We start from the raw sequence: 72,089 nt of genomic DNA on the forward strand, positions 1-72,089 counted from the left end.
AGTGCCCTCCCTAATTCTTAAATGGAAGAAGTTGGGAACCACCAAGACTTCCTAAAGCTGGCCTAGCCAAACTGAGCAATCGGGGGAGAAGGGCCTTGGTCAGGGAGGTGATCAAGAACCTGATGGTCACTCTGACATAGCTCTAGAGTTCCTCTGTGGAGATGGGAGAACCTTCCAGAAGGACAACCATCTCTACAGCACTCCACCAATTAGGCCTTTATGGTCGAGTGGCCAGACGGAAGCCACTCCTAGGTAAACGGCACATGACAGCCCGCTTGTAATTTGCAAAAAGCACCTAAAGACTCTCAGACTATGAGAAACAAGATTCTCTGGTCTGATAAAACCAAGATTGAACACTTTGGCCTGAATGGCACATCTGGAGGAAAACTGGCATCATCCCTACAGTGAAGCATGGTGGTGGCATATCATGCTGTGGGATGTTTTTCAGTGGCAGGGACTGGGACACTAGTCAGGATTGAGCCAAAGATGAACGGAGCAAAGTACAGAGAGATCATTGATGAAAACCTTCTCCAGAGCGCTCAGGACCTCAGACTGGGGCGACGGTTAAACCGTCCAACAGGACAACGACCCTAAGCACACAGCCAAGACAACACAGGAGTGACTTCGGGAGAAGTCTCTGAATGTCCTTGAATACCCAACCAGAGCTCAAACATCTATGAATAAACCTGAAAGTAGCTGTGATTAGGAGCACACTCTTAAAGGGAGTGATCCTAATCTCAGCTTGTTACCTGTATAAAAGACACCTGTCCACAGAAGCAATCAATCAGATTCCAAACTCTCCACCAAGACCAAAGAGCTCGCCAAGGATGTCAGGGACAAGATTGTAGATCTACACAAGGCTGGAAAGGGCTTCAAGGCCATCACCAAGCAGCTTGGTGAGAAGGTGACATAAGTTGGTGCGATTATTCGCAAATGGAAGAAACACAAAAGAACTGTCAATCTCCCTCAGCCTGGGGCTCCATGCAAGATCTCACCTCGTGGAGTTGCAATGATCATAAGAACGGTGAGGAATCAGCCCAGGACGACACGTGAGGATCTTGTCAATGATCTCAAGGCAGCTGGGACCATAGTCACCAAGAAAACAATTGGTAACACACTACGCTGTGAAGGACTGAAATTCTGCAGCGCTCGCAAGGTCCCCCTGCTCAAGAAAGCACATATACAGTGGGGCAAAAAAAGTATTTAGTCAGCCACAAATTGTGCAATTTCTCCTACTTAAAAAGATGAGAGAGGCCTGTAATTTTCATCATAGGTTCACTTCAACAATGACAGACAAAATGAGGGGGGAAAAAAATCCAGAAAATCACATTGTAGGATTTTTTATTAATTTATTTGCAAATTATGGTGGAAAATAAGTATTGCAAATTAATTAAATTTTCGAATAATTGCGCCAACAGTTGTTGCCTTCTCACCAAGCTGCTTGCCTCCTGTCCTGTAGCCCATCCCAGTCTTGTGTATCTCACTGTGTGAGAAGCCTGCAAGTAAACAATACAATTTGATTTGACTGGATTTAATTTGTCGTCACCAGTGGGCTCCAGGTGACCAGGACTGGCCCTCGTTATCTGATATATTTTCCACACACATACTTTACAGTAATTCTGTAAATCATTTACAGTAATTCTCCACAAACTTTTTTCAAATGGACATGACATCCAATGTGTCTTAAATAATACAAATTATATACAAAATAGGTGGCGAGAGGGAGAAGGCATGCCGCTTGCTTGACTCTGAAAAAGCGTCTTGCGTCTGACTGGTAGCTGTACTGTCTCTGGTCGGAAGAAGGGATTGTGGGCTGTGAGAGGGAAACGGCACTTGAACGTGAACCGCCACTTGAACGTGTAGGTGAATGGCAGGAGCACTGCTGCCGCTTGACAAAATGTCCTACAGCGGGACTCCCCGTGAATGAGGCGATGGGGAAGAAAACACAGTGAACTTTAGATTTGTATTTGATAGTACGTCATCACTCACTGGTTTTAAAGTGCATGATGAAACACATTACTGGTTTGGAAAATGTGCATATTTTCTTTATGCAGATATTAGAATATTCACGTGAAAATCTGTTGCCAGTTGAATGGATACCTTGCTAGTAAGCGCATTCAGACATCACGTGCATAAAAATCCTGGGGGAACCGTCAGCGATATTTGGAACTCACACGTGAGAAGGTTAAAATAATCATGTGAGTGAGCCCATGTAACATGTCATTTGTTAAGCCACATTTTACTCCTGGACTAATATAGGCTTGCATAAATAAAAGGGGGTGAATACCATATTTTAGTTATTGAATTTGTATTCATTTCTAAACATTTGTAGAATGTTCTTTTGATGTTGACATTGTGGAGCATTTTGTGTAGATCAATGACAACAAATCCCAGTTTAATCTATTTCATTCCCACTTTGTAACGCAAAAAAATTATACAAATTACAAGGGCGGTTATTACTCATGATACCCGCTGTACAGTACATGCGAAAATTCTCAGATGAGAGTGTGAGCTGTGCTGATGAAGACATTCTCATTCACCCTGCTCTCCATGTGAACTTAAAGCCTTGGGCTTGTCAATAAGCCACTAATGCCCGTAATGGGAATTCGCTCTGCTGGCGCGAAACTTCGGTTTCACTGAGCAACAGAGATCTATGGGAATGGAATTACTAATTGAATTGGAGTGCCTTTCCTTAAATGTGATATGTGATAACCACCATGAGGACAGTGCAGTGCTTGGTTTGTTGTTACTCATGCCAAGCAGGAGAAACTCAGATAATGTTTTGTATTTAATGTATTATATTTATTTCACCATTATTTTCTCAGGGAGTCATACTGTGGTATGCACATACACATATTGTGGAATAGAAAGAGGACACAGCTAATGGAGAGTATGCAATAAGGAGGTTCTGGGTTTAAGGTTCTTGGTTTGATCACTGAGAGTGCTGCTATAGCCATAATCATCAACATAAAGGTTTAGGATCAGGGTGCCAGGCTTAAATTAACCCTCTAGAGTCTAAGCCCTCTCTAAACCCTCTCTAAGCCAGGGGAGGGGGCAGTTTAAGCTAACATATGGAATTGTTTTAAGATCATACCAAGGATCATTTAGCGATTTGATTTAGAATTTTAAGACCCCTTAAGCTTTGAGTTCAAAATATCTCCAACTGTCGTCCCAGCGTTTACTCTATGCATGTGATGTCAGAATGTACTCACTGTTCCAAAATGTAATTTTTACACCACAGGAAAGTTAACCCACACTGCCCTCAAACTAAGACATGCTGCCTACTAATTATCTATAAGTTAGGTTTCAGTTTTCAAATTATTTTCTCACAAGTTAAATTTTCTAACACTTTGAATTGGGGTGTGTTCTGCCTCCTGTTTTATTCACATAGAAGTTGCCCATTTCACTGTTGCGGGAACAATTTATGTTTGAGGCTTTACTGAGCCGGACCAACTTCTCTCTTCGAGGGAGAGCCCAAGCTATTCCCCAGTGTTTCCGCAGATAAAGAATATAGACATTTGCTCAGTCTTGCACAAACTTTTTCCCCCCTGGCACCTTTTCTGTCTGGCGCTCGCATTGCCTTCATTGTTGTTTTCCTTACAAATAATAACTGTGGACATGTGTGCATTCCTATCAAAGTATTGCCTTATTTTCTGTATATCATGTTGTTTCTACTGTAGCATGTATGTACAGTTGAAGTCGGAAGTTTACATACACCTTAGCCAAATACATTTAAACTCAATTTTTCACAATTCCTGACATTTAAGCCTAGTAAAAATCCCCTGTTTTAGGTCAGTTAGGATCACGACATTATTTTAAGAATGTGAAATGTCAGAATAATAGTAGAGAGAATTATTTATTTCAGCTTTTATTTCTTTCATCACATTCCCAGTGGGTCAGAAGTTTATATACACTCAATTAGTATTTGGTAGCATTGTCTTTAAATTGTTTATCTTGTGTCAAATGTTTCGGGGAGCCTTCCACAAACTTCCCACAATAAGTTGGGTGAATTTTGGTCCATTCCTCCTGACAGAGCTGGTTTAACTTCCTGACTGATGTCTTGAGATGTTACTTCAATATATCCACATATTTTCCAGCCTCATGATGCCATCTATTTTGTGATGTGCACCAGTCCCTCCTGCAGCAAAGCACCCCCACAACATGATGCTGCCACGCCAGTCTTCCCCTTTTTCCTTCAAACACAACGATGGTCATTATGGCCAAACAGTTCTATTTTTATTTCTCCAAAAAGTACGATCTTTTTACCCATGTGCAGTTCCAAACCGTAGTCTGGCATTTTTATGGCGGTTTTGGAGCAGTAGCTTCTTACTTGCTGAGAGGCCTTTCAGGCTATATTGGACTCGTGTTACTGTGGATGTGGATACTTTTGTACCTGTTTCCTCCAGCATCTTCACAAGGTCTTTTGCTGTTGTTCTGGGATTGATTTGCACTTTTCACACCAAAGTACGTTCATCTCTAGGAGACAGAACGTGTCTCCTTCCTGAGCGGTATGCTGCGTGGTCCCATGGTGTTTATACTTGCTTGCTATTGTTTGTACAGATGAACGTGGTACTTTCAGGCATTTGGAAATTTCTCCCAAGGATGAACCAGACTTTCTTTGTGAGTTCATGGCTGATTCCTTTTGATTTTCCAATGATGTCAAGCAAAGAGGCACTGTGTTTGAAGCTAGGCCTTAATACATTCACAGGTACACCGCCAATTGACTCAAATTATGTCAATTACCCTATTAGAAGCTTTTAAAGCCATGACATCATTTTCTGGAATTTTCCAAGCTGTTTAAAGGCACAGTCAAATTAGTGTATGTAAACCCACTGGAATTGTGATACTGCGAATTATAAGTGAAATAATGTCTTTAAACAATAGTTGGAAAAATGACTTGTGTCAGGCACAAAGTAGATGTCCTAACCGACTTGCCAAAACTATAGTTTATTCACAAGAAATGTGTGGAGTGGTTGAAAAATGAGTTTTAATGACTCCAACCTAAGTGTATGTAAACTTCACAGTTTTATTCTCTTTTGTTCAAGTATTGAGATTATTGCATGGATTGTAATGGACACCTACGATATGTGTAAAATACTTTTTTGAATGTTGTACTGATTATGATGAGCTAATGCTATGCTATTTCGCAGCTATGTGTGACGCCATGTTTCTTGACATCATACAATGCATTCTGGTTGTCACGTAAATGTCTGTCAGACCAAAGATGTTATAACAAAATGCGGTGAAGGTGTGGTTTACTCATCTTTCGTATAAAGTTCTGGGAGTTGAATGAAGGGAAGTGAATGATTGTAGACGACACACCCCCTTCAACATGCATACTGCGAACAGACCAAACTCATCTTGTCTCCTCTTCTTACCTTTGGTTGACTCAAAAAAAAAAAATATGGTGGCGTGCGCAAACTACCCATCATCAGATTACTTTCGAGTCTTAGAAAGTGTTTTACTAAATTATTTCAATCAATGGTGAGTTTACCCGTGATGTGATGGATTGTAAATAGTAATTGCTATGAGCTTAGTATTAGTATTAGTTATTGGTATTTTGGTTTCTGTCAGCCGAGCTAAATATGTCAATCTTTCGTCAGTTACTGCTAGGACTAATGTAGCCTACATTTACCGGTTTTGATGATTATGTCAGACTGTTGCTACTTCTGAACATTGCATCCATAAACTGGTCACATTCAGAACATAACTTTGTAAGGACTGTGTTTGTGCAAACGGTTTTGGTGATAAAAACAGTATGGCCAGCTCTAATGGTGACTGTTACGTTAACCGAAACTGGACTATCTAAATAAGCATTCTAATCACACAATTTTGAGCGTACGCTGCAGGCACCACTGTAGAATGATCCCACCCATTTGCTGGTACTAATCAAAGGGTTAAGCTATCAAAATATATATATGTCACGCCCTGACCGTAGATTGCTTTTAGGTTTCTATTTTTAGTTTGGTCAGGGTGTGATGTGGGTGGGTGTTCTATGTTGTAGGTCTATGTTTTATTTTTCTACATGTTTGGCCTGGCATGGTTCTCAATCAGAGGCAGCTGTCTATCGTTGTCTCTGATTGAGAGCCATACTTAGGTAACATGTTTTCCCATTTTGAGTTGTGGGTGATTATTTTCTGGTTAGTGTTTGTTGCACCTGTCAGAACTGTTCGTTTATCGTTTTGTTGTTTTTGTTCGTGTATTCATTCTTGATTAAAAATATTATGGATACGTACCACGCTGCACTTTGGTCCTCCTCTCCTTCCACCAATGAAAATCGTTACAAAATCACCCACCAAGAAAGGACCAAGCAGCGTGGTAACGAGAGGCAGCGATATCTGGACTATGAGACAACTTGGGAGGAGGTAGAAAGGTGGTCGGTCGACCCAGGGAGAGTGCCGGAGCCCGTCTGGGATTCTCTGGAACAGTGCGAGGAGGGTTACAGGAGAATGGAGTTGGCGACACGAACACGGCAGCACGAGAGGCAGCCACACGGGGAGATTGGCGGAGTCAGTCGATAGACCTGAGCCAACTCCCCGTGCTTACCGGAAGAAGCGCAGTACTGGTCAGGCACCGTGTTATGCGGTCAAGCGCACGGTGTCACCAGTACGTGCTCATAGCCCGGAGCGCTATATGCCAGCCCCCCACAAGTGCCATGTGAGAGTGGGCATCCGGTACACCGTTTCTGCCCAGGGTATCCTGCGCCGGCTCTGCGTGCTGTGTCTCCGGGGAGCTGGGAGGGTACAGTGCGTCCTATGCCTACACTTCGCCCGTGTCGGGCGAATGTGGGTATTGAGCCTAAGGGAGAGTTGCGAGTGGTATGCACCAGATCTCCAGTGCTCACCCACAGCCCGGTTCAACCTGTGCCTGCACTCTGGAGGGTCCAGGCTAAAGTGGTCATCCAGCCTGGAAGAGTGTTACCAAGGCTGCGCAACAGAGCTCCAGTGCTCCCCCACAGCCCGGTGCCTCCTCCACGCACCAGGCCTCCTGTAGGTCTCCCCAGCCTGGTGGGTCCTGTGGCAGCCCCACGCACCAGGCTGTCTCTCCATCTCCTCCTTCCAGGTTCTCCCATCTGTCCAGAGCCGCCCGTCAGTCAGGAGCTGCCAGAGCCGCCCTTCACTCCGGCGCTGCCAGAGTCGCCCTTCACTCCGGCGCTGCCGGAGTCTCCCGCCCGTCCGGGAACCGCTGCAAGGGTCCCCAGTCCGAAGTCGGCGGCAAGGGTCGCCGCTCTAAAGGCGCCACTTGAGTGGGCCAAGAGCCGCCGTCGTGGAGAGATGCCCAACCAGACCCTCCCTTATGGGTTTAGCGTTTGCGGCCGGAGTCCGCACCTTTGGGGGGGGTACTATCACGCCCTGACCGTAGATTGCTTTGTAGGCTTCTATTTTTAGTCTGGTCAGGGTGTGATGTGGGTGGGTATTCTATGTCGTAGGTCTAGGTTTTTTGGTTTTTTTCTCCTTCCACCAACGAAAATCATTATATATATATATATATATTGGATAAAACATTGAATTTGGCATTACCGCTATTAGCCATATAGCAGTTTCAGTACATGGAAAATAGTCAAAAAATAAAATCTAAAAGAAGATTGCGTCTGTCCTATATCTGAGAGATTTAAGAAAGATCAGGAAACTATTTCGTTTTGTTTTTACATGTATTTATCCCCTTATTTTAGGCACTAAACTATCTCCATATATACTTTGATTCATTTTTTTTAAACTGGTATCTTTTATAACTGGACCTTCAGACGAGTCTTGTGTCTTGTGTGCATCATAGAGAAAAACTGAGATTACCATCGTCTTTCAATAGAGTGGTCATAATACTGTTAATATATACCGACAAACACCGTTCTAGCTCTGCCAATTCTCACCGCAGATGCGGACGGGTGATATTGGCGGATGTGGTGGATTGAGACGCAGCCCATGCAAAAAAAACAGGTACTGTATCTCTAACTGTATCTCCTACCATACCCTTGTCTGTACGTTATGCCCTGAATCTATGCTACCACGCCCAGAAATATGCTCCTTTTATTCTCTATTCCAAACGCAACTAGACGACCAGTTCTTATAGCCTTTAGCCGTAGCCTTATCCTACTCCTCCTCTGTTCCTCTGGTTATTTAGAGGTTAGCCCAGGCCCTGTAGACCCCAGTACCACACCTATTCCCCAGGCACTATCATTTGTTCACTTCTGTAACCGTAAAAAGCCTAGGTTTCATGCATGTTAACATCAGGAGCCTCCTCCCTAAGTTTGTTTTATTCAATGTCATAATTACCAAACATTTCTGAACATGAAATATACAGTTAAGATGGCTTCCCCCTTCCTACTACCAGAGAGGAAGAGGTCGAAGCAAGAGGGTCCAATCCCATCAAATTCTGTCCACACGGGAATACAGCAATTCTGCTTATCGGTTTGCTTAATGACACCTCGACCTCTTTCACCCTAACAGAGTAAGACTCCCATCGTTAGGGAAGAGACCATCTCGTCATTATTTACAGTATCTCTGCTGATACACACACACATTTTTATGGGGATTGTTTTATTACACACACACACACACACACACACACACACACACACACACACACACACACACACACACACACACACACACACACACACACACACACACACACACACACACACACACACACACACACACACACACACACACACACACACACACACACACACACACACACGCTTCTTCTTCTTCTCTAGTGTCATGGCGTTTGCAACAATTGGATGGGCATGCCGCCGCCTACTGTGCGGTTGGATAAGAAAGATCCCCAAAAAAGGAAAAATTCAAGCAAAGAAATATTCATGCGAGCGGTCCCGACACAGGCTTAGAAGACGCCTGGGAGATCGTGCCATCTTCCGACGACATTAATCCACGCAGTGAAATCTTTGAACCCCAAATACTTTTTGGACGCAGACACAATGATGTCCAGGTTCTTGGATTTCTTGGTCACTTGAGTAGCAGCTACAATTAATAACTGTGCAAGTAAACACTACAAAATAGGCCTTCTTCACAACGAGTGTATCCAGATCTCTTGACTGATGATGAACATTTACAACTAGCTGCGGTGCTTCCATGGCCATCTGTTCAACGCTATGTGGCCACTTGGCCCCCCTTGACTCTTCACCGCCTCCACATTGAGACCTGCTGGACAGCCCTGATCCTTGACGCCTTTCACCCTAACTGGGCACTCAGGGAAGTCGGGAACATGATTCCCATCACAGTTACAGCATTTTACATTCACAGTAACAGCATTTTACATTCACAGTAACAGCATTTTACATTCACAGTAACAGCATTTTACATTCACAGTTACAGCATTTTACATTCACAGTTACAGCATTTTACATTCACAGTAACAGCATTTTACATTCACAGTAACAGCATTTTACATTCACAGTAACATGTTTCTCCCGTTTGCAAACACAACGCGTGGCCAAACTTTTTGCACTTCTTGCGTTTTCGTGGCTTTTGCACGAACGGTCATATCTTATATATCCCAGCTTTAAATGGGCTGGGAGAAACTCTTCATCAAACATCAGTATTACAGATAGACTTTCCACTTTTTTCACATCCACCATACAGGTCAAGCAACGTACATTAATTACTCCTGGAATTTTCAGCCTTAGATATTGATTGTCAATGTCCAACAGGACGCCAGAGAACACTGCCCTGTTCCGAAAATCAAAGCTGTCCATTTTATGAGTTGATAATTTCGCAATGCTTTCTCCTTTTGCTCTTTAGATACCCAAGATATCAAAACCATGCCATTCCTGGTTACTTCGACTGCATTCACCTGTCCTTGCGCCTTCCTCGTGACCTCAAAATGGTCTCCCAAATTAACATTCTTGTCTACAAAAAGGACTACAACAAGAAGCGATTCATCAGACTCATTTTCCACAACAATTTTTCTTTTCATGATTCATTTCACTGTTGTCCACTCATCCTTCTCACTATCTTTACTCGACACACACACTCAAACCAGGAAGTGACTATAGGTGTGGCTAAGGATTGACCAAGATGGAGCCCACAGTCTATACTATATCAAGGAACCATGGAACATTGTGAGTTAAAAAAATGTATTTCACATTCAGAAAAGCACATTGTCTTATACAATGCTAAGGTTATCAACAAAATTAGCACCTCTTGCCTCTGATTCAATTACTGTTCCTTTAAAGAGCGTATGGATGAAGAGACTTGTTATAAATGAAAGTATTATGAGTATAGCCTAATAATGATGTTTGTTCAAATTATAAAACTAAAACGTGACTGTGAATGTAAACTGGAAACTGGCTTTACAGCAAACCAAGTGGAGTGCCGGGTGTTAGTCTGACACACAAACTCTGGCTTTAATAAACCTGAACTTCATCTTCCGTAGAAGTCCAAAGAGATATGCTGTGTTCCTTACACTGTTAAGTCTCTCCGAGTCCAAACAGGATTTCTTAGAAAGCATGTAAATCAATTCAAAATAAGCTCTAGTCTCAAATACTTCCTTTTCATTATGAGGATGCCTAGCAACTCTTGGCACAAGGAGACAGCAGCATCCATTACACATGTACTTGAGGCCGGGCCCAAATGCCTCCACTTTCCTCAAGCTTCATGATGGTGTCTTACCAAGTCCACTTTTAATGCCTAGTAAAATATGTGTTCTATTTAATTAATTGAACTGCAAGCCCATCAGTCCTGTAATTCCTGGGCTATTACTTCCTTACATTTTTTATTACGGATTTCTGCAGATTAATTGAGGGTGAATCCTTCTCTCCCTCTGGCTGGCTTCAATCAATTTTACAGGGAGATAAAAATCAGTGGATCTTACTTACCTAAAGGATTTGATGTTGTGGCACTACACTCTTGGGAAAAAAGGGTTCCAAAATGATTATTTTGTCTGTCCCCGTAGGATTTATCTTTTTGGTTCCAGGTAAAAACCCTTTTGGTTCCAGGAAGAATCATTTAAAATCAAATCAAATTGTATTAGTCACATGCGCCAAATACAACAGGTGTAGGTAGACCTTACCCTGAAATGCTTACTGACGAGCCCCTAACCAACAATGCAGTTTAAAATAAAACGGATAAGGAAAATAAATAAAAGTAACAAGAAATTAGCGAGACTATATACAGGGGGGTACCGGTACAGAGTCAATGTGCGGGGGCACCGGTTAGTTGAGGTAATATGTAGGTAGAGTTATTAAAGTGACTATGCATAGATGCATAGATGATAACAACAGAGAGTAGCAGCGGTGTAAAAGAGGGAGGGGGAAATGCAAATAGTCTGGGTAGCCATTTGATTAGGTGTTTCAGGAGACTTGGGGCGGCAGCGTAGCCTAGTGGTTAGAGCGTTGGACTAGTAACCGGAAGGTTGCGAGTTCAAATCCCCGAGCTGACAAGGTCTGTCGTTCTGCCTCTGAACAGGCAGTTAACCCACTGTTCCCAGGCCGTCATTGAAAATAAGAATGTGTTCTTAAATGACTTGCCTGGTTAAATAAAGGTAAAATAAATAAAAAAATAAAAGACTTGAACGGCTTGAAGCTGTTTAGAAGCATCTTGGACCTTGGCACTCCGGCACCGCTTGCTGTACGGTAAGCAGAGAGAACAGTCTATGACTAGGGTGGTTGGAATCTTTGACAATTTTTAGGGCCTTCCTCTGACACTGCCTGGTATAGAGGTCCTGGATAGCAGTGATGTACTGGGCCTTTCACACTACCCTCTGTAGTGCCTTGCAGTCGGAGGCCGAGCAGTTGCCATACCAGGAAGTGAATCAACCAACCTGCTCTCGATGGTGCAGCTGTAGAACCTTTTGAGGATCTGAGGACCCGTGCCAAATCTTTTCAGTCTCCTGAGGAATAGGTTTTGTCATGCCCTCTTCACGACTGTCTTGGTGTGCTTGGACCATGTTAGTTTGTTGGTGATGTGGACACCAAGGAACTGCTCCACTGCAGCCCCGTCGATGAGAATGGGGGTGTGCTCAGTCCTCTTTTTCCTGCAATCCACAATCATCTCCTTTGTCTTGATCACATTGAGGTTGTGGTTCTGGCACCACACGGCCAGGTCTCTGACCTCCCCCCTATAGGCTGTCTCATCGTTGTTGGTGATCAGACCTACCACTGTTGTGTCATCGGAAAACGTATTGATGGTGTTGGAGTCGTACCTGGCCGTACAGTCATGAGTGAACAGGGAGGACAGGAGGGGACTGAGCACGCACCCCTGAGGGGTCCCTGTGCGAGCTTCAACTGGAAGCCAGTGGAGAGAGCGGAGGAGCGGGGTGACGTGAGAGAACTTGGGAAGGTTGAACACCAGACGGGCTGCGGCGTTCTGGATGAGTTGTAGGGGTTTAATGGCACAGGCAGGGAGCCCAGCCAACAGCGAGTTGCAGTAATCCAGACGGGAGATGACAAGTGCCTGGATTAGGACCTGCGCCGCTTCCTGTGTGAGGCAGGGTCGTACTCTGCGGATGTTGTAAAGCATGAACCTACAGGAACGGGCCACCGCCTTGATGTTAGTTGAGAACGACAGGGTGTTGTCCAGGATCACGCCAAGGTTCTTAGCGCTCTGGGAGGAGGACACAATGGAGTTGTCAACCGTGATGGCGAGATCATGGAACGGGCAGTCCTTCCCCCGGGAGGAAGAGCAGCTCCGTCTTGCCGAGGTTCAGCTTGAGGTGGTGATCCGTCATCCACACTGATATGTCTGCCAGACATGCAGAGATGCGATTCGCCACCTGGTCATCAGAAGGGGGAAAGGAGAAGATTAATTGTGTGTCATCTGCATAGCAATGATAGGAGAGACCATGTGAGGTTATGACAGAGCCAAGTGACTTGGTGTATAGCGAGAATAGGAGAGGGCCTAGAACAGAGCCCTGGGGGACACCAGTGGTGAGAGCGCGTGGTGAGGAGACAGATTCTCGCCACGCCACCTGGTAGGAGCGACCTGTCAGGTAGGACGCAATCCAAGCGTGGGCCGCGCCGGAGATGCCCAACTCGGAGAGGGTGGAGAGGAGGATCTGATGGTTCACAGTATCGAAGGCAGCCGATAGGTCTAGAAGGATGAGAGCAGAGGAGAGAGAGTTAGCTTTAGCAGTGCGGAGCGCCTCCGTGATACAGAGAAGAGCAGTCTCAGTTGAATGACTAGTCTTGAAACCTGACTGATTTGGATCAAGAAGGTCATTCTGAGAGAGATAGCGGGAGAGCTGGCCAAGGACGGCACGTTCAAGAGTTTTGGAGAGAAAAGAAAGAAGGGATACTGGTCTGTAGTTGTTGACATCGGAGGGATCGAGTGTTAGTTTTTTCAGAAGGGGTGCAACTCTCGCTCTCTTGAAGACGGAAGGGACGTAGCCAGCGGTCAGGGATGAGTGGATGAGCGAGGTGAGGTAAGGGAGAAGGTCTCCGGAAATGGTCTGGAGAAGAGAGGAGGGGATAGGGTCGAGCGGGCAGGTTGTTGGGCGGCCGGCCGTCACAAGACGCGAGATTTCATCTGGAGAGAGAGGGGAGAAAGAGGTCAGAGCACAGGGTAGGGCAGTGTGAGCAGAACCAGCGGTGTCGTTTGACTTAGCAAACGAGGATCGGATGTCGTCGACCTTCTTTTCAAAATGGTTGACGAAGTCATCTGCAGAGAGGGAGGAGGGGGGAGGGGGAGGAGGATTCAGGAGGGAGGAGAAGGTGGCAAAGAGCTTCCTAGGGTTAGAGGCAGATGCTTGGAATTTAGAGTGGTAGAAAGTGGCTTTAGCAGCAAAGACAGAGGAGGAAAATGTAGAGAGGAGGGAGTGAAAGGATGCCAGGTCCGCAGGGAGGCGAGTTTTCCTCCATTTCCGCTCGGCTGCCCGGACCCCTGTTCTGTGAGCTCGCAATGAGTCGTCGAGCCACGGAGCGGGAGGGGAGGACCGAGCTTTGAGGGCAGTATGGTGTTGAACGCTGTTTGTGATTTTATGAAGCATGCTGGTTGAAAAATATGTAGGGCGCTGTCCTCAGACAATCGCATGGCATGCTTTCGCCATAAAGCCTTTTTGAAATCGTACAACGCAGTTATATTAACAAAAATGTAAGCTTTTAAATGATATAAGATATTTGTATGTTCATGAATGTTTAATATTACGATTATTTATTTGAATTGCGCGGCCTCCAATTTCAACAGATGTTGTCGGCTGGTGTTCCGCCGGCCAGACGCCTATCCCTAATTAACATGCTGATAGAAATTTGGTAAAACTGATTTAGGTTTCCCTTGATTAAAGTCCCCGGCTACTAGTAGCGCCGCCTCTGGGTGAGCACTTTCTTGTTTGCTTATGGGGATATACAGCTCATTCAGTGCTGTCTTAGTGCCAGCCTCTGACAGTGGTGGTATGTAAACAGCTACAAATAATACTGATGAAAACTCTCTAGGTATACGGGCACAAGGCGAGACCCAAATGCAGACACAGGAGGCAGATGGTTGAGCTACGATATTTATTATATCAAAAGGGGTAGGCAAAAGACAGGTCGGGGACAGGCGAGAGTTCATAAACCAGGTCAGAGTCCCAACAGTACCAGACGAAAGGCAGGCTCGAGGTCAGAACAGGCAGGGGTTCAGTGATCAGGTTTGAGTCCAAACAGTACAAGGGGATAGGCAGGCTCGAGGTCAGAACTGGCAGAGTGGTCAGGCAGGTGGGTTCGGTGTCAGGACAGGCAAGGGTCAAAACCAGGAGGGCTAGGAAAAAACAGAGACTGGGAAAAATAGGAACTAGAAAAAATGCTGGTTGACTTTGCAAAACATGACAAACTGGTACAGAGAGACAGGAAAGACAGGGATAAATACACCGGGGATAGCTTGAGACCTCCATAGATATAGTGCACCAGCTGTTATTTACAAAAATACATAGTCCGCCGCCCCTTGTCTTACCAGACGCCACTGATCTATCCTGCCGGTACAGCGTATATCTAGCCAGCTGTATGTTGATAATGTCGTTGTTCACCCACGACTCCGTGAAGCATAACATATTACCGTTTTGAATGTCCTGTTAGTAGTTTAATCTTGGGCGTAGGTCATCGATTTTATTCGCCAAAGATTGCACATTTGCTAGCAGAATGGAAGGAAGTGGTGGGTGTATTCAATCACCTACGAGTTCTCAGAATGCAGCCCGCCCTTTGGCCCCTTTTTCTCTGCCTCTTCTTCACGCAAATCACGGGGATCTGGGCCTGTTCCAGAGAAAGCAATATATCGTTCGCGTCGGGCTCGTCAGACTCGTTAAAGGAAAAAAATGACTCTGCCAGTCTGTGGTGAGTAATCGTAGTCCTGATGTCCAGAAGTTATTTTGGGGTAATAAGAGATGGTATCAGGAACATTATGTACAAAATAAATAAATAAACAAAAAACAAAAAAAACACTCGGTTGGGGACAAGTAAAACTTTCTTCTTCTCTGGCGCAAAACGGTTCTACTTGGAACCAAAAGGGTTCTACCTGGAACTAACAAAGGTTCTCTAAAAGGGTAATCCTATGGGAACAGTTGAATAACTCTTTTATGTTCTACATATAACTTTTGTTTTCTAAGAATGTACACATGGATAAAAAGGTATTCATTCCAAGCATCTCTGATTCTCAGATTTATTCAGTTACTTATACCTTTGCTTTGTTAAGATAAATTCATAAAAACAAATGTACATTATTGAAGGAAAAGGCTTTCTACACCTGAGGATATTCTTGGGATGAGCTGTAATGTGATTTGAAGAATAAGAGCAAAAGAATGAAGGCTTTCCCTCCTACATTTAAGGATATTTAAGAGCAAAACTGTCGTTTCAACCCAAAAGATCAGGGGGGTCAATTATTGGAGGGTCAATTATGACACCTGAGAGGCTGGGAAAATGGCAGCTGAGAAAAGTGCACTGCTGAATGACTAAATGTAAAATGGTCTCTCTCAGGCAGAGAAAAAAGTGGTCTCTTGAACTTTGCATTGCATGTGACCAGAAACATCCATCTCTGGAAGGATTAGGAGGAAAGGAGGTGGAAAAAACGGGTGACCTAACAAACAGTGGCTGATGGAGATTCACACCGACATTAATTCCAGCTCTTGAGAGGCAAGCATTTATTTTGGGGGGCTTTGCTCCCCCTCTTCTCTCTCTCTCTCATCCAGGCAAGCGAGAGACGTTATCTCCTATCACCTATCTCTGACATTTTCACATTTAGATCTTGTCACAGACTCAGACTGTGTAGCTGTAGAAGCAACCTGCCTCTTGATGCACTGTCTCCTCAGATAGTGTTGTGCTGCCTGGCGGTCTGAACAGCTGTGGTAAGAGGAGAGTGTTCTGTCGGGTATGTGCTTGTACTGGTTCTCTCTTGTGGTTGTAGCTTGCTATCTCGACAACAGACATGACAGGATATTAAAAGGACCGGGAGGGGTGATGGGTGATGTTCCATCAATATCACACCCCCTCCCCCTTCTCCAATTGCTTGCTCTTAGCGGTGATGTACAGCTGTGTGTGAACAGTTGTCGGCCTGTGTTGCTTTCAAAGCCTCCACAGTTGTGGGAGTGAGGTAGTGATAGTCTGGTTTTCAGTATGTGTGTGTGTTTTCAGGATGTGTGTTGCTTGCGTGTGTGTGTGTGTGTGTGTGTGTGTGTGTGTGTGTGTGTGTGTGTGTGTGTGTGTGTGTGTGTGTGTGTGTGTGTGTGTGTGTGTGTGTGTGTGTGTGTGTGTGTGTGTGTGTGTGTGTGTGTGTGTGTGTTTGTGTGTGCGTGCGTGCGTGCGTGCGTGCGTGCGTGCGTGCGTGTGTGGTAAACGGGAGAAAAGGGAGTATAGATGTTGCCAACCAAAACAAAAAGACAGGCCTCTACATACTGCTCCAGGACTATACCTCCCACACATGTCCACCAAAACAACTGACTTGGTGCTGCTCTGTGTTCAAACTTTTATAGGGTGTTGCTACAAACTGAGGATTGGTGTATGCTAGCGGTTGCCGTACCCTTCTTTTACTAGGAATGAGTATTCTCTGCCTCGGGATCAGTGAGAAGACAGCTTGTTCGTGTTAACAATGTGACAACATGGACATTCACTACAAAAGTATGTGGACAGCTGCTCGTCGAACGTCTCATTCTAACCGAAACACGCCAACATTATGTACAAATTTAATTAATTCTGCCTGTTTTGAGGGTAAACTAGTGTTCATGAGGAGATGTCGTCTAGGTAATACACCACATGACCAAAATATTGTGGACACCTGCTCGTCGAACATCTCATTCCAAAATCATGTGCATTAAAATGGAGTCCGTCCCCCCCTTTTCTGCTAAAACAGCTGCGGGGACTTGCTTCCATTCAGCCACAAGAGCATTAGTGAGGTTGGGCACTGATGTTGGGCGTTTAGGCCTGGCTCGCAGTCGGCGTTCAAATTTATCCCAAAGGTGTTGAAGTCAGGGTTCTGTGCAAGCTAGTCAAGTTCTTCCACGCCGATTTCGACAAACCATTTCTGCATGGACGTCACTTTGTGCACGGGGGCATTGTCATGCTGAAATAGGAAAGGGCCTTGCCCAAACTGTTGCCAGAATGTTAGAAGCCCAGAAGTGTCTAGAATGTACATTTCCCTTCACTGGAACTAAGGGGCGTAGCCTACACCATGAAAAACTGCCCTAGGCCATTATTCCATCTCCACTATGCATTTTGGCAGGTAGCGTTCTCAGATTCATCCATCGGACTGCAAGATGGTGAACCCGTGATTCATCACTCTAGAGAACGCGGTTCCACTGCTCCAGAGTCCAATTGCGGCGAGCTTTACACCACTCCAGCCGAGGCTTGGCATTGAGCATGTTGAACGCAGTTGGTGATCTTAGGCTTGTGTGTGGCTGTTCGGCCATGGAAATACATTTCATGAAGTTCTCAACGAACAGCTCTTGAGCTGACGTTGCCTCCAGAGGCAGTTTGTAACTTGATACTGAGTGTTGCAACCAAGGACTGTCTCCAGAACTTTCATTACACACACCTGTCCCCTATTCCCACTGATATGTATTTGTATATAAACTGTCTGTCAACTGCATTTATTTTCAGCAAACTTAAAATGTGTAAATATTTGTATGAACATAAAATTATTCAACAACTGAGACATAAACTGAACAAGTTCCACAGACATGTCACTAACAGAAATTGAATAATGTGTCCCTGAACAAAGGGCGGGGGTCAAAATCAAAAGTAACAGTCAGGAGCTGGTGTGGCCACCAGCTGCATTAAGTACTGCAGTGCATCGCCCCCTCATGGACTACACCATATTTGCCAGTTCTTGCTGTGAGATGTTACCCCACTCTTCCACCAAGGCACCCTGACATTTCTGGGAGGAATGGCCCTAGCCCTAACCCTCCAATCCAACAGGCCCCAGAAGTGCTCAATGGGATTGAGATCCAAGCTCTTCGCTGGCCATAGCAGAACACTAACATTCCTGTCTTGCTGGAAATCACGCACAGAACGAGAAGTATGGCTGGTGGCATTGTCATGCTGGAGGGTCATTTCAGGATGAGCCTGCAGGAAGGGTACCACATGAGGGAGGAGAATATCTTGCCTGCAATGACAACAGGCTGAGTCTGATGATGCTGTGACACACCGCCCCAGACCATGACGGACCATCCACCTCCAAATCGATCCCGCTCCAGAGTACAGGCCTCGGTGTAACGCTCATTCCTTTGACGATAAAAGCGAATCCGACCACCACCCCTGGTGGGACAAAACCGCAACTCGTCGGTGAAGAGCACTTCTTTCCAGTCCTGTCTGGTCCAGCGATGGTGGGTTTTTGCCCATAGGCGCCATTGTTGCTAGTGATGTTTGGTGAGGACCTGCCTTACAACAGGTCTACAAGCCCTCAGTCCAGCCTCTCTCAGCCTATTGCGGACAGTCTGAGCACTGATGGAGGGATTGTGCGTTCCTGGTGTAACTTGGGCAATTGTTGTTGCCACCCTGTACCTTTCCCGCAGGTGTGATGTTCGGATGTACCGATCCTGTGCGGGTGTTGTTACACGTAGTCTGCCACTGCGAGGACGATCAGCTGTCCATCCTGTCTACCTGTAGCGCTGTCTTCTCACAATACAGACATTGGAATTTATTGCCCTGGCCACATCTGCAGTCCTCATGTCTCCTTGCAGCTGCACGTTCACGCAGGTGAGCAGGTACCCTGGGGATCTTTCTTTTGGTGTTTTTCAGAGTCAGTAGAAAGGCCTCTTTAGTGTCCTAAGTTTTCATAACTGTGACCTTAATTGCCTACCGTCTGTAAGCTATTAGTGTCTCAACGACCGTTCTACATGTGCATGTTCATTAATTGTTTATGGTTCATTGAACAAGCGCATTGTTTAAAGCCTTTACAATGAAGAGCTGTGAAGTTATTTGGATTTTTATGAAATATCTTTGAAAGACAGGGTCCTGAAAAAGGGACATTTCTTTTTTTGCTGAGTTTATGTGCCCTTTGGTTTCCATTGGGCTGTCGATTATTATTTCTATGTTGGTTGTGTTGTTGTGTGTGAGTACCTGTGCTGTGTGTTTTGGGCTTTCGTGCCCTTGTGGATTGCGCAGATGATTACGGGTCTCATCCCATGTTTTAATCATTGTGCGCGTGTGTTATTTATTCAAGGTACTCCTCGCTCTTTTGTGTGGGATTAAACCCTGTGTTTTTGTTTCATGTTTGGTTGCACTTCGTCCCTGTGCCTTTACACGGCACGATGTAATTTGGGTACAATAAAAAAAACGATCACCCATTCCTGCGTCTGTCTCCCAAATCATTTAAGCCGATGTGACAAGGACAGACAATTTTTACGTGCTATGCTCTTCAGCACCCGACGGTCCCGTTCTGTGAGCTTGTGTGGCCTACCACTTCGCGGCTGAGCTGTTGTTGCTCCTAGATGTTTACACTTCACAATAACAGCACTTACAGATGACCGGGGCATCTCGAGCAGGGCAGAAATTGGATGAACTGACCTGTTGGAAAGGTGGCATCCTATCACGGTTGAAAGTCACCAAGCACTTCAGTATGGGCCATTCGACTGCCAACGTTTGTCTATGGAGATTGCATGGAGATTGCATGGCTGTGTGCTCGATTTTTATACACATGCCAGCAACGGGTGTGGCTAAATAGCTGAATCCACTCATTTGAATGGGTGTCCACATACTTTTGGCCATGTAGTGTATGAGAAAGCAGTGTGTATGTGTATATGTGCGTGTGCATATGTCTGCATGTGTATCTGTGGGTGTGTGTGGTAGCGTGTGTGTGTGTCTCTGTGTCTGCGTACGTGTTTGTGTCTGTAAAATACTCCCTAAAACTCCCCGAAACTCATCGTTGTATGTGTTATCAGTCTTGACTTATCCGAGGTAGTGGAAAAAGCCGAGTGGATGAATGGGAAAGATCAAAGTTCCTGCCAGAGTTGGCACAGGGGAAATAGGAGGAGGTTAGTTACCAGGACTCAGTATTTATGTCTATCATCATAAGCCCTTTCTGCCTTTGTTCTTTGAGCTGGGCAAACAGGCAGGTTTTACTCACATCCGCAACATGCTATACTAGCATAGCATCCTTATAGCCACCTATGCCCTTCGCTATGGATTTTAAGATTTAAAAAAAATCATTTGTTGTCATCATCAATCATTCAACTTTATAGCAAATCAATCACATCATCATGACATAGTTCAGATAGCAAGCTTACAAGGTTTTGTGATCTAACGTTTGCCAAGAGACTGAAATACTGCTGTAAATGTGTTTAAAGTTTCCGTTGCTCTGTTCCAGCTCTGGCCATTTTCTCATTTGAGGTGTGGACTAGCCTCTCTCCCTTGTCTTTTGGCAATTTTCAGCTATACGAGTGGTGCTCAAAGACTCAGCACCAGTCCCAGCGTCATAGCCAGTTATAGCCTCTCTCTCTCTCTCTCTCTCTCTCTCTCTCTCTCTCTCTCTCTCTCTCTCTCTCTCGCCTCACCCTCGGTTTCCACTGAATATAAAAGTACAGCGGTCTCCTGTCCAGACCTGCTGGTTGGTGGGATGAATCACCAGAGAGATGACTTAAAGGCACACACACACACACACACACACACACACACACACACACACACACACACACACACACACACACACACACACACACACACACACACACACGCACACACACAATTGAAAACTCAGCGTCCAGTGCCAGTCTGCAGGGCTGTTAGTGGAGGTATACGTACATACGTCAGGGCACTCAAAGCTACACTATCATACTTTAAAAAAAATAAGAATAAAAGAGAAAAACAAACAGAGAGAGAAGCATCACAGAAGTTGTTCCTTTGAAACAGACCCTTTAAAATTTTGTAATAAACACTTTCCTTGAGGCAGTGAGTCGAAAGCATAAAATAACAGTTCCCTGCTCCTCTTCAGAGAAAGAAAGCTTACCCCGTGAGGTGCCTGCACAAACAACACACCCATTAATTCATCCCAACTAGACTTAAGGAAGGAGGGAGTCAAACCTCACCCTGGCAGCCGACTAGACTCTGTGGTTGGTGCATAAGAGAGAAAATAAAAACAGGTCTGTCTGGCTGACTAAATGATGGTGTGTGGATTATTGGGGACTACCAGTTCAGTGAAGCAGAAAATGGGAAATATGCTTCTGAGGGCACACCAGTTTGCTGTGAGCAGAAACCGCAAGCTCTCCCGAGACACTGAGAGCTAACCTCAGCAGAAACAGACCGGGGCTAGAGAGGCGTGCAGAGCGAAGGGGCTAATTGTAGCTAATTGGAATTCATCCAAAAATAAATACATAAAAAAACTTGAAATGGAATCTTTGGAGTGTTATTTAACCGTCAGAGGGGCATGAAGCGTGGAAAGGCTCTATCGGATCTTCTGAACGTTTTTATAAAGATTATATGGTGTGAAGCATATTGAATCGTCTCCAGGGTGTTTAACCATGGGAAGGGTGTGTGAAGCACGAACAGACCGTATCAGATCTTCGCAGCGTTATTTAACCATGAGTGTGGTTACACCACTTGAGTACAGATAGACTCTATCAAATCTTCTGTAGGTTGTTGAACCTTGAGAACAGTGGGACACGTGGACAAGGAGAATTCAGTGTGAGGAAATGCCTAAGCAATACTATAAGGTATAGCTTTTTAAGAAATATGTGTTAGTGCATTTAATTTATTTGGAATAATCAGTGGTGGCAATTACTTTTCCAGTTATTTATTTCTAGTTTGTTTTCCACTCATAATTCTTCAACCAGTCATGTTATTATACCTGACATGATTGTCTAAGTTCTGAAGCCGTGCATGATGATTAATTCAGTTGTTGCCAGGGTTTCATTTCCCTTCTGTCAACAAGCCAGCCAAAGTAAATGCGTTCCCATTCCCAGTGTTCAATGTTTTTCAGCTGCATTTGATGTCAGACGCACACAGAGAGGACAAAAGCTGGTTTGTAATGACTTAGTTCCGATGCACAAATATCCTCAGGAAGCCCTACTAGTCACATTAACACCTTTGCTACAAAAAGATGTAAACGAGGCCTACAATCTCTCACATCTGCAGTCGTTAATTGACACCTTTCTGTTTGTTCATGATTTAACTACTGAGACACACACACACACACACAGGGTTTTGTTTACCAAAGACAGCGTGGTGCAGACATCAGGTACCCACCCACTAAGCACAGACGTCAGTTCAACGTCTAGTTTTGATTTACATTTGGTTTAGCTGTCCAAGAGCGAGAATTCAATGTGAAATCAACAAAACATTTCACCATGTCATTAGATTAAGGTTAAAAGTTGGGTGTAAAAAAATACAAAATTCCCTCACGTTGACAACTTTTTGCAAATCCAATCAGTTTTCCATATTGATTCAACGTCATTACATGTATATAAAAATAATTAAAACGTTTTCCAGCTTTAGGAGACAATGGTCAAAAGTATAAAAGTCAAAATAAACAATTATTTTCATTGACTTATGGCTGGAATGAGAGTAAATAGATAATAATGACGTCTGAGGGTAGATCGATGGACAGAGACGCATAGCAGCAGCAGTGCTAACCTAGTACTTTGTTGCTGCGTACAGTAGGAAATACAAAAACGTATCTGCGTATTGGAATCGTTAACACCAACAAAGCCTTATAAGCACACTTACACTGGCAGCGAATCATACCCTGAGGTTGCACACAAACACACACAACCTATATCCCAAAGCACTAACCTGGGATCAGTTTTAATAACAGGCAGCGCCTGGGTTTGCATGGGGGTGTGGGCTGGCGCTCAGGTGAGCTGATCCCAGATAAGTAGTGCTTGGGGCGTCTGCTTTGTAATGAGGTGCAGTGGGAAAGGAGGAGCAGGTTGGTAGTTATGACAGTTTCCTCAGTGAACAGTCCCTCTGAGGGCAGGCCCAGGCTGTGAACAAGGATGTAATGAATAAGTGAAGAGTGTGTGTGTGTGTGTGTGTGTGTGTGTGTGTGTGTGTGTGTGTGTGTGTGTGTGTGTGTGTGTGTGTGTGTGTGTGTGTGTGTGTGTGTGTGTGTGTGTGTGTGTGTGTGTGTGTGTGTGTGTGTGTGTGTGTGTGTGTGTGTGTGTGTGTGTGTGGCCGTGCGTGTGTGTTTGTGAGCGGGCTGGGGACAGGGAACAGGAAGAAGTAATGAAGAAGTGAACCCCTGAGGCAGACAGAGTCACGCTCACTGAATAACTCCATCTACTCACATTATCCTGCCATAACATATCAGAACCCCGCCCCTCTTATCTGCAGCTAGAAGCTGGGAGTCAGGAGGGGATTCTGGCGGCGTAAGCCTAGTCTTCTACTTACAAGTCGTAGAACAGATGCTGTGGTGTGTGTGTGTGTGTGTGTGTGTGTGTGTGTGTGTGTGTGTGTGTGTGTGTGTGTGTGTGTGTGTGTGTGTGTGTGTGTGTGTGTGTGTGTGTGTGTGTGTGTGTGTGTGTGTGTGTGTGTGTGTGTGTGTGTGTGTCTCCGTGTCGTAAGCAGAAATTCATTGGTGAGTGGGCCTGCAGAAATGTGGGTGGGCCCCCAACAAAAGGGAAGGAGCTAACTTCCTGTAATTGTACACATTTTGCCATAGGGCAAAGAGAAGCATTTGCATTTTTATAGCTAATCTCATGCTATTCTACACATTGTACATGTACATTTTACTCATTTGGGCAGAAAATCTTATCCAGAGAGACTTACAGTAGTGAGTGCATATATTTCCGAACTGTTTTGTTCTGCCATGAGTACATGAGTAGTGCCATGAGGCTGAGAGAAAATGTTGCTGTTTTAAAGCAAATGTTCTGCAATTCTACACATTTTGCCATGGGGCAGAGAGGAAAATGTGCAGTTTCATAGCACATCTCATGCTGTTCTACACATGTCGCCATGAGGCTGAAAGAAAATGTTGCAATTTAAAAGCTCATTAAAGCCAAAGAACATAGGTGTATTTACTGTAATAAAGGCACTGGTTCATGAACTGTCTTGTATTCTAATTCAACAAATTAAATAAGCAATGGCATGGTGCATATAGCCATAGAAGCATAGTGACATATGCCTCAATGCAGTCATATCCGTGGCTTATTGTGGGTGTGGCTTTCAGTTAGTTATATTCAGTACCAATCAAAAGTTTAGGCTCACCTACTCATTCAAGGGTTTTTCTTTATTTTTACTATTACTAGAATAATAGTGAAGACATCAAAACTATGAAATAACACGTGTGGAATCATGTAGTAAACCAAAAAATATATAGATTTTTCAAAGTATCCACCCTTTGCCTTGATGATAGCTTTGCAGTCTTGACATTCTCTCAACCAGCTTCGTGAGGTAGTCACCTGGAATGCATTTCAATGAACAGGTGTGCCTTGTTAAAACTTCATTTGGGGAATTTCTTTCCTTCTTAATGCGTTTGAGTCAATCAGTTGTGTTGTGACACAAGCCCTATATGGTAAAAGACCAAGTCCATATTATGACAATAACAGCTCAAATATACAAAGAGAAATGACAGTTCGTCATTACTTTAACACATTAAGGTCAGTCAATCCAGAAAATGTCAAGAACTTTGAATGTTTCTTCAACATCAAGGGCTATGATGAAACTGGCTCTCATGAAGACCGCCACAGGAAAAGAAGACCCAGAGTTACCTCTGCTGCAGAGGATAAGTTCATTAGAGATACCAACCTCAGAAATTACAGCCCACGTAAATACAGAGTTCAAGTAACAGATACATCTCAACATCAACTGTTCAGATGAGACTGCTTGAATCAGGCCATGGTTGAATTGCTGCGGATGAGTTGCACCGCAGAGTGAAGGAAAAACAGCCAACAAGTGCTCAGCATATGTGGGAACTCCTTCAAGACTGTTGGAAAAGCATTCCAGGTGAAGCTGGTTGAGAGCATGCCAAGAGTATGCAAAGCTGTCATCAAGACAAAGGGTGGGCTATTTTGAAGAATCTCAAGGATAAAATGTATTTTGATTTGTTGAACACTTTTTTAGTTATTACATGATTCCATTGTATTGGTCACATACACATGGGTAGCAGATGTTAATGCGAGTGTAACGAAATGCTTGTGCTTCTAGTTCCAACAGTGGAGTAAAATCTAACAAGTAATCTAACAAATTCACAACAACAACCTTATACACATAAATGTAAAGGGATGAATAAGAATATGTACATATAAATATATGGATGAGCCATGGCCGTGTGGCATAGGCAATATGCAGTAGATGGTATAGAATACAGCATATACGTATGAGATGAGTAATGTAGGATATGTAGACATTATTAAAGTGGTGTTATTTAAAGTGACTGGTGATACCTTTATTAAATCCATTTATTAAATGTATTAAAGTGACAAGAGATTTGAATTTGTTTGTTGGCAGCAGCCACTCTGTTAGTGATGGCTTTTTAACAGTCTGATGGCCTTGAGATAGAAGCTGTTTTTCAGTCTCTCAGTCTCAGCTTTGATGCACCTGTACTTTCGATTGTGCATCTGTAAAAGCTTGTGAATGTTTTAGATGACAAGCCAAATTTCTTCAGCCTCCAAAGGTTGAAGAGGCGATGTTGCGCCTTCTTCACCACGCTGTCTGTGTGGGTGGACCATTTCAGTTTGTCTGTTATGTGTCCGCAGAGGAACTTAAAACGTTCCACCTTCTCCACTACTGTCCCATCGATGTGGATGGGGGGATGCTACCTCTGCTGTTTCCTGATGTCCACGATCATCTCCTTTGTTTTGTTAACGTTGAGTGAGACGTTATTTTACTGACACCACACTCCGAGGGCCCTCACCTCCTCCCTGTAGGCCGTCTTGTCGTTGTTGGTAATCAAGCCTACCACTGTAGTGTTGTCTGCTAACCCAGTTAGAGAGGGCAGGGTTGAGACCCAGGGTCTCGAGCTTAATGATGAGTTTGGAGGGTACTGTGGTGTTGAACGCTGAGCTGTAGTCAATGAACATAGGTATTCCACTTGTCCAGATGGGAGATAGGGCAGTCTGCAGTGCGATGGCTATTGCGTTGTCTGTGGACCTATTGGGGAGGTAAGCAAATTGGAGTAGGTCTAGGGGATCAAGTAGGGTGGAGGTGATATGTGTCAGGCTGTGGGTAACTGGTGCATGGAATCAGGAGCAGGAGAGCAGAGATGAGTGTACAAGGTAGTTTATTCCACGAACTGCACCAGTATAAAGCAAATACTAAAGGTGCGTGAAAATACCGGTCACTTGTAAATAACGGCCATAAAAACGAACCCGGCAAACAATACCATCCATAAATATACAACCTGAACATAACAAACAAACACACACACCAACATGGGGGAAACAGAGGGCTAAATAATGAACATGTAATTGGGGAATAGAAACAAGGTGTGTAGAAAACAAAGACAAAACAAATGGAAAATGAAAAGCGGATCGGCGATGGCTAGGTTGCCGGTGACGTCGACCGCCGAATGCCGCCCGAACAAGGAGAGGGACCGACTTCGGAGGAAGTCGTGACAGTACCCCCCACCTTGAGCCACATGACCGTCCCCGACCTCGGGGACGAGACACAGGGCGATTCGGATGGAGACGGTGGAACTCCTGCAGCATCAAGGCGTTCAATACAACCTCCACCGGCGCCCAGCATCTCTCCTCCAGACCGTACCCCTCCCACTCCACGAGGTACTAATGGCCCCTCGCCTTATAATAATAATATAATAATATATGCCATTTAGCAGACGCTTTTATCCAAAGCGACTTACAGTCATGTGTGCATACATTCTACGTATGGGTGGTCCCGGGAATCGAACCCACTACCCTGGCGTTACAAGCGCCATGCTCTACCAACTGAGCTACAGAAGTATGCCTAGAATCCAGCACGCATCAGGGCCCCCTTGATGTCCAAAGGGGGTGGAGGAACCACCAGACTCCTCAGACCACCGGCCTGAGGAGAGACACATGGAACGAGGGGTAAATACGATAATCGGGGGGTAGCTGTAACCTGTAACATACCTTGTTCAGTCTCTTCAGGGCTTTGAATGGCCCCACAAACCAAGGGCCCAGCTTCCAGCAGGGCAGGCGGAGGGTCAGGTTTCGGGTCGAGAGCCAATGGGTCTTCCAAATGCGCAATGACCCCAAGCATACTTCCAAAGTTGTTGCAAAATGGCTTAAGGACAACAAAGTCAAGGTATTGGAGTGGCCATCACAAAGCCCTGACCTCAACTCTCTAGACAATTTGTGGGCAGAACTGAAAAAGCGTGTGCGAGCAAGGAGGCCTACAAACCTGACTCAGTTACATCAGCTCTGTCAGGAGGAATGGGACAAAATTCTACTAACTTATTGTGGGAAGCTTGTGGAAGCCACGTACACAATTCTCTCACACCTGAGCCACAACCACCATTCTGTATGGTCCATTTTCTCCCACCAGTACAACAGGAGCATAAGAGAAGTTTGTATGTTATCTCACTCCACATGCGCGGTCTCAGGACTCATGGTGCACTCCTGCCGCCCGTACCCAAGTTAATGGCTCGGACTCAGATTGGAGTGTTTAAAGTCACTGTCGCATTGAATGCCTTTGTTGCTCTTTCTTCAGCTGGTTAGGGAGGGTTTTGAGGTTCACACACACTGTTTGTGGTCATTTTTATTCCTACCATGCATTAAGACACAATCTGACGTCACCTTCCATGACAACCCCGAGAGGACAGATCAGAACAACAGTTTAGTTCAATTCCTTTCTGATTCAGGAAATCCAGACAAGCATTGACTATCACAACTATTACATTCCCAATTTTCTTATTAACATTATCTCTACGGCCAATGTCAAAGAGCATAACAACATATTGTTACGGTTGAAACCATTTTCAAAATTAGTTCATACTCCCTTATTTTACTGGCGACCTCTCGGAAGAGTTACCAGGTCAGGGAGTTAGCACCCTAACCCATGGGAGAATCCCCAAAATCCAGCAGACCCAATCTTGTGAAATGTTGTATCGAAACAATGTCAAGAAATTAAATCAGCAATTCACATATCACAATCCATTTCATGAAATCAGCTGGTAGTTTCCCCTTTGAACACATGATTCACATTGGGATTCAAAGTCGTGTTAAATCTAAAATAAACCAATTTGAATAACCCATCAACTTAGAATTACAACTCTTGATAACTCCATAAGGAAATAATTATATCTCATGAAGTAATGGTAAAATCGAATAGACAGACTGGTGTTTCACATTCATTTTATAATTAAATCCCACCTGTTTTGATCCTTTCTAGTGAGATTGATCAGGCCTCACCAGAAAGTCAGGGTACAGGGCATCTAACACCATTAAATATTTCCTCTCCCTTTCTTTCCCTGTCCTTCAGAAACCCTTTAAAACATGTCAAACATTTCCATCATTCTGCATACCCAATTTAAAACCAAATTGAAAAGACCCCACACAAAATAAATCCCACAGTCTCAACACCACTAACGCATATTCATAACCAGTAAATTGTTTGTGTGGTAAACCGTAGGTCAAAACGCACATGAACAGGCCTTATCTGGGAACTCTGTTTATGGCCTATTCCAGATACTTTTATACTTAACTTCTTGACGCACCCATCCCGTTAGCGGGATCATTTTCATCAACATCAGTTGAATTGCAGAGCGCCAAATTCAAATAGAATTACTAAAAATATTTAATTTTCATGAAATCACAAGTGCAATATAGCAAAACACAGCTTAGCTTATTGTTAATCCACCTGGCGTGTCAGATTTCAATAAAGCTTTTCGGCGAAAGCATAACAAGCGTTTATTTAAGAACATCTCTCTCGGTAGACAAAATATTACAAACTGCTAGCAGCCAAGTAGATTGGTCACGAAAGTCAGAAAAGCAATAAATTAAATTGCTTACCTTTTGATCTTTGGATGTTTGCACTCACGAGACTCCCAGTTACACAATAAATGTTCCTTTTGTTCCATAAAGATGATTTTTATATCCAAAATACCTCCATTTGTTTGGCGCGGTATGTTCAGAAATCCACAGGCTCGAGCGGTCACGACATCGCAGACAACTTCCAAATAGTAAAGTGGGTAGAAAGATGTCAAATGTTTTTTATAATCAATCCTCAGGTTGTTTTTACAATATATAATCGATAATATGTCAACCCGGAATGTAGCTTCTTCCATAGGCGAGAGAGAGAAAATGGCTGTTGTGCATGAAAAACTCTGCTGGCACCCAGCCATCCATTGACACGATGGGTTCTTTCTCGCTCATTTTTCAAAATAAAAGCCTGAAACTATGTCTAAAGACTGTTCACAGCTTGAGGAAGCCGGTCCTTCTGTAGCTCAGTTGGTAGAGCATGGCGCTTGTAACGCCAGGGTAGTGGGTTCGATCCCCGGGACCACCCATACGTAGAATGTATGCACACATGACTGTAAGTCGCTTTGGATAAAAGCGTCTGCTAAATGGCATATATTATTTATTTATTATTATTATTATTTAGTAGTTGGCAAACCCTAGAAACCGCTGCACTTCCTTTTCCGTGGTGGGAGTCGACCAATTACACACGGCTGAAATGCGGTCACTCTCCATCTCCACCCCTGTAATGAAAATGCGGTACCCAAGGAAAGAGACGGACTGTTGAGAAAACAGGCATTTCTCAGCCTTGACGTACAGGTCATGCTCCAACAGTCAACCAAGCACCTTGCGCACCAGGGACACATGCTTTGCGCATGTAGCGGAGTATATCAGAATGTCGTTGACATACATCACTACACCCTGCCCGTGCAGGTCCCGGAAAATCTCGTCTACAAAGGCCTGGAAGACCGATGGAGCATTCATCAATCCGTACGGCATGACGAGGTACTCATAGTGCCCTGAGGTGGTACTAAATGCCGTCTTCCACTCGTCCCTCTCCCGGATATGCACCAGGTTGTAAGAGGAGAGGGACCGACTTCGGCGGAAGTCGTGACAATATGATCCTTGACTAGTCTCTCAAAGCATTTCATGATGACTGAAGTGAGTGCTACGGGGCGATAGTCATTTAGTTCAGTTACCTTAGCTTTCTTGGGAACAGGAACAATAGGAACATCTTGAAGCATGTTGGCACAGCAGACTGAGATAGGGATTGTTTGAATATGTCCTTAAAAACACCAGCCAGCTGGTCTGCGTATTTTCTGAGAACGTGTCTAGGCATTGCCATTATGGCCGGCAGCCTTGGAGAGTTAACAAGTTTAAATGTTTTCCTCACGATGGCCACAATGAAGGAGAGTCCACAGGCTTTGGTAGTGGGCCGTGTCAGTGGCACAGTATTGTCCTCAAAACGAGGAAAGTTGTTTAATTTGTCTGGGAGCAAGACGTTGATGTCCGTGATGTTTTTGTAATCTTTGATTGACTGTAGACCCTGCCACATTTGTCTCGTGTTGAGCCATTGAATTGCGACTCTACTTTGTCTATATACTGACGCTTTGCTTGTTTGTATTTATTTATTGCTAGGCAGATGTGTTATATAGTACTGTATCTCAATATTGCTATAGTATAACATTACAGTTGAATATTTTAGTGCTTTACTAAAGCACACATCTCAAAAACGATGTTCTGTCTGAGCAAACATGGTCCCATGTGGATTTTCAGTGGGCAAGGTAGGCATGGGCTAGCCATTACCAAGCCCACACCCAGCAGGGGCTCATTAGAATATTTTAGGGGTGTGGTATGCACACAGTGTGTTGCTCAGTATATGATTCCAGTTTAAGTGTTCTGTTCTGTGATGCCCAAATTGGTTGTCTTTCTGATACAATGTATCACGTCCCCCCAATACCTTTAAGGCTTGAAAATTATGCAATCTATCCATGAAATTAATTTGTAATAAATAAATAATAATGAAATACATTTCTATTAAATAGAAAATGCGCATCGGCCCAATGTGGCCCGACATGGTGTCAAAATGTTTGCCTTCATTTGGCCTACCATGTGCCAATGTGGGCATTTTTGCTGGGAAAGGCTTATTTCAGGCAAAGTGAAGGCTGCCTTCACCAGATAATGGGCTGCCCGCACTGGGCCACACTAGGCAAATGTCTTGGGGGCCAATGTGGAGCCGATGAGCAAAGGCGCATTGGCCCAAGGTTGGCAGCCTACATGAGGCCAATATTTTAGCCCGCATTGGGTCCACATCCTGTTAATGTGGACATGTTTGCTGGGGTCTTATGCTGACATAGAAAAGGAGTTGAATGGACCATGGTATTCAATAAGGATGTGCTACACTGACCAAGGCCAGCTTTCTTTGTGTATGGATTTTCTGTTCAGGCTTCTGGTAATTCATTTCTGTTGTGTGTTGGACCTAGGATGAGCTGAGCCCATTTCTTTTCAGGGTAGTTACAATACTGTTCAGTGTCCATGAGAAATGAAGAGAGAGTGCAAGGGAGAGGATGGAGAGAGAGAAAATGAGAGTAGAGAGTATGAGGGGGAGGTGAGAGAGAGGGAGCGAGAGAGAAAGGGAGGACAAGAAAGGGATCTATTTCCTTGTTATTTTGTGGTAAACAATCAGTCAATCCCAGAATTCACCCAGCTGAGACTCTGACACACACACACACACACACACACACACACACACACACACACACACGAGAGAGCACTCTGACATGACTTTCAAAAGAAGGATCAACCATTAAGTCTCTCAACGTTAACTCTCCAAAAATTCAGCACTTCCCGAGAGTGTTACTCTCCCAGACACACTAAGCAACCATCTCCATTCTTCATCAGTGTTTAAAACACCAATAAGCCTCAAACAATTAACCTCAGACACACCACTCAGGTAAACAAACACAGCAGAGGGCTATCTTTGAGTGTCCTCTGAAAACCTTGTGATATGATAGCCCTATGCCTTCAATGATGTAGATTATTCCAAATGATTCACATCATAAATATTTAATTTAAGGATTATATGCATTAACAATTAATTAAGTGAAATTCAGCTAAATTCAAACAAACACTACTTATTTTTCACCCAACTATCAACTGAGAAACTGATGTAGGTTGAAGCCAAAGCCAGAATGGGATTTGCTCATAGCAGGAACATACATCATTCTAAATTATTCTCTGTAGAATAGACATCTGCCTTGGGCCTTCAAAGAGAGAGACCAACATGTGCTTTATCTTGCACACTGAACACTCCCAGAGGGCTCCACATTGACTCCAAGCAGCCATCTTGGGCCATACTAATGAACATCAATCTTCAGACAAGACTCCAGCTGTCAGACTTTAGATTTACAAGATAAAACTGACACGATGGTTTGATTCTTCTTACTCCTAAATAATTAGTCTTACTCCGAAAGAACATCTATATTCAGACTAGACTCATCTCTCTCCAGACCACAGAATAAAACTGACAAAATGGTTTGATTCTTACTCCTAAAGGCCATCACTATTTTCTTTGGATTTTGCAGGATAAAGGTGACAAGAAGGTTTTATTCTTCTTACCCCTAGAACATTCTTCACACTCTTCAGTGTCAACCTGATTTCTTTCTAGATTTTATTTTGTTCTTCTTCTCTGCTGGACACAGACATACTGCTCACTTCTATAAGCAGTCTAGTTGCACCTAAGTAACTGCTGAACAAAATAAGTGCTGTTTCACCCTACTGCCACACAAGCATATTTTATAAGTACAGTGCCTTGCGAAAGTATTCGGCCCCCTTGAACTTTGCGACCTTTTGCCACATTTCAGGCTTCAAACATAAAGATATAAAACTGTATTTTTTTGTGAAGAATCAACAACAAGTGGGACACAATCATGAAGTGGAACAACGTTTATTGGATATTTCAAACTTTTTTAACAAATCAAAAACTGAAAAATTGGGCGTGCAAAATTATTCAGCCCCCTTAAGTTAATACTTTGTAGCGCCACCTTTTGCTGCGATGACAGCTGTAAGTCGCTTGGGGTATGTCTCTATCAGTTTTGCACATCGAGAGACTGAAATGTTTTCCCATTCCTCCTGGCAAAACAGCTCGAGCTCAGTGAGGTTGGATGGAGAGCATTTGTGAACAGCAGTTTTCAGTTCTTTCCACAGATTCTCGATTGGATTCAGGTCTGGACTTTGACTTGGCCATTCTAACACCTGGATATGTTTATTTTTGAACCATTCCATTGTAGATTTTGCTTTATGTTTTGGATCATTGTCTTGTTGGAAGACAAATCTCCGTCCCAGTCTCAGGTCTTTTGCAGACTCCATCAGGTTTTCTTCCAGAATGGTCCTGTATTTGGCTCCATCCATCTTCCCATCAATTTTAACCATCTTCCCTGTCCCTGCTGAAGAAAAGCAGGCCCAAACCATGATGCTGCCACCACCATGTTTGACAGTGGGGATGGTGTGTTCAGGGTGATGCGCTGTGTTGCTTTTACGCCAAACATAAGGTTTTGCATTGTTGCCAAAAAGTTCAATTTTGGTTTCATCTGACCAGAGCACCTTCTTCCACATGTTTGGTGTGTCTCCCAGGTGGCTTGTGGTAAACTTTAAACGACACTTTTTATGGTTATCTTTAAGAAATGGCTTTCTTCTTGCCACTCTTCCATAAAGGCCAGATTTGTGCAATATACGACTGATTGTTGTCCTATGGACAGAGTCTCCCACCTCAGCTGTAGATCTCTGCAGTTCATCCAGAGTGATCATGGGCCTCTTGGCTGCATCTCTGATCAGTCTTCTCCTTGTATGAGCTGAAAGTTTAGAGGGACGGCCAGGTCTTGGAAGATTTGCAGTGGTCTGATACTCCTTCCATTTCTATATTATCGCTTGCACAGTGCTCCTTAGGATGTTTAAAGCTTGGAAAATCTTTTTGTATCCAAATCCGGCTTTAAACTTCTTCACAACAGTATCTCGGACCTGCCTGGTGTGTTCTTTGTTCTTCATGATGCTCTCTGAGCTTTTAACGGACCTCTGAGACTATCACAGTGCAGGTGCATTTATACGGAGACTTGATTACACACAGGTGGATTGTATTTATCATCATTAGTCATTTAGGTCAACATTGGATCATTCAGAGATCCTCACTGAACTTCTGGAGAGAGTTTGCTGCACTGAAAGTAAAGGGGCTGAATAATTTTGCACGCCCAATTTTTCAGTTTTTGATTTGTTAAAAAAGTTTGAAATATCCAATAAATGTCGTTCCACTTCATGATTGTGTCCCACACTTGTTGATTCTTCACAAAAAAATACAGTTTTATATCTTTATGTTTGAAGCCTGAAATGTGGCAAAAGGTCGCAAAGTTCGAGGGGGCCGAATACTTTCGCAAGGCACTGTATGTTGATATTTCGTATTTTTGCATTCTGAACGAGCCTTAAGGCAATCAGAGTAATCGTTTTTCATTCAATATTTGTCCGTAAAATATTCCTGACTTACAGCCTACAACCTCAGCATCGATGGGATGTCAGGAAACAAACTAGTATCCTCTCCACGGCTTGAAGAAGCACTGGTTGCACAATGAACTTCACGAAACAAATGTCAAAGGTATCAGCAGATATTTGGTTAAGGATACAACATGTCCTTCTCCAGCAGGAGCTCTGCGTAGTGTACAGTGTGTGTCAGATTGTGGTGGGTTGTAGGCTGTAAAACGTGCATGGATTTAATTGAAATCCTTACAAAGCCCACAATACGTACGTAAGTCAAGTGCTGATCTCCTTCCAATGACTCAATGGACAATCTCTCGCTCTTGTACACACACACACACACACACACCACCATAAGCAACGACAGACGTTTATTGGTGAGGTGAAACCCTTTTTACAATTGAATGAGCATAATGCAGACAGACCCCTCAGATGACGGGACTGATCAGGGAGAAGCCTCTATGACAGAGCAGTCATATTTAAAGCAGGTGCTCTCACTTGTCGTATCAGCTATGGGCCTGGGTGCTGACCAAACACTTTCTAAATTGAAGCTCAGAAAAGTCCTCTGGTTTTGGACATAAAAATGCATCAGCCATGTCAATGCAGTATATCACCCAAAACAGCATGGTAGCTTCAATTTCCCCTTCCTGTAGTACCAGGCCACCATATGCAGCGCGTAGTAAACTGGCTTCAATCTAGTTTTGATCATTTATCAAATTATGATTTAAAGGTTTTTACATGTGTAGTATGTTGAAAGTACATAAGGTTGTTTTTCTTGGATGTTTTATGTCCCCCCCCCATTCTATCCTATGGTGAGAAGAGTTCTGCTGCATATTCTAAAACAACCTGCTTCTACTTCAGCCCATGTGTAAATATCTGTTTCGAAATGGGGTTTTTTAAACGATCAAAATAAAATGTATCAATCAATCAGCCAACCATTCCAATTTAGAATAAACCACACAATACCTTCTCATTCCTCAAATTCACTATTCCCACCTACTTCTACACCGACGCCCACATACTATGATTGACACTTGTTAAAACATCAAGGCTCCAAACTGACCAGTGGGTTACACAATTGGGATTTTTCAGTCGAGTAATAGTGCCTTCCTGGTGATGGGTGAACATAACAGACAGCCGGCTAATACAGGTCAAGTCATGTGGAATAGCGGAGCCGTCTGTCCCTGTTTGATCTTAGTCTTCAGTGGTCCTGATGGGGGACGAGGAGATGTGTTAGGATATTTCAGCCCATCCCTGTCCCTTGACCTGGAGCCCCTATTACCAGGCTCTCTCAGGCTTGTCACTCTGATTCAGTGTTGCTTTGCAGACAGAGGCTTTGAGCTTCAGAAAGTACTGCTTGCCCTCTGGAGGAGGTGTCTTACCCAGACACACTACCTCTTTCCCTGATATTATAATTGCCAATGTGTGCTGAGCGCTCTTGTGCAAAAAAATGGTGGTTGGGCATCAACCAGGTTGGTGCTACAGTACCTAATGGTAGTGGATGGGGTCCGAAAGCACCACAAGCTTTCAGTGAAAATCACTACAGAATGTAAATCCACTCCATGATTATTATTCTGCTTTACAACAGTAGGATGACCAGGAGGCCAAACATTCTTCTATCCACAGAAAAAAAAGAGATTTTTCCAACACATCATACAGTGAGCCAGACACTAGTCATTCTGTTCAAAGCCTTTTCAGATGTCACAATCCACAAAAGACCGTCCGTCCGGCTCACTAGCTATCTAGCTATTGGTTTCAGGCGCTAAGCCCAGGCTCAGCTGACATATCAGTGCGCTGGTGATCCATGTCACTGATAGCGTTTGGCTGTTTTGACAGGGGGTTGAGATTGTTTTGTGTTTCTGTGGGGTGGTGTAAGGGAGGGAGGGATGGAAAGTGGGCCGGTGGCCATCAGAACTCTGGGGATTTATCGCAGCCAGCTGTGTAGCATTGATTTACACCCCAGCAGCACAGGTCTCTTAACTCAGAGCTCAAACCTCCAGGGCTTCCCTTCTCTGTCATTGATTCCACAGAGTGATTCGATCCATGGTGACTCCTCATCCTTCTACTATCAACGTGTCATATGGTGACTGTCATATATACTGGTTGGTTGCATTTGTGTTCATAGTGGATCAAATTCAACTAGATTCAATGGGCAGTTGTTGTCATAGTATACTTGCTGTAAAAGGGATGGCATCATAACTGCCATATACATTGGTTTGTATTGATGTGTTTATCGTGGTTCAAATTTGGCATAATTCTATGGGACTGTTGTTGTCATGGTTTGCTAACTTTAAAACAGATATCTACAGCTGTTGGCATTACTGTGTACCCCTTAAATGGAAATTTGGACTTCAAAGCCAGATCCACTACCTTTTTCTATTCTTCCTCTCTAGTCAGGGAGTGATTTAGAACTGGGACACAAGCAGTGTGCAATTAATTATCAGGTAGAACTGAAAACCGGTAGTACTCTGGACCTCGTAGGGTAATATTTGAATATGCCGGGTATATGCTTTTATACCCTTGTCTTTATCTCCTCGTCCTTGCGTGGTAAATGATCTCAGAAAAAAATAAGCAAGGGCTCTGCTCTGCCCCTCAGTTTCCTCAGAAAGCCATCTATATTTTCATTTCTCCTGTCCAATAAAAATGTCAGATGGTGTAAAGTCGGGCGACACCTCGCCCTCCATCACACATTACATTGTCCTTGATCTCCGACCTGTCATTTATGGTGTCCACGGCAACCCATCGCCTGGTAACCAGTCCGTCTGTCCTCAAGACAGCAGAGAAGCTCAGCTGTATGATCACTAATGTTAGCACAGGAAGAATGCACCTGAGTGGCCAGAGAACTTTATGTGCTTAGGAATTGCTTTGAGAAATTGTTCTTTCAGTGGATTTTTTTGTTGTTGTTATTCAATAGAAACCTTCACCTTATCTGTACTGAACCATGTCTCCACAGATCAGCCAAATTTGTTCAAACAAATGTTTCTTTATCTACAATACTGTAAGAACTAGGTCAACTGATTAATGAGAATGGTCTTGAATAACAATGTTAAATGATCCCGCATTTGAATATCTCTTTTTAAAACTACTGTACCAGCAACTTGCATTACTAGGCCTTCAATCTGTTCTAGTACAACTAATATAACATTAATGTCACTATGAAGATTTCAGTATTAACTGCATGTGTTCTTCATGACTTCAAATAGCCCTGATTGCCCTACAGTCTATATACTACAGCTCAGCTCTTGCCTGCCTGCCACACACACACACACACACACAAAAAGCAAACAACACACACATACCAAAAAACACACAAACACACACAGCTCCTGCCACAGCCCACAGCCTTGTTAAGTCACCTCCCACATAAAAGGTTTACTATAGAATACTACTGTACTTACTATAGACTTCTGTAGTAAACTGTTGCGTACTGTAGAATAATTTGTTGCGCAATTAACGGACATTTCGATGACTGACACCGGTTCAACTACTCCATATGCAGTTTCTGTAGAGATAAATTAGATCAAGCCTGAACTGTGCGATGTACTGAATTGTGCGATGAACTATGTGATGTAGTAGAGAGTTGTAGTTTCCAACAGGCCAATATTTACATCCCTGTTAGTGAGCATTTCGACTTTGCCAATCGATCCACCTGACACGTGTGGCATATCAAGAAGCTGATTAAACAGCATGATCATTACACAGGTACACCTTGTGCTGGGGACAATAAAAGGCCACTCTAAAATGTACAGTTTTGTCACGCAACACAATGCCACTCAGGAATGTCCACCAGAGCTGTTGCCAGAGAATTTAATATTAATTTCTCTACCATTAGCCACCCCCAACGTCATTTTAGAGAATTTAGCAGTACATTCAACCAGCCTCAAAACTGCAGATCACGTGTAACCACACCAGCCCAGGACCTCCATATCCGGCTCCTTCACCTGCGATATCATCTGAGACCAGCCACCTGGAGAGCTGATGAAACTGTGGGTTTGCATAACTGAATAATTTCTCCACAAATTCTCAGAAACCATCTCAGGGAAGCTCATCTGCATGCTTGTCATCCTCACCAGGGTCTTGACCTGACTGTAGTTCGGTGTCATAACCGACTTTAGTGGGCAAATGCTCCCCTTCAAATGCTCCCTGTGTGCTCTTCACTGATGAATCCCGGTTTCAACTGTACCGGGCAGATGGTAGACAGAGTGTATGGCGTCGGGTGGGCGAGCAGTTTGCTGATGTCAACGTTGTGAACAGAGTGCCCCATGGTGGAAGTGGGTTTATGGTATAGGCCATAAGCTACGGACAATGAACAAAATTGCATTTTATCAAAGGAAATTGTGAATGAACAGAGATACCGCGACGAGATCCTGGTGCCCATTGTCGTGCCATTGATCCGCCACCATCACCTTATGTTTCAGCATGATAATGCACAGCCCCATGTCACAAGGATCTGTACACAATTCCTGGAAGCTGAAAATGTCCCAATTGGTCCTTGGCCTGCATACTCACCAGACATGTCACCCATTGAGTATGTTTGGGATGCTCTGGACTGACGTGTGTTCCAGTTCCCACCAATATCCAGCGACTTCACACAGCCATTGAAGAGGAGTAAGACAACATTCCACAGGCCACATTCAACAGCCTGATCAACTATGTTAAAGGAGATGTGTCGAGTTCCATGAGGCACACGGTGGTCATACCTAGGGCTGTTGCGGTGATCATATTACCGCCACACCGACAGTCATGAGTCATGAACGCAGTCAAATTCCATTGATTCATAGTAATCTACTATTATGCACCCTGGACATGTATTGGTCGTACCCAACTTGCTTAACAACCATCGGGTCGCTAATGGTACTCAGTGCTGACATCCCTCTGACGTCAATGCAAATGCAATTGAAAATCACATCAAACACTCATCAAAACAGTATCATGCTTTTAAAACTCACCTCACTGTGATTGATCAATTTGAAGAAAGAAGTTCAATAACAGGTTGAAATGAGTGGAAACATGTTTTGTTGTGGATGTTGTTTCAGAGCCCAACACAATGAAATGGACAGCACTTTCTAAGGTGATGATTCATTAAAAACACCCCTATGCAAATTAGAGCCTATGCATATGGATAGGCCAATATATGAGCCCAGCGTAATTAAAATATTGATTGTGCATAGCCTATCGCATATTACATAGCCTATCGCATATTAAGCATAGCAGAAAATCTCAAATAATTTATTTTAAGATATCTTTGGTACATAATTGGTCTAGCCCAGGTATTCCCAAATAACGCAATGCTATCAGGTTTAAGCCGAATAAAAACGTGATTCACACTTTTTAAAATTAAAATAATCATAATAATAATTTGTGTTTGTTTAATTTTATTTTTCTTCACATTTTCAACAGTCCATTTATATTTTCCAACAGGGCTATACATTTGGGTGAGTTTTTTTCTCGAGTAGTCTCTTTTAACTGCCAAAAATAAAATTGAACAATCTAGTCTTCAGTAGAATAACAACATAATGTCAAATACAGGTAGCCTAGTCAAAAAATTAACATCCAATCACATTAACCGTTACTCTCTCGCGGGAATTCCACTATGTAGCCAAACGTAGATGCTGCTCATTGTTGGTATCTATACTGAAGACGTAAAAACCATGACAGGGAGACATAGTGGGTACACTGCAGCATCCACTGAGAGGCTCTTGCTGCCAAGGATATGCCTGACAGCTTGTAAGACGTTTTGGTTAACTTTGTTAAAGCAAGGCCCCTAAACTCTGAACTCTTGTGTATTTTCTGCACTACGCAATGAGATGGGCAGCGATCATGCAATGCTTTTACAACATACAGAAGTGTACTGGGTATCAAGGGGCGAGGTATTGACATTGTTTTTTAGTTGAGAGGCTAGCTTAAAGTTTTCTTTACTGACCATAATTTTCACTTGTCTGACTGCTTGCATGATGACAAGTTTCTCTCATAACTGGCCTATCTGGGTGATGTTTTTTCTCACCTGAATGATCTGAATCTAGGATTACAGGGACTCTGCAACTATATTCAATGTGGGGACAAAATTGAGGCTATGATTAAGAAGTTGGAGCTCTTCTCTGTCTGCATTAACAAGGACAACACACAGGTCTTCCCATCATCGTAAAAAAAAATGTGCAAATTCACTAAAGCTTAGTGACAATGTAAAATGTCAAATGTAATATAGTGAAGCACCTGAGAAGGTGTGTGTGTGTGTGTGTGTGTGTGTGTGTGTGTGTGTGTGTGTGTGTGTGTGTGTGTGTGTGTGTGTGTGTGTGTGTGTGTGTGTGTGTGTGTGTGTGTGTGTGTGTGTGTGTGTGTGTGTGTGTGTGTGTGTGTGTGTGGCAGGCTTACAATGATGGCAAAAAAACTACATTTGAGAGTGCGCTGACCCTGGTGTTTGAGGGGTACGCAGCTGGAGGTTGAGTGTTTGAAAGGGTAAGGGACTATAAAAAGTTTGGGAACCACTGGTTTACTAGGCTGTACTATAAATTCTAGTAATTGCATTGAGTATAGACTGTATTATTATGCATACTGGTTGGACTGGTTACCTTATGCTATACTCCAGACTTTATTTTCTTGAGTCTAGGAAATCATTTATATGCCTAGGTGATGCTGTTGGTTCATTGATTGTGGATGGTGGCTTAAAAAGTAAGCCTACTGTCACGACTTCTGTCGAAGTCGAAGCCTCTCCTTGTTTGGGCAGTGCTCGGCGGTCGACGTCACCGGTCTTCTAGCCATCAATGATCCATTTTTCAATTACCATTAACCAACAGAATAGCTCACCACTGTGCGTGTCCATCTCCTCCTCTCTTTCCTTAATTCCTTTCTCCAGCGCGCAGATTAATGAAATATGTTTCTTTGTGAAAACATGTTAAGATGTTCCCGAACAGATTTCACTTGCTTTCCCAAATTGTAAGCACTGGGTAGCTTCAGGAACAGGGTTGGAGAGCCCATGGCATACAGAGTTTGTACGGAATATCACCTGTCGTGTAGCGAGATGCTGCATGCTCCTCAAACAGTAGTTGGTGCATGGAGTGAAATAACCGGAGTAGCCTACCAGCATGATTGCGTGAACCTGCAGGAAAGTGACCTCCATTCGCCATTGAGTGAATAGGGATGTCTTTTTTCCCCTGCCCATCTGATAATGAGCCATTCCATATCGAAATTAACTTTACATATTAGTAAAGACCAGATTAAATTGAAAATAATCTGAAGGGTGGAAATATGGTCACTTGATGAGAGAACAGCATATGCAGCTTTTTTTGCTATGTTCTCAAATCATCATTAAACAAGGGGTGGGTCAAATCCTGGATGCTGATTGGTTAAAAAAAATGTCTACTCCACAAGTTACTTCCAGCTAAAGCTATTTTGAAATGCCTATTTACTCCATCTCACTGCGCAAACCACTGTCTCATCAGCCCAGCCGGGCAATGTATAAACTTGATCTCCACTTTAAAAAGCATCTCCCATTTATTTTAGACTAGCATTAGATTTTCAAAAGCGGAGATTTGTATTAACCTTGCTGTCTGTCTCTCTGACATTTGCAACATTGTTTCAATATTGAAATTCGATATCCAGCTGTCCCATAGCATAGTAATGAACATGTCGGGACGAGACAGACAGACAGGCAGCTTTTCTCAGCCAATCAAGATCATGAATCAGCTGGCAAAATTGTTATGGATGTATACAAAGAAATGTCAATAGAAAAAAGGTCAAACCAAATGAAGTGCAGCTAGTTTGCTGTCTTCCCAGCTTCAGTTTGAAGTTATTGTGTTAGCTGTATTGTTGGCTAGCTCCTCTGAACAAAAGTGTCGTGATGAAAGAGCACATTTTCTATGCCAGGCAAAATTGCACATCATTGTTATGGATGTATCCAAATAAATGTCACCAGAAAACAGCTGAAACAAAAGCAAATGCAGCTACTTTGCTGTTATTCTGGCTGCACTGTTAGACGTGACTGTAAATTAGCTGTCGTGGAACATTTATAAAGAATGACTGGGTCACGCTCATACAGAACAAAAAGACTAAAACGACTTTGTCGTATCTCTGGCAACCGAACTGATATAACGATTGACCAGCCAGCATGGGTAGCAACCCTAAATTTGTGTAAGGACTATATCTTGTGGAAGGATTAAATAGAATAATTTATTCAATCAAGATATATTTTTAATGAAAATATTTCAATAGTTACTTAAATAGGTTGGTAACCAGTTATATAAAAGTGATAATATCCTCAATGACAGTGTTTGCAGAATATATTGACACGGTTTGCCAGCCCTCAACTTTGCCTCAGGCCTAATAACACCCGTGCCAATATATCCTCAACACCGGCTTCTCGGGCATTAACACTTAAATAGCCAACAGTATAGTCGCATCATGCAGCTCATATATGTATTGATTTCTAATACATTCTAAGGTTTGTACCATGCACAACTAAAGTTGCCAAATAACTCAAAATCGATGTTTCAAATGATCACTTTTACACTCAACATAGCCACTTCATATGTGCCCTCGCTCCAGAATGGGAATAATATCCTTTCTGTTTTATTATTTTAAATTCAACTGTATTCGTCTTAGTATAAAATCATATAACATAAAATAATCACATGGGACTGATAGTACAGTATATCTTGTCTACTAAATGAACAAGCCTAAAACCTATGGCATGGTGCATAGTCAGATAACATACAGTAGGCCAACTCATATTCTGTTCTTCCGAAATACATTTTCTTCATAGCATAATGTTTCTTTAAACCTGCCTAAATTGAATAATGGATTTATTGTGATGTTGTGTATTTACTTTTTAAAATGTAGATGTTCCCAAGGTTCATCAGTGGCTTGTATTGCATGTTGGCCTGGATCTGCTAAACAGTTTTTTTATGTTCATCAACGATCAATTACCATGAGACTTTTGCATGACAATAACTGGCTGACAAAATGTCATGACTGCCACAGCCCTAGTCACACCACACACTGACGGGTTTTCTGATCCATTCCCCTACCTTTTTTTAAAGAATCTGTGACCAACAGATGCATATCTTTGTACCCAGTCGTGCGAAATCCATAGATTAGAGTCATTTATTTCAATTGACTGATTTTCTTATATGAATTGTAACTCAGTAAAAAAAATGAAATTGTTCCAATTTGCATTTATATTTCTGTTCAGTGTAGTATACCATTTTGTAGTATACTGTCAAATATTATAGTAAATACTACAGAAATGTCAGCAAAAACAATATAATCTGCAAGAACAATAGAAAATATATACTATAGTAAATACTAAAGTATTTAATTTGCATATAGCCTGCAAAATTCCACTCCCCCATATCCCAATTTGCGCTACTCGTAAATGAAAAACCTACATGCCAAGTACACTGAGTATACAAAGAACATTATGAATACCTCTTCTTTCCGTGACATAAACTGACCAGGTGAATCGAGGTGAAAGCTATGATCCCTTATTGATGTCACTTGTTAAATCCACCTTAATCAGTGTAGATGAAGGGGTGGACACCGGTTAAAAAATAGATTTTAAGCCTCGAGTCAATTGAGACATGGATGGTGTGTGTGTGCCATTCGGAGGGTGAATAGGCAAGACAAAATATGTAAGTGCCTTTGAACAGGGTATGGTAGCAGGTGCCAGATGCACCGGTTTGTGTCAAGACCTGCAACGCTGCTGTTTTCTTCCCATTTGTATCAAAAAATGGCCCATCACCCAAAGGGCATCCAGCCAACTTTACATAACTGTGGGAAGAACTGGAGTCAAGATGGGCCAGCATCCCTGCTTTAGACACCTTGTTGAGTCCACGCTGCTATATTGTCCCCCCTATATATTGTGTTCCCTACAGGTTATAGAAAACAGTAGATGCTCTGAACTCTCCATTCGAAACCCAGTCTTAGCTACCTACAGGTCATGGAAAATGAGCTAATTTAGTATTTCTCCAGTAGGTTTCCTCAGGGAGAAAGTACCCCACTTCGATGCCAAAGTTAAGTTAATAAAGCAAACTACAGTATACTACAGTCCACAAAGAAACACTACAGTTAACACTCCAGTATGTACTACAGTTTTGTGTGTGTGTGTGTGTGTGTGTGTGTGTGTGTGTGTGTGTGTGTGTGTGTGTGTGTGTGTGTGTGTGTGTGTGTGTGTGTGTGTGTGTGTGTGTGTGTGTGTGTGTGTGTGTGTGTGTGTGTGTGTGTGTGTGTGTGGCCAGCTCTCTACGGGGGACATCCTGCGAGGTCTCATACAGTCTCTTAGACAGCCCATCCTCTCCACCCTATATTAGAGTCATAATTCAGAAGGACACATTAAAGGGAATGCGTTTGGTTCATTAATGCACTAACCAGCCCGGTAATAAGGCTCCACTCTTAGGCCTGACATTACACACACAAGCTCATGCACACACACATAGGCACACATTGCACACACACACACACACACACACACACAAACCCACACAAAAGAATGTATGCCCTCCAATGAAGTAAACGTTCAATTCAGTCCCAAAATCAGGCAAGAAATCCAAAAATAGGCACAAATCCAAATAATCCAGCTGGATGAAATGAAGTAAGGATTGATTTGACCTGCTCAGTAGTCTGTGGAATAATCCAAAGGAAGGAATATTCCACAGAAGAAAAAAATATATACATGTATATACAGTGTATAGTATTTGAGTATTTGTAGGCCTTAGAAATAGCCTTCCAAACTTTGTTCCTACAGAGCAATACTCCACAGAAGAAAAATATATTGATAATCAGTATAATATCCCTCAAATAAAGTTATTGAAAGTGTTCTCACTTGTACTGTATGTAGTTGAGGTAACTAGACTTTTATTCAATCGGAAACGTTTCCTAGTTACAAACATTGTTGTACATCCCTCCAATTGACATCATGGGGAAAATAAAGACTGTACTGTTAGGGATTCATACTTAGACATAAGAGCAGCGGCGGCCAGCCCATTGGTGGCGGCACCACACTTGTGATATGTAAAATCCCCAAAATGTACGAAGCAAATGTTTTATTGTTCAACAACGTAAAAAATATATTATTAAGATATAAAAAATATATTATTATTATTATTATATAATTCCTTGATCATGTTTTAAAGGCTCATAAAAGTGTGGTCAATGTCAACATTTTCCTCTTTCAAAAATATATTGTTCAAAACAGGCTGTTCAGTTACGACTCTTCCCATCAGTGACTGCCAGCAGCAGCAGCTCCGCTTCCATTGGCGCATAGACCATGCAAACATTGCTTGGATTGTTTTGCCAGTTGTTTTGCTGTGAGGGGGAACTGCAGCATAAATTATAACAGCAACAAAGTAAATGGACTGTCCTGGGGTGCTCAAATGTGCATCCGTTCAGTCAGAACCTCTGCGTCTGCTCTCGTCTCCCTCCCAATGAGTCTCTCACGCCAGACGGCTTACAGTACTTCCACGTGCGACGAGATCTGTTCTATCAGGTAGAGATGGCGCAAAATCAAAAAGCTAATTGTGATTCACTTGTAAACAAATAATCATAAGAGTCATGGGAGCCTGGGACCTGATAAACCGGACAACTACAACCGACAAGACTCAAAGGACAGAGGTATACACTAACTAGAACCTTCTCATGATGGATCTGGTAAGAGAAAAAGCATGGCCATTGTTTTTTTCCCCCGTGGTGTTAATTAGGTTCTACTGGGGCCAGGGCGACATGTTTTGTGGAATAAAACATAGTAAAACAAAGCATGTTCACATTACTTAGCCAGCTACACTAATTTAGAGAAACCTTGAGAAAGAGTTTGGTATTTTTTGGGGTCAAATTAACCAGTTATCTACCTTTTGATAAACAGCTAGATAGCTAGTTAGCTCCCTACGCCAATTTCAAGTATTTTAAAACGAATATCTGACTAACTCAGAAATATGAAGTTATTTTACAATGAAAGTTACCTGGCTAGCACATCATACTTTGTGACATTATGTTAGCTAGCCATTTATGCTGTTGTTCAAACGCAGAGATCGCTTTATATATCTTCTAAAATAGAGTACCGTCAGTTTGAAAACTTGGCAACATATTTCTGTCATGCTGCTTTGTTGACAACTCCAACCACCTTGAGAAAGAGTCATTGCGGCACGGTGTATGTCATTGTTGTTATAAAGCCTAGTTCACTTGATTAAAACCACACAACATTACCATTCAGATGACAGTTGAGTTGTGAGATCACTTCTGTGTATTTGTGTTGTAATATCTAACTCAGACCAGAACGCATTAAGTAGAGAAAGATACGAGATTAAAATTCATACCATATAATGTGCCTGTCAATCTGGCTGTCTGAATACTGACTATGACTACTGAATACTGTATGGTCCTGTATGGATACCATTGCCAAGGTCGTTGGTTCAACACATTGACTTATGCACTCATTGTACTGTAAGTGGCTTTGGATAAGAGTGGTTGGTGGAATATATATATATATATTGGGGCAAAAAAGTATTTAGTCAGCCACCAATTGTGCAAGTTCTCCCACTTAAAAAGATGAGAGGCCTGTAATTTTCATCATAGGTACACTTCAACTATGACAGACAAAAAGAGAAAATAAATCCAGAAAATCACATTGTAGAATTTTTAATGAATTTATCTGTCCTCCACAGGTAACGAGTGGAGGACAGAGGAGCCTCTTAAAGAAGAAGTTACAGGTCTGTGAGAGCCAGAAATCTTGCTTGTTTGTAGGTGACCAAATACTGTAGGTGACCAAATAAATTCATTAAAAATCCTACAATGTTATTTTCTGGATTTTTTTTTCTCATTTTGTCTGTCATAGTGGAAGTGTACCTATGATGAAAATTATAGGCCTCTCATCTTTTTAGGTGGGAGAACTTGCACAATTGGTGGCTGACTAAATACTTTTTGCCCCACTATATATATATATATATATATATATATACAGTGCCTTGCGAATGTATTCGGCCCCCTTGAACTTTGCTACATTTTGACACATTTCAAGCTTCAAACATAAAGATATTAAACTGTATTTTTTTGTGAAGAATCAACAACAAGTGGGACACAATCATGAAGTGGAACAACATTTATTGGATATTTCAAACTTTTTTAACAAATCAAAAACTGAAAAATTGGGCGTGCAAAATTATTCAGCCCCCTTAAGTTAATACTTTGTAGAGCCACCTTTTGCTGTGATTACAGCTGTAAGTCGCTTGGGGTATGTCTCTATCAGTTTTGCACATCGAGAGACTGAAATTTTTTCCCATTCCTCCTTGCAAAACAGCTCGAGCTCGGTGAGGTTGGATGGAGAGCATTTGTGAACCACAGTTTTCAGTTCAAACAAAGGTTTCTGTACCAAATATTAAGTTCTGCTTTTCTGATGTATCAAATACTTATGTCATGCAATAAAATGCAAATTAATTACTTAAAAGTCATACAATGTGATTTTCTGGATTTCTGGATCTCTCACTGTTGAAGTGTACCTATGAGAAAAATTACAGACCTCTACATGCTTTGTAAGTAGGAAAACCTGCAAAATCGGCAGTGTATCAAATACTTATTCTCCCCACTGTACACAGTATACTATATAACCCTCTGGAAGTTCAGAGAGGTAGAATAATCATCTCTTATTGGATGATGTTATGAGGCACAGGGCCGGCACCTGAGGTTGGGAAGCTGTCAATGTGAGGGGAGACAACAGTAATCACTTCAGATATTTCACTGTACTAATGCACACAGAGGGCTTCTGCCCTGAAGCATCTCCAGCTGTCTCTCTGTCTCTCATATCAAGCAGTGTAACCTAATCCACACACACACACACACAAAAAATGAGCAGTGTAACCTTATCCTGGATCATTACTGCCTTGCATCAGCACTTCTCTCCTGAATGGTGCTAGCGTTGATTTAAATCTCTGGCACGCGTTTTGCCCCTGCATCACATTGCTGATGGGCGGCTGTCTCTTATCCAAGCCATCTTCCTTCCTTTATCCCTCCAAAGAGCTCCAAACCACTCACTGACTGACTGGCTCCCCTGGCTCTCCTCATCAAAAAGGCCATGCAAAACCTTTCAGTAGAATGATTGAGCACCCCATCGCCAAGTTTGGGTAGTTAAAAACAGCATGGTCTTGAGATAGGGGGAAACGGCAGAGTAATTTTCTAACTTGGGTACTTTTTGTTTTGTTTTGTCACCGTGAGAGAGAGATAAAGAGAAAGAAAGAGACAAATGTATAGAGAGAGGTCTATATATAGAGAGAGTCAGAGAGATTCACATATAGAGGGAGTGAAGGCCGCAGTAGACTGGGTTTGGGTGTGGTTGAGCTGTGCTCTGGGGGTTTTGGCTGAGCAGCCAGGAGTTAGTTGTTGTGCCTGTGTTCAACACTGGCATCAACAGATTGCTCTATCTGTGGCTCCTGTGCCAGGGACTGACCAACTGGTGGCTAGCCAGACAAGTGTCTGTGTGCCTGGGCCATTGGCTGGCCTCGCTTGGCTTCTCTGCCTGGTCGTGTACTGGCTCTGGAGACTGAGGTCCAGCCTTATGGCTACATGCACACACACCCACATGCATGTGCACACATGAGCGCACGCGCACAAACACATACACATACACACACAGCCCTGTCGTACTCTATGAGAAAATAAGTAATTTGGGCTCATGACTGGGGAACTTGTTTGATTCCAGCCAAGAGGTCCCTTAAAAATGTATCATTACTAATTAGGACGCATTTAATGGTCTCTGAAGAAACCCTACCTATTCCTCTTCATTAAGACATGGAAAAAGGGGTTAAAAAGGATATGGAGTGAAGGATTCCAGTTGGATTAAGCAACACAGACCAAGTTTGGCTCAAGAAACTGTTTCGAGCACAGCGTGAAAAAAATCTCAACCAAACCATATCATGATACCCAGCAACTGATGACGAAATCCTTCCCCTACAAACAGAGTAGAGAAAATACCAATTCCAAAACTGGAATCACTGTCTCCGTTTATTTCCCAGGCATATGAGTCGCTCACGAGGGAGCAGAGTGAGAAGGTGAGGCCTGTTCAGACACAATACCGCCACAGAGGCTTTCTAATGGAGCGAAGCTACTATTAGCCTGCTCTCCATCTGCTCCTGTGATCTCCAGGGCCTGCTAGTGCCTTCTGTTGTCGGCAGTCTGAGCATGTTGTACTCCCACCGCACACCTGCTACCTGCTAGCAGCTACAGGGCCTGCAAGTCCAGTCAAAAGCTCTCCACTTCGGGAAAACACTTTTCACCACGCACACCTGCTATCTGCTACATGCTATATGCTACCTGCAAGCCCAGCATAGACATGTACTACAGAGCTGCTCATCTCCTATCTTTGCAATGATGCTTTTGTGGCAGCAAGAGTGGTGAAATCTCTCATGTCTCTGAAAGGAATAAAATGGGTCATGTTGTTTCAGATTAAGCTGAGATGTAATGTTATTAGTCAGACTAGGAAAATGGCGCTGACAGATAGGGTTGCCGTGCTTCTAGCTCTTAGGACACTTTGCAGTATTTATTTTATTTATGTGTTATTTCTTATATTATTAGCCAATATTTTTTTGTTTGTTATTACATACGCCCTGGAATAACTTTTGGATATCAGAGCGCCGGTAACACACCAGCATTAGCAGCATTACGACCAGGAATACGACTTTCCCGAATCGGATCCTTTGTGGGCTATACTCGGCCTTGCTCAGAATGGTAAGTTGGTCGTTGAAGATATCCCTCTAGTGGTGTGGAGGCTGTGCTTTGGCAAAGTGGGTGGGGTTATATCCTTCCTGTTTGGCCATGTCCGGGGGTATCATCGGATGGGGCCACAGTGTCTCCTGACCCCTCCTGTCTCAGCCTCCAGTATTTTTGCTGCAGTAGTTTATGTGTCGGGGGGCTAGGGTCAGTTTGCTATATGTGTAGTACTTCTCCTGTCTTATCCGGTGTCCTGTGTGAATTTAAGTATGCTCTCTCTAATTCTCTCTCTCTTTCTCTCTCTTGGAGGACCTGAGCCCTAGGACCATGCCTCAGGACTACCTGGCATGATGACTCCTTGCTGTCCCCAGTCCACCTGGCCGTGTTGCTGCTCCAGTTTCAACTGTTCTGCCCTGCGGCTATGGAATCCTGACCTGTTCACCGGATGTGCTACCTGTCCCAGACCTATTATTTTACCATGCTGGTCATTTATGAACATTTGAACATCTCGGCCATGTTCTCTTATAATCTCCACCCGGCACAGCCAGAAGAGGACTGGCCACCCCTCATAGCCTGGTTCCTCACTAGGTTTCTTCCTAGGTTTTGGCCTGTCTAGGGAGTTTTTCCTAGCCAACGTGCTTCAACACCTGCATTGCTTGCTGTTTGGGGTTTTAGGCTGGGTTTCTGTACAGCACTTTGAGATATCAGCTGATGTATGAAGGGCTATATAAATACATTTGATTTGATTTGTTCGTACCCCCCCAGGGCAGTTGAACTGATTCGAGAGGCTTATCCAAAACATCGCCGGACTTCTGGTCCAACTCAGGAGGCGCGCACACCACCCATCGTTTCCGAGTATATTACTCGCTAATGCTCAGTCTCTGGATAATGAAGTTGACGAGCTCAGGGCAAGGAGCTGAGACATCAGGGACTGTAACATACTCTGTTTCACTGAAACATTGCTCTCCAGGATATACTGTCTGTCTGTACAGTCAATTGGGTTCTCAGTAATAACACACAAGAACTCAAGTCCCTTTTTTCACTCTACCTAGAATACGTCATGCCGACCGTATTTACCGTACAAGAGAATTATCTTCGGTTATAGTCACAACAGTGTATATTCCCCCTCAAGCCGATACCACGAGGGCCCTCAAAGAACTTCACTGGACTTTATGCAAACTGGAAACCACATATGTTGATGCCACATTTATTGTAGCTGGGGAATTTAACAAAGCAAATTTGAGAAACACACTACAGAAGTTTTATCAACACATTAACTGTAGTACTTGCGCTGCTAAAACACTTGATCACTGATACTTCAACTTCCAGCATTCCTACAAGGCCCTCCCCCACCCTCCCTTCGGAAAATCTGATCATGACTCCATTTCTCTCCTCCCTTCCGACAGGCAGAAACTCAAACACGAAGCACCCGTGTTAAGGACTATTCAACGCTGGTCTGACCAATCAGAATCCACACTTCAAGATTGTTTTGATCACGCTGACTGGGATATGTTCCGGGTAGCCTCCAAGAAAAACATCGACAAATACACTGATACGGTGACTGAGTTTATCGGGAAGTGTATAGGAGATGTTGTACCCACCATGACTAATTAAACCTACCCTAACCAGAAACTGTGGATAGCTGGCACCATTCGCACAAAACTGAAAGCGCGAACCATCGCATTTAACCATGGCAAGGTGACTGGGAATATGGCCCGCTACCAAGGACTGTGGGCATTCCTTCTCTGTGGCTGACATGAGTAAGACATTTAAGTTTGTAAGACATTTAACCCTCACAAGAATTCCGGCCCAGATGGCATCCCTAACCTCATCCACAGAGCATGCTCCAAACCAGCTGGATGGAGTATTTACGGACTTATTCAATCTCTCCCTATCCCAGTCTGCTGTCCCCACAAACTTCAAGATGTCCACTGTTCCTGTACACATGAAAGCAAAAGTAACTGAACTAAATGACTATCGCCCCGTAGCGCTCACTTCTGTCATCATGAAGTGCTTTGACAGACTAGTCAAGGATCATATCACCTCTGACACCCTAGACCCACTTCAAGTTGCTTACCGCCCCAATAGATCCACAGGAGATGCAATCGCCATCACACTGCACACTGCCCTATCCCATCTGGACAAAAGGAATACCTATGTAAGAATGCTGTTCATTAACTACAGCTCAGCATTAAACACCATAGTACCCTCCAATCTAATCCTTAAGCTTGAGGCCCTGGGTCTGAACCCCACCCTGTGCAACTGGGTACTGGACTTCCTGGCTGGCCTCCCCCAGGTGGTGAAGGTAGGAAACAACACCTCCACTTCGCTCGATCCTCAACACAGGGGACCCATAAGGGTGCGTGCTCAGCCCCCTTCTGTACTCCCTGTTCACCCATGCCTGCGTGGCCATGCAGACCGCCAACTCATTCATCAAGTTTGCAGACGACACAACAGTAGTATGCCTGATTACCAACAATAATGAGACAGCCTACAGGGAGGAGGTGAGGACCCTGGGAGTGTGGTGCCAGGAAAATAACCTCTCACCCAACGTCAACAAAACAAAGTAGCTGGTCATGGAATTCAGGAAACAGCAGCGGGAGCACCCCCTTATCCATCGACAGGACCGCAGTGGAGAAGATGGGGGGACCTGACCACACAACTGAACAGTAGTCCAGGTGCGACAAAACTAGGGCCTGTAGGACCTGCCTTGTTGAGTGTGGTTAAGAATTCAGAGTAATGTTTTATTATGGACAGACTTCTCCCCATCTTAGCAGCTGTTGTATCAATATGTTTTGACCATGACAGTTTACAATCCAGGGTTACTCCAATCAGTTTAGTCACCTCAACTTGCTAAATTTCAACATTTTTCATTACAAGGTTTAGTTGAGATTTAGTGAAAGATTTGTCCCAAATAAAATGCCTTTAGATTTTTTTTATATTTAGGGCTAACTTACTCCTTGCAACCCAAACGAATGACAGCTCTTTGTTAAGTGTTGCAGTCATTTCAGTCGATGTAGTAGCTGACTTGTATAGTGTTGAGTCATCCACATACACAGACAAACTGGCTATACTCAAATCCATGGTATTAGTAAAGATTGAAAAAAATAAGGGGCCTAGACAGCTGCCCTGGGGGATTCCTGATTCTACCTGGATTTAGTTGCAGAAGCTTCCATTGAAGATTACCCTCTTTGTTCTGTAAGACAAGTAACTCTTTATCCACAATATCGCAGGGGGTGTAAAGCCATTTTAAAATTTTTCCAACAACAGACTATGATCGATAATGTCAACAGCAACCACGATCTTTATATCATACATTCCTCTCAGCCAATCAATAGTCATTTGTGTGTGTGCTTGTTGAATGTCCTTCCCTTTAAGCATGCTGAAAGTCTGTTGTCAAATTGTATCTGGTCAAACACCATTTTTTCCAAAAGTTTACTAAGGGTTGGTAACAGGCTGATTCGTCGACTATTTGAGCCAGTAAAGGGGGCTTTACTATTCTTAGGAATAACTTTTGCTTCCCTCCAGGCCTGAGGGCACACAATTTCTAGGAGGCTTAAATTAAAGATATGGTAAACAGAAGTGGCAATATAATTCGCTATTATCCTTAGTACTTTTCCATCCAAGTTTTCAGACCCCAATGGCTTGTCATTGTTGATAGACAAAAGAAAATACTTGTCTTTCATAATTTGGTCAGATATACTTGTATGGTCATCACCCTCTTCTTATACACACACACACACACACACACACACACACACACACACACACACACACACACACACACACACACACACACACACACACACACACACACACACACACACACACACACACACACACACACACACACACACACACACACACACCACTGCTATGGGTGGAATAACAATATCCAGAGAAGCTCAGTGTAATCTCCCGCTGGCCACAAGAGTCAATGTTCCGGCTCACTCCGTCACTGACACTGTTCAAACAATCAGTCACCCTGTCTAAACATGCTAATCCACAGACTTCATCCTTATTCCCACACGCACCGACCCTGCCTCGCTCCCAGCTAATGTCTCTCTCTCTCTCTCTCTCTCTCTCTATTTCTCCGTCTCTCTTTGTCTCTTGCAGGAATAGCTAACCTTTACTGCCACCTCACACACACACACACTCATGCATGCACGCTCACATGCACAAATCCCCAGAGCCCGAGGCCCACGGGACCTAGCCCTGTGGCTGCATGTACTATCTAACACAGCTACATCACTCTGGATCAGCGAGAGCAAGCTGGAGGCATCAAATGTTTCACGGTGATCATATATTGAACATGTAAGGAAACATTGTGATATTTAAGAATACTATGTGAGACACAGCATTTACATACGTTTAGTTATCTTGTAGTTAGTTTCTTCATGCACATAAACGTTTGAATAACCTTTCCTTTTAAAGTGAAAACTATGGCCTAAGTCCATCAGCGGCATCTGACTATCCCCTCTTCAAAGACTCACTTAATGTATGAACAGTAAAAATGGCGGTTGTAGTTTGACTCTCACCGCAACTCTTACAACAGTAAGACTCTGTTCCTACACTCTGCTCTTAAAGACACAGTGGGCTGTCATGTCTTTGTTTGCCACGTGTACCTTGAGTTTTGACACCATAATGTGACAGCAGCTCCTCTGCGTTTCAGGAGATGTTTGTTTGCCTTCTCCGTGAAAGGAAGCGCCAGAGGGGTTTGTCGAACGAAGACGTCTGTGCATATGTCGACTTACATCTCCAGTGCAAACGGAACTGTTGTGTGGATACAGTGTGACTGAAGAGAATATGAGTGAAGAGGTTTAGACCTCAGCATCTAGAGAGCTGAGTGAAGCTGTGGAGAAAAGTTGAGAAGAGTGGTGGAGGGGGGTGGGATTGTGGGGTGTCATGCACCTATTGTTTTGGTATTATCAATTTCAAAGTCTTCAAATTAGTTATTTATAAAAGCGCTAACATCCTGTACTTTTTTCACCTTAAAAATGTATGAAATTGAGAAGCACCTCACCCCTCGGTTTCAACAGCCATGATGCCTCTAAAAGTGGCATTATGTTTGCTGTCATTAGTTTAGTAACTTCATGTAGAACAACACACAGGAAGTAAAATCAATACGGGGGGGGGGGGTTATATTTCTGCAGCTGGCTGTGATAACAGTAGTTCAGTGGTGGGCGGTGAGGCTTTGACGTTGACTTTCTATCTCTGTGTGGGAGAGAGAGAGAGAGAGAGAGAGAGAGAGAGGGAGAGAGAGAGAGAGAGGGGGGCTCGGAAGAGTGTAATACTGCTGCTCGATTCATTTCCACACAATTTTGTAACTGCGTGGGCCTAGCTTCTTTTGTCTCTGTTCTGACAGGGAGAAGATGCCTGTGGTCAGGTGTCACCTGCCCCCTCAACGCCTCTGAGGCACGGCCTTCGTACCCACTGGGTCAAGAAGATTGGCATCAGGGAGGAGAGGAGGATAATTGAAGATTTGTCCATAGAGGAACAGTGCGAGAGGCGCATGACTGTGACCTTGCGGAAGAAGAGGAAACTAATTTCGCTCCAGTTTGGTTCCAGCAGCAGAACAAGCACCTATCAACTAAATACAAAATAAAGAAACCTTATTCTGAGGAGGCTTGGAGAGCAGCAGATAGGAGCACTGGTTTTTATTAACATTAAAAAGGAAGGTAGTCTTATCATAGCTAGACCAGCCCCACGTGGCTCCTCTTGAGTGCTATTAAAAGAAGCTAATGGGGAGGGATGTGTGGATGGCATTGGCCCCTTGCGACGACTGCCAGATGTATAAAAAGAAAATGATGAGCCCTTTAAAAAATCTTGTGCTGCACCTTAATTAACCATCAGTGTTAGATAGTGTAAGGGAGAGGATGGAGGGATGCGGGGAGGGAGAGTGGGGGGGGAGAATGCGAGGGGGTCTTTCAAGAACAATGACTTTGAAATGCAAAGAAGCCGAGGCAGCCTTATCAAGCATTTACTTCATCATATCATAGTGAAGAGGGGAGCAGGAGCAGAATTCTTGATTCACCATCAGTCGTGTTCTGAGAACTGCACAAAGAGGAAGTATTTTCATTTGTATTTTGCACAGAAAACGAAGATACAAGTGCTGATCTTTCATCTCAGGTTGAACTAAGGCATCAAAGCCGGGTTTGATACCAGGACTCTCTCTCTCTCTCTCTCTGTTTGCAGTTTGTCAGTGTGTTTTTGTGTTCCTGCTTTTGCCCCAAATGAAAGCGAAAGAGCTGCAGATGGGACGTACTGTACATGATGCTGTTGTACAAATAGGCCATCATTCATCCAGGGAAGGATAATGAAGATATAAAGTTGGGTAATAAAGCAGTGGTCTGACAAAGCCTCTACTGCCAAATTCGGCAGCCAATATAACCCAATCTTGTCATCCCTCCAGTAGGACTCTCCCATGACCTTGACTTACTGACTAATACTTCTCCATCCAATCCAGTGTTATTGCCCACTATTTGACTTCCCAATGGAGCCATCTCTCATCACGTTGTTCCTTCCACACACACAACGCATGCATACAGACTGGCTCTGACAGGCAGCATCAATAAAGAGAACCACCTGACACCCTCAAAGGAACCATATCCCCAGACAAGCATGCGAGCGTGCGCACACACACACACACACACGCATCAGATCCCCAAAGACAGAGTCAGACAGACAGGGGAGGAGAGATAAAAGACAAATGAAGAATTTAATTGAGCTGTAGCTTCTGGCCAAAGGGATTAGTATGACAGACCTCTGGGGGGGATATCTCTCTCTCTCTCTCTCTCTCTCTCTCTCTCTCTCTCTCTCTCTCTCTCTCTCTCTCTCTCTCTCTCTCTCTCTCTCTCTCTCTCTCTCTCTCTCTCTCTCTCTTTCTTTCTCTGCAGCCACGTCTCTATACCCCAACTCACTCTGTCCATTAAAAACAATGAACATAAAGGGAAAAGGTGTTAAAGGCATCAAACAAATCTCATTAGAATCCAAGAGGATGTGAGTGACTTCATTTCAAATGGAAACTCAGAGTCGTGCACTCGTGCACCATGGGAATATGTGGGTGCCTGCTAATATTGAATTATTATTATTTTAAAAACGTACGACACCTGTCCGAATGATGTCATGGCGGCACAGAGGGCGGTCAGGGCAAGTGCTGGTCACCGGACCATGAGGGCGCAGCAAAATAGAAAATGTGATTTTTAAATCCTGTTAGTTAGGTCCCAACATGATTCTGTCTTTTTCTAATTAGCTACATATTAAATGTGTCCTCTCATGTCATCAACTCTCAAAACAACGTGGCATCACTTTGGCTATTGATTGAGAAAGCTCAAGTTGTATACCTTTACATCTACCAGGCATGTCCATCTATGCAAAAACGATGTGGCCATTCATTCACTTGATTCCTAGTTATATACACAGCAGCAAAGTTTGGACACACCAACTCATTCAAGGGTTTTTCTTTATTTTCACAATTTTCTACATTGTAAAAAAATAACACATATGAAATCATGTTTTAACCAAAAAAAGTGTTAATCAAATCAAAATATATTTTAGATTCCTCAAAGTGGACACATTTTGCATTGAAGACAGCTTTGCACATTCTTGGAATTCTCTCAACCAGCTTCACCTGGAATTATTTTTCATCCCGAACCATCTCAACTGGGTTGAGATCGGGTAATTGTGGAGGCCAGGTAATCTGATGCAGCACTCCATCACTCTCCTTCTTGGTCAAATAGCTCTTACATAGCCTGGAGGTGTGTTTGGGGTCATTGTCCTGTTGAAAAACAATTGAATGTCCCACTAAGCGCAAACCAGATGGGATGGAGTACCGCTGCAGAATGCTGTGGTTAAACGTGCTTTGAATTCTAAATAAATCACAGACAGTGTCACCAGCAAAGCTCAACCACACCATCACAGTTCAGATTTTTTCTTTTTTGGCGGGGGGCGTTACTGTTAGTCTCCACCTGTTGTTTACGAAGCATGTGACGAATACAATTGGATTTGATTTGATTCAAACCAAACTTCAGGTTGTCTAGCTTAAAAAGAGCGCCACATAGAGTTAATCAAATCTAAACTAAGCGCTCAAACCATTGTGAGACATTATCATTTAGCACTTCCAGGCAGCTAAGTGCAGCCAGCGGCCCTTTAGCTAGCCAGTGACCTCAGAGTTGCTCCCCAAATCTCCCTCCCACTCCATGAGCTAAAGACCTGGAACATGACGCTGTCCACTCTCCCGGGTCCCTGTCAGACGACCATCTGTGCTGTGGACAGACTGGGCTAGAAAGCAGCATTGGGTTGGGTTGCTTTCTGCCGGATGTCCAGTCAGACACACACAGATCAATGAAGGGGGTGTGGGACAAGAGGTAAAATGAGCATTGATTGCCAGGCGGCGGCTGGCTGCCAAAGGATTGAGAGAGAGAGAGAGAGAGAGAGAGAGAGAGAGAGAGAGAGAGAGAGAGAGAGAGAGAGAGAGAGAGAAAAAACTCCCATACCTACTGGGTGAAATTCGAGAGAGAGAGAGAGAGAGAGAGAGAGAGAGAGAGAGAGAGAGAGAGAGATCCCTCTCTGGGCCCTGGGGTGATGACTACTGTGTGTGTGTGTGTGTGTGTGTGTGTGTGTGTGTGTGTGTGTGTGTGTGTGTGTGTGTGTGTGTGTGTGTGTGTGTGTGTGTGTGTGTGTGTGTGTGTGTGTGTGTGTGTGTGTGTGTGTGTGTGTGTGTGTGTGTGTGTGTGCGTGCGCGTGCGTGCGTGTGCGAGATAATAAAGACCAGGGTTGAATAAGCATGTTTTCTTTCAAATACTTTATGGGCTTCATTTAGGGGTTAGCAAATTTGAGATTATTCCATTGGCTCCATTATGCCAGGCAAGCTGTCAACATGAGAAGGGTACAAAGGACAATTGAAAAAAGTGCAATGAAAAATATTATCTGTTCAATTGAGCATGAGGGGCAAAGCACGTCATCGCATGAACAATTTGACTTTTGTCTTTTGACAGGAGTAATTAAAGCGTGGCTTTCAATGAGACTCTTCTTTGTTGTTTATAGCTCAATTTAGGCTGAATAGACTTCCTAAAACAGGACGTTAACATTTTTCTATTTCTGGATCTGGTAAAGGAAAAGTCCATTATTGATGTAACAACTGGTGTCCTCTTACTGGCGCTAAATCAATGTGGGACACTTGTAGAAAAGTACCACCTCTAAATGTGATGACAGGCTTCATCACAGTTAATAGACCCAAACAGTCTACGTGTGCTGCGTCTCTCACCCATGATCACAACTAACATTTGGCTCACAAAGCATTATGTTTTGAATTATTTGGGTGTCGCTCACAGTCACAATGTCAAATTTTTTCTAACAGAGCAAAGGAGTTGACCAAGAAAGAGAATTATCATCTCACAATAGAAGCAACTCCACAGCACTGAGAGAAATATTTAAAAAGTTGTGGTTAATCCATAGAGACAAGCACACTGCTCTTCGCTGATGAAGACACTAAGGAATCTGCAGTGGTGACGAGGTGAGTGGGACTGAGAGGTGTGGGAGAGGGGATAGTGACACAGATGACCTGACCACAGCACCACAGACCTCTTTTTCCCACAGACTCTCTGTCCTTTCTCTCATCTCTTCTCACTCGTCTGATTCAGTCTGGCTGACTGTAGCTTATTGGCGTTGGAGCTGAAAGCTTCCTCAGCATCTCTCAGCGTCCGGACAGTGTCCTTGGAGATAGAGAGAGACAACTGATTTGCACTGAGTGAACTCAGAAGTAGACGTTGTCTGCAAAATTGGGTCCCTTCCTCTAGGCAATTTTACGGAATAGGACACAACTACGTAAATTACAGAATAACAACCCAAACATGTTCAAATATTATAATGTTTTACTCCAGCTATTTGGAGGCGGAGAAATTATCTCCCATTTGCTATTTTTCTGTGTTTTATTACTCAAATCAGTCATGCTGCACAACAGCAGCAACCGACGACGAACACTGCTATCCTGAACTATTCTGAAACCATCAAGCACGGAACATGAATACTTTATAAAAGGCAATAAAACATGCATTTATGGTTCCCTGCAATTACGGCAAATCATTCCCCCATGCAATCCCTGAGCTCAATCTCTCATAATTACAACGATGTCGACAAATTTGTGCTTTATTATGGATGAACTTAGAAGGATTATCATGGGCTGTGTTTTTATTGGGTTTTTAAATGTTACCGAGTTTTATGGCAGGACGTGGGATGGGATGAGGAGAGGATGGGAATAGGAATGGCAGACAGGCGGTGGTGAGCATTGAGGTCGTGCCAAGTCATAGGAGGCCTCGTGCCACAGCTGTAGAGACCCACACACGGTGGACAGATGGAGTAAGCATCATGCCGTTACAAAGGCATTCCATGCATGATTGGATGGGGGGGAGGCGTAGAAACTGGAGAGAGAGTCTCTTAAAATATGCAGAGGGGGAGAATTATATTTAATTTGAAATCAAAAACTGCAGAGGGTAGCAAAGAAAAGACCCTCAGAGCCTTTCCAGGATGAAGTTGTCTTTGTTTAGTTGTTAGCTGTAACAAAACTGTGAAACAAACACAACATTAACAAAAAAAAATGAGGCCTACTTCGATTATTCTAGAAAAAAATATTATAATACCTGTAAGGAAATATTTATGTTTTGCAAATTGTATTTATTTTTGTATTTTGTATTTAACCAGGTAGGCAAGTTGAGAACAAGTTCTCATTTACTATTGCGACCTGGCCAAGATAAAGCATAGCAGTTCGACACATACAACAACACAGAGTTACACATGGAGTAAAGCAAACATACAGTCAATAATACAGTAGAAAAATAAGTCTATGTACAATGTGAGAAAATTAGGTAAGATAAGGGAGGCACCATGGCCTTTTTTTGCCTTTACCTCCCTTATCTCACCTCATTTGCTCACATTGTACATAGACTTAGTAAATACAAAGTAAATGCGAAGTAAATACAATATAGCAAGTAAAACACTGGAATGGTAGATTTGCAGTGGAAGAATGTTCAAAGTAGAAATATAAATAATGGGGTGCAAAGGAGCAAAATAAATAAATAAATACAGTAGGGGAAGAGGTAGTTGTTTGGGCTAAATTATAGATGGGCTATGTACAGGTGCAGTAATCTGTGAGCTGCTCTGACAGCTGGTGCTTAAAGCTAGTGAGGGAGAAAAGTGTTTCCAGTTTCAGAGATTTTTGTAGTTTGTTCCAGTCATTGGCAGCAGAGAACTGGAAGGAGAGGCGGCCAAAGAAATAATTGGTTTTAGGGGTGATCTCTCTGAGATATACCTGCTGGAGCGCGTGCTGCAAGTGGGTGCTGCCATTGGGGACCAGCGAGCTGAGAGAAGGGGTGAATTTACCTCGCAGGGTCTTGTAGATGACCTAGAGCCAGTGGGTTTAGCGATGAGTATGAAGCGAGGGCCAGCCAACGAGAGCGTGCAAGTCGCAGTGGTGGGTGGTATATGGGGCTTCTGTGACAAAACGGATGGCACTGTGATAAACTGCATCCAATTTATTGAGTAGGGTATTGGAGGCTATTTTGTAAATGACATCGCCTAAGTCGAGGATCGGTAGGATGGTCAGTTTTACGAGGGTATGTTTGGCAGAATGGGTGAAGGAGGCTTTGTTGCGAAATAGGAAGTCAATTCTAGATTTAACTTTGGATTGGAGATGTTTGATGTCAGTCTGGAAGGAGAGTTTACAGTCTAACCAGACACCTAGGTATTTGTAGTCCACATATTCTAAGTCAGAACCGTCCAGAGTAGTGATGGACGGGCAGGTAGGTGCAGTCAGCGATCAGTTGAAAAGCATGCATTTAGTTTTACTTGTATTTAAGAGCAGTTGGAGGCCACGAAAGGGGGGTTGTATGACATTGAAGCTCATCTGGAGGATTGTTAACACAGTGTCCAAAGAAGGGCCAGAAGTAAACAGAATGGTGTCGTCTGCGTAGAGGTGGATCAGAGACTCACCAGCAGCAAGAGCGACATCATTGATGTATACAGAGAAGAGAGTCGGCCCAAGAATTGAACCCTGTGGCAGCCCCATTGAGACTGCCAGAGGCCCGGACAACAGGCCCACCGATTTGACACACTGAACTCTATCAGTAAAGTAGTTGGTGAACCAGGCGAGGCAATCATTTGAGAAACCAAGGCTATCGAGTCTGCCGATGAGGATGTGGTGATTGACAGAGTCAAAAGCCTTGGCCAGGTCAATAAATACGGCTGCACAATATTGTTTGTTATCAATGGTTGTTAAGATATCGTTTAGGACCTTGAGCATGGCTGAGGTGCACCCATGACCAGCTCTGAAACCAGATTGCATAGCGGAGAAGGTGCGGTGGGATTCGAAATGGTCGGTAATCGGTTTGTTGACTTGGCTTTCGAAGACCTTAGAAAGGCAGGTTAGGATAGATATAGGTCTGTAGCAGTTTGGGTCAAAAGTGTCCCCTCCTTTGAAGAGGGGGATTACTTCCAATCTTTGGGAATCTCAGATGACATGAAAGAGAGGTTGAACAGGCTAGTAATAGTGGTTGCAACAATTTCTGCAGATAGTTTTAGAAAGAAAGGGTCCAGATTGAATAGCCCGGCTGATTTGTAGGGGTCCAGATTTTGCAGCTCTTTCAGAGCATCAGCTGACTGGATTTGGGAGAAGGAGACATGGGGAAGGCTTGGGCGAGTTGCTGTGGGGGGTGCAGTGCTGTTGACCGAGGTAGGGGTAGCCAGGTGGAAAGCATGGTCAGCCGTGGATTTATAGTGGATTTATCGGTGGTGACAGAGTTTCCTATCCTCAGTGCATTGGGCAACTGGGAGGAGGTGTTCTTATTCTCCATGGACTTTGCAGTGTCCCAGAACTTTTTTGAGTTTGTGTTGCAGGAAGCAAATTTCTGCTTGAAAAAGCAAGCCTTGGCTTTTCTAACTGCCGGTGTATATTGGTTTCTAACTTCCCTGAAAAGTTGCATATCACGGGGGCTGTTCGATGCTAATGCAGAACGCCATAGGATGTTTTTGTGTTGGTTAAGGGCAGTCAGGCCTGGAGAGAACCAAGGGCTATATCTGTTCCTGGTCCAACATTTCTTGAATGGGGCATGCTTATTTTAGATGGTGAGGAAGGCATTTAAAAAGAAAAACAGGCATCCACTACTGATGGGATGAGGTACCCCGGCCAGGTCGATTACAAAAGCCTGCTCGCTGAAGTGCTTCATGGAGTGTTTGACAGTGATGAGTGGAGGTCATTTGACCGCTGACCCATTACGGATGCAGGCAATGAGGCAGTGATCGCTGAGATCTTGGTTGAAAACAGCAGAGGTGTATTTAGAGGGCAAGTTGGTTAGGATGATACAGTGAGGGGGGAAAAGTATTTGATCCCCTGCTGATTTTGTACGTTTGCCCACTGACAAAGAAATGATCCATCTATAATTTTAATGGTAGGTTTATTTGAACAGTGAGAGACAGAAGAACAACAAAAAAATCAGAAAAACGCATGTCAAACATTTTATAAATTGATTTGCATTTTAAGATGCACAAGGTTACATCGCGACAGAGGGGCCAGTTGGATAACTCCCTCGGGCAGATAACGTCGGCAGTCCTGTCCTGAAGGTCCGGTGGAGCTCCGTATCGGCAGTAAAACGGGTCCGGATAGGTGATTGTAGCACAGGAGTGGCTGATGTAACTCTTCAGCTGGCTAGCTCCTGAATAATTGATGTTTGCTCCGGGACCGACGTAAACCAATAGTCACTCGGATTGCAGCTAGCTAGCTGCAAGATCCAGGTGTGAATGTCCAGAGCTTGCGGTAGAAATCCGGGGATATGGAAAGAAAATGGGTCCGGTATGTTCTGGTCTGAGTCGCGTTGTACAATACTGGCGATAGCTTTTCGAGCTAAAGGATAGCTGATGACCGCCAACCGTGGTTAGCTGAATACTAACGTTAGCCAGTGAACTGGCTAGCTTCTGGCTAGCTTCTGTTGTGGATTTCAGATTTGAGGTGAATTATACTTTTTTAATAAATTGGTGTAGTGGGTTGGAGGAGAGTGTTTTGAATTTGAGTTTTTAGAAGAAAAAATATATATACAGTATATATAAAAAGATATTCAAAGAAAATATGTAAATATATATATATATACACGGGGCACAACAAGACAAGGACAAAGGATGTCTGACTGCTATGCCATCTTGGAATAATGATAATAATAATAAATGATAATAATAAATGACTCAATCCTGTTTCTATACTAAGGCCATTTCAGTAGCAAGTGTGAGAAGAGATTATATTTAAATACTAAATGAATGTGGGTTAAGCACTTAATGGCACAAAGTTGGCCCCTAATAAATTGAAGTGAAATAATCCAGTCTTTCAATTAAGTCTGAGGCTTGACCGTGACACTGAATTACATTCATTAGCTACTGTCCTTAAAAGTCATAGCAGACGATTAGGAGAATTGGAGAGAGGACATTAAAACAGGATTCTAAGAGATATGTCTAAGTACTAGGTGGTAGTACGCAACGCTAGTTACAGTCTCCTCACATTCTTGACCACACAAGTACAAGTACAAGAAAGCATTGTGTAGTTTGTGACTGTCAAAATAAGAGTTCCTTATTATGGGAATGCCTCATGGGTATGAGTTCTCTCTCTGTCTTTTACATGTTAACAAACCCAATGACCGCAAAAAAAAAGTTGAATGAAACTACCACTCAAGAACAGAACAGGCTCATTTAATTCACTGTAAAAGTCCTAGAAAGGCATTGGGAGCAGCTCTCCCGTCTAAAAGACACCAACAACCACTTACTCCAGAAATAATGCATAACAGAGTTTTTCCTGTGATATTGTTTTAATTCTCAAGCCATTGTTATAATCAGTAACAGCTTTGTTCCCCTCTGATTTGTTCCCTTGTTGCAAGGGAGGGAATCGTCATTATCTCAGGTGGGCAATGCAAGGCATATTAAACCAGGGAAAATTGTCAACATCACGTCGGAGAGAGACAATAATCCATCACCACAAACCGAATTGCGAGTTTAGAGAGGCAAGCATATGAAATACAGATCCCTCAATTCCAGGCCTCGGTGCTCGCTCGTGTTCAGACTCAGACTTAATGATTAAGCGGTGGGTTTCGGGCGGGCCACGGGTGGAGTCTTAAGGAACTGCAGCAGAAGATCAGGGATTCAGTTCAGGTGAGCATTAACAGACTGTGCTGAGACACAGGCAAAACATTAATCAGAAAGAGAAGTCCTTCCCTCCACCCTCCCTGGAACACAATGAGTGTGGGAAGCAATGACATTGATGCCATTTCACATCAGACACACACAAAGAGAGAGAGAGAGAGCGAGAGAAAGAGAGAGGGGAGGTGGATTATGCGCTGGTGGTACAGCTCATTGCTTTCTAATATCACCCTCTAATCTCTCGCCAGTTCCCCCGGGTGGGAGAGGCGGGATGTAGGGAGGCAGTCCACTTTGAAAACATTGCAACTTTTCACCCCCCTGCTGAACCCTGCCTCTGCTACAGTACATTGCTGCCTCGCCTGGCCTCGCCAGAAAAGAGGGTCCATGCTCCGCTCTCCGCTCTCCACCACTGCACTCCTCCATCAAAGAGATTGGACAGAGAGAGTTGGCCCACTGCTCGGGCTGGTGCAGAGAAGCTCATTTTGAAGCCAGACCTGTAGGATTGAATGAACTCTGCGGCCTAAATCGCTCAGCAGAGCCTCCGTTCCGCCATTACCTGGACTGACAGTGTCACTGGGGCTTTCTATTTCCCAAAGATCTTTTTTCTTCCTCCAGAGCTCCTGCTGTATTGTATTTTCCTCTCCTCTTTTCTCGTCCCCTTAACAGAATAACCTTTGAATGTGGTGGTTGATGAAGTGCTGAAATGGGCAGTTTCACTCACTGTATCTGGTTACAGTTGATGGCAGCAGAGGGATCTATCTGTGATCCGGCCAAATGACCTCCTTTCGTCATTTCAAGCTACTCCCTCTTTCCTATACGATCTTACACACAGTTCTTGACTTGAACTGAAATAGGTGCCGGTACTCATTTTGGGTGCTGGTACTGTTTATATTTACACATTGAGCTAATATTCCTCTAGAAGAGGTGCAGGAGCTCAAGCAGTAGATGAATGTAGGTGCTGGTTCTCACCTCCGGTGAGCTCCTGCCCAAGTCAAGCACTGCCTACCCAATAGACCATGTGCTTTAGGCCTCAATTTCACTCTCAGGTTTTCCCTCTGCTATACTAGAAGATGCTTGAAGATGCGACACGATACTTTATGTGCTCAAGGTCTCAGGTTTACCTCTCTCTACTAGAGGATGCTACACAATAGCTCATGTTCTTTAGGCCTGAGGTTTACTCAGGAGTTCCTCTCTCCAATTAGGAGAACACATTTCTCAGGCATTAATCCTTATGCCCCCCTCCTTATGCTCTGTGTGATGGCAGGCAGTTGAGTGGCATGCAGCCGAGGTGTGGTGGAGTGTCCCCATGGCCCTCCACGTGTTCACATCCTGATTAATCTCACTCATCCAGTTTAGCGCTGGCTTAGGCATTGGGGTTAGCGGTGTGGTTATGGTTAGAGTTATGACTTTGTGGCTGTGCCAGCTAGTGACCACTAGCTGCCTTCAGAACATGACTCATTATGAAAAACATTAACCTGAGCAAAGTTAGCTGCATGGATCAGACCTGGGTTCAAATAGTATTTGAAATGGTTCAAATACATTTAGCCTTTACTTTAGCCTGCCCAGAGTGACAGATGGGCAGTGTTGGCACCTCTGTGACTACTCTACTGGTTCCATTGCAACAGGCAAGCTCAATTAAACCAAGATACATCATTTTCTAATGATTTAAAATAGTATTTGAGCCCAGTTCTGATGGATTCCGTGAGGCAGAACCAGAGGCACCGGGCTGCTAGCCGGCTGGTCTGCTGATCGACCTGATCCAATCCCCACACATCACACTGCTCCCAGGGGCTGACCAGTGCAAAGAGGGCATTATGGGTTTCGCAGCATTCAATCATCTCCTCAACTCACTGCTCCAGATGATCAAATGTCACTGTGTTTGTGGTTAAAGGATTAGGGAACCTTTAAACTCTCAAATACAATTAAAGCACAACGAACGGACGGGTCAGTTGGTTTACTTTGCCCCTAGTTCAGAAAACAACAAGACATTTTTGAAAAAAGGGAGGATGTAGTTGTTTACGAGTCTCCAATATCTTATTAGATAGAAGACCACAGGTCAGAAATCTATTCTCTGTCATTCGTCTCATTATTTTAAAAACATGAATGACTTTGCTCTTGCCCCTTGTCAATTACATATCAATATGATGTATTACAAACCCACTCTTCAATAGATTGCATTCTTTCACATGTAGCATTTTAGAATGAAACACTCTCTCAATGTGTTATTAAAATGAAACAGATTTCACACCAGAGGTGCCTGAATTATTTTGCTCTCATAACACTGCTGGGAATACAACTGAACATTGCTCATAAAGTGTTATAGATGCACTATGGAGAAGTTATTTAAAGTGAGTGTTACACACATTTTTAAAAGGAAGGTATCATTGATGTTCAAGAGGCGCCTTGATCGAAGTGCAATTAACGTGGCCCAATTTGGAGCGGTCAGTTAGCAGCGTGTGCGACCTTGGCTGTCATGTTAGCAGGCCTTAGGCATCTGCATTCGAGGCTGCTTTGATATGCTTCTAGCTTCTCCATGTATGCATGAGCGACTTAAAGATTTCCTGCTTAGGTCAATCACACCAAAAGGCAGACTGATCGCCTGTGAAATACAGTTTCCCCCACAAGGCCGCGTGATGTTGAAAACACTTCTCACTGCACCAAGGTCCGAGCTTGTGAAGGGTGTGTGTGTGTGTGTGTGTGTGTGTGTGTGTGTGTGTGTGTGTGTGTGTGTGTGTGTGTGTGTGTGTGTGTGTGTGTGTGTGTGTGTGTGTGTGTGTGTGTGTGTGTGTGTGTGTGTGTGTGTGTGTGTGTGTGTGTGTGTGTGTGTGTGTGTGCCTATCAACGAGATCTGTATGTATATTAAAGTGGAGACATTCATTATTCACAACCATGACTGAATTCACACCGGTGAGCTTAGGATAAATCAGGGAAGGGGTAGATTACTTTGTGTTGGGATCTGATGTCTTTCTCTCTTAGATTTTGGAGTGTTTGATGCATTTCGTTGATTTGTTTCCCGAGGTGCATGCAGCACGCTGGGAGCCAACCATTAAGAGCCAACCATTAAGAGCCTGTGCGTGTGTGTGTTTGTGTGTGTGTGTGTGTGTGTGTGTGTGTGTGTGTGTGTGCGCGCATCTCATCCACCTCTAGCAGCACTACAAAGATAACAGAGCTCAAATATGCCTACCATCAGACGTACGCCTCGGGTCAAGGCGAATACACAGAACAGCATATGGTGTTGAAGTGTCTCCAAAGTGCGTGATGCGGAAGTGCTATGGTCCATGGGATCAGGCAGTGTGCAGTTCTTTTTAGTTTGCACACCGAGGCCCAGCACTCCCCCTGAATTCAGAAGGGCTTTGGGCACAGACAGAGGGGCTTACAGCCCGCTGTAGCGTCTAATTGCTTTTTATGGGCCCCTGCTTTTTCAAGTCGTAACGACAAATCAATAAAGCATCTGTAGTGATGGGCTATGTTCACCCACTTTCCTTCCAGATAAACACTGGATCTCTGCAAATGTCTCCGTTGTTTCAATGTGCAGTGTCCATATTAGGACAGCCTTAACTCCAGAGACTGAGGAGGTCCTCATATGGACATCATACACACTGGAGGATGTTTTATGAGCAGGCTATTTGAACCAATCGCTCGAGGTATACGATAGATGCACGTCGGTTGAATGGCGCAGACAATGAATTTATTGCCAATTTATGCCTTGCCTGGTTCACCAATTACTTTGCAGACAGAGTTCAGTGTGTCAAATCGGAGGGCATGCTGTCCGGTCCTCTGGCAGTCTCTATGGGGGTGCCACAGGGTTCAATTCTCGGGCCGACTCTTTTCTCTGTATATATCAATGATGTTGGTCTTGCTGCGGGCGATTCCCTGATCCACCTCTACGCAGACGACACCATTCTATATACTTTCGGCTCGTCATTGGACACTGTGCTATCTAACCTCCAAATGAGCTTCAATGCCATACAACACTCCTTCCGTGGCCTCCAACTGCTCTTAAACGCTAGTAAAACCAAATGCATGCTTTTCAACCGATCGCTGCCTGTACCCGCATGCCCGACTAGCATCACCACACTGGATGGTTCCGACCTTGAATATGTGGACACCTATAAGTACCTAGGTGTCTGGCTAGACTGCAAACTCTCCTTACTAATGGCACTTTGCACAAACAATGCAGAGCTTCCAAATGCACGGGAGGGTATTCTGGGTATTCTGGGTTCATCTCCTGATGAAGTTTAGTGGTGCTGCTGTTTGAATGTTGATCAGTCCAGGTTTAATTTGATGGAACATAGAAGAGGATTTAAAAAATGGTGTCTTTTTCCCGACAGATTCACAGTACACAGGCCAATCAATATTCTTCGTAATCTACACAGCAGTGACTATTTGCAAACAACTTGATCATATTGACCGAGCAAACACGTGAAAGATGTGACATGTATATGTACAAGTGTCCATATTCACACCTGACTTGACAGTTCTATCTACTGACGGAAGCTCTTTATAAGAGTCAGGGTTTATCTGCCAAATTAATTTCTGGTTTGTTTGCTGTGTGAATGCAAGGAAGGGGGAGAAATTGATTGATATCCTTCAAGTCAACACATTACAGCAGCACAAACATGAACACTCCATTTTCTACAGATTGACACTAACCAAAATGTTTAAAAAATCATGCCAACCTACTCAAAGGACAAACTCACAGCCTGACTTGAACATTCGACCTAATCAAAGGACAAAGTCACAGCCTGACTTGAATATTCAACCTAATTCATGGGAAAACTCACAGCCTGAACTTGAATAGTGAAGTGTGACTGAGAGCAGCTTCCGATTACTACTCTGTGAATTACAAGAGCAGATGATCACCTGTTTTCATACCCATTCAATAACAAATGGTACACCCACCTCTCCCTGCCAGCCCTCCTGAGCCATGTGCTCTTCCTGTCAGCCCCCCTCAGCCTCAGCCTCCAGCCTCTGGCCTCACACCTCCGGCCATGCAGCGTCACTGCTGACCCAGCCACTATCTGGTCTGCTGGGTTTGATGGAGCCCAGCGAGGCAAAAACAGCACATCTCACCACAACACTCTGAGAGAGGAGAGGATAGAGGAGAGGACAGAGGAGAGGACAGGACAGAGGAGAGGACAGATGAGAGGAGAGAGGACAGAGGAGAGGAGAGGAGAGGAGAGGAGAGGAGAGGAGAGGAGAGGAGAGGAGAGGAGAGGAGAGGAGAGGAGAGGAGAGAGGACAGAGGAGAGGACAGGACAGAGGAGAGGACAGGACAGAGGAGAGGACAGAGGAGAGGAGAGAGGACAGAGGAGAGGAGAGGAGAGAGGAGAGGAGAGGAGAGGAGATGAGAGAGGAGAGAGGAGAGGAGAGGAGAGGAGAGGAGAGGAGAGGAGAGGAGAGGAGAGGAGAGGAGAGGAGAGGAGAGGGCAGAGGAGAGAGGAGAGGGCAGAAGAGAGAGAGGAGAGGAGAGGAGAGGGAGAGGAGAGGAGAGGAGAGAGGACAGAGGAGAGGAGAGAGGAGAGAGGAGAGGAGGGAGAGGAGAGGAGAGGAGAGGAGAGGAGAGGAGAGGAGAGGAGAGAAGAGAGGACAGAGGAGAGGACAGAGGAGAGGAGAGAGGAGAGAGGAGAGGAGAGGAGAGGAGAGGAGAGGAGAGGAGAGAGGAGAGGAGAGGAGAGGAGAGGAGAGGAGAGGACAGGACAGGACAGGACAGAGGAGAGGAGAGGAGAGGAGAGAGGACAGGAGGAGAGAGGACAGAGGAGAGGAGAGGAGAGAGGAGAGGAGAGGAGAGGAGAGGAGAGGAGAGGAGAGGGAGAGGAGAGGAGAGGAGAGGAGAGAGGAGAGGAGAGGACAGAGGAGAGGACAGAGGGAGAGGACAGAGGAGAGGAGAGGAGAGGAGAGGAGAGGAGAGGAGAGGAGAGGAGAGGAGAGGAGAGGAGAGGAGAGAGGAGAGGAGAGGAGAGAGGAGAGAGGAGAGGAGAGGAGAGGAGAGGAGAGGAGAGAGAAGAGGGGAGGAGAGGACAGAGGAGAGGACAGAGGAGAGGACAGAGGAGAGGAGAGGAGAGGAGAGGAGAGGAGAGGAGAGGAGAGGAGAGGAGAGGAGAGGAGAGGAGAGAGGACAGAGGAGAGGAGAGGAGAGGAGAGGAGAGGAGAGGAGAGGAGAGGAGAGGAGAGGAGAGGAGAGGAGAGGAGAGGGCAGAGGAGAGAGAGAGAGGACAGAGAAGAGGAGAGGAGAGGAGAGGAGAGGAGAGGAGAGGAGAGGAGAGGAGAGGAGAGAGGACAGAGGAGAGAGAGGAGAGAGAGAGGAGAGGAGGGAGAGGAGAGGAGAGGAGAGGAGAGGAGAGGAGAGGAGAGGAGAGGACAGAGGAGAGGACAGAGGAGAGAAGAGAGGACAGAGAGGAGAGGACAGAGGAGGAGAGAGAGAGGAGAGGAGAGGAGAGGAGAGGAGAGGAGAGGAGAGGAGAGGAGAGGAGAGGAGAGGACAGGAGAGGAGAGGA

This window comes from Oncorhynchus keta, chromosome 19 (assembly GCF_023373465.1).
Source record: "Oncorhynchus keta strain PuntledgeMale-10-30-2019 chromosome 19, Oket_V2, whole genome shotgun sequence".
In the NCBI taxonomy this organism is placed as follows: domain Eukaryota; kingdom Metazoa; phylum Chordata; class Actinopteri; order Salmoniformes; family Salmonidae; genus Oncorhynchus; species Oncorhynchus keta.